Genomic DNA, 72,089 nt, shown 5'->3' with positions numbered 1-72,089 from the left:
CTATCGACTAACATCCATTAAATTAATAAGTCAATTCAAATGTAACTCCGCACCGGTCAAACCGGTACGAGTATTAAGGGATGGAGGAAGTATAGTACTACGTATTACTTACAAATTTACAAATAGAGAAGGGAAGATCGATCAGAGAACTAGTGATATATTAATCTATTGCTCCGTATATACAAGCCCTCAGGTTTGCCATCAATGCAACACCTCTTTGGTACCCCAATCTGTACAGTACATAGAAAATTTTGACATAGAGGTAAAGTTCAATTTGTGTTTCACAACCTTGGAATTGTAGGATCAACCCGACTAAGGCATCCGGAGTCAGGGTAGGAATTTCGTTATCCACCACCCCAACTCTCAAAAAGCCTAGCTTGCTTGCTAACTTTGACGACCGAGTTAAAGTTATTGAATGCCGGCTCTCTCTTTCTTCTATTCTATTTTAGATCTGATCTAATATCTCCCATCGTAATATATGAATCAAGATGTTAACTCCTAAAACATCTGGGATGGCAACAGAAAAAGGAGAATCAAACTAGAATTTTATTGGAGTCCGCAAAGCATAAGGATCACTTAATTTATAATTTTATTAGGGCGCTTTTATGATTTTTAAGATAATTTTTATTGAGAACGAATTAAATATAACTTTTTGAATAAAAGGCAACTTTTATAGAGAATAAGGTTTATATTTTACTTAATGCGTATAAAGACGCACCACATAATAGCGTTATTGTAAACCGGGAACAATTAAGTAAAAGATTTTGCATTATTTTATTAATCAGAATATAGGACGTACCAAACTTTCAAAACCATGGGCTCTGCCTCTACGCCAGTACCACGTTAATTAGGTTACAAGGTAAGCTAATTATTTTACTAAATGATAATAGGTAGATTGAGCTAATCATTCCCTTCGTCCTATCATTGAGTTATGACAGTAAATTTGACTACTCACTTGAGTAGTCGATAGTCATCCAAATATAAGATGGGAATTAGTGAATTCACCCATTAACTTTTAGTTATATTAAATTCACCCAGAGTAACTTTTAGTTGTATTAAATTCACCCATTACCTTTTTAATTATATTAACCTTAAAGACATCAAAATATTCATGTCACGTCAAGCTATATAAAATTGGAATAGATTCTTATTCTTATTCTCATTTATTTATTTATTATATTTTTAGCTTCGTTTGTTTTGATAGAACTAGTATTTTATGCACGCGATGCGTGCGAAATTTTACAAATATTAGGCACTAAAAATCATTCTCAAAGTTCATATTTTGCGATAGTAAGGTCATACAATACTAGTAGTCTTACATGATGAAAAACTTAAAAAAGAGGGGAGCGATACGTGCGGGATTATATAAAAAGTTTAAATTGTAGGTCCATTCCTTATTGAAAAACTAAATTAAAAGTTACTCTACACACGAAAATGAGGGGGGGGGGGGGGGAACACCCCGGTCCAATAGACGGAAATTCAACTTAATCCCACACAAGGATGATATCGTAAGGCTATCAGCCTGTTGCAATGCTGATATCATAAGGCTGTGAACTAAAATGACATCAAGACATGTCAAAAAGTAACTACTAATTGAAGATTATGAACCATGAGGGGTGTAGTATAGACCTGATCAAACGGCGGGCCGGGCTTGGGCATAAAAATCAGCCCGTTATGTCGGGCCGGGCCAAGATTCGAGTCAAAATTTTGTGCCTAAACCCGCTATTTTCGGGACTAAAATACCGGGCTTTTCGGGCTATTTTCGGGCCGGGCCAAATTTATAAGGAAATTTTGGTATTACAACCTTAAAAATACACCACTTTTGTATTTACTACCTTATGAAATTTTTATTTTAAATTACTACCTTAAAGTTCCAATTTGTTTTTCATTTACTACCACTTTACAATTTTCTCATTTTAAAACTGGGATATTTCTTTCGTTTCTTAACCGTTTAAAGTGATTCAAAGTTCATTATTTTCCTTTTTCTATAAGGATTTCATTGAGAATGACATTTCAAAATAATTCGTTTGGTGATTCATAAATATTTTAAAGTTTTAAAGATAATATTTAATATGTTTAACCTTTTACAAAATGTTAAAAGCAAGATCCCTATGGAATCGTTACACATAAACGAGAAGAATGGGCTTTGAATCACTTAAAATGATTAAGAAACGAATGAGATATCTCAATTTTAAAATGAGAAAACCGTAAAGTGGTAGTGATTGCAAAAAAAATCATACTTTAAGGTAGTAATTTATAATAAAAATTTCATAAGGTAGTAAATACAAAAGTGGTGTATTTTTAAGGTAGTAAATACCAAAAAATCCAATTTATAACTAAAAAGTGTATTTTTGTGTTTCCCAAACCCGCCCAAATAAATAAAATTTTCGGGCCGGGTCGGGCCAGGCCCGGAAAACGGGCCGGAAAATTCTGCCCAAAAAATTTCCGCCGGGCCGACGGGCCGGGCTCATCTTGATCAGGTCTAGTGTAGTATAATAGAGATAAAGAACAATGATGCATTGGGGATATGATGCATGGACATCTGGGCTTGAGCTTTAGAACACCAAAATAACCTCTTTATAAAGAGCCTTTCTGCCAAAATAGAACACCAAAATACCATCCTGAGTTTGCTACATGAAGTCTACAATATGAATTCTTCACCATTGCTGCTGTATAGCGAGGCTGATCACCACTATTAAAACCCCAAATCTCTGAGATTCAGAAAGCCATGATCTTCGACTGGTAGAGAAGAATCCTCTTGTTGCTGGTTCTCAGTAGCTACTATGAACATCCAGTACACCTGAAATCAAGATTTGTGAGTTTCTAGGATGGTATTTTAACAAATCACAATGCAAATTTATATGCCAGAACATAGTACACGGCTCTAAGCCTAGGAGGACCTCCTAATGGGACACCGTTATACAACGGTTCAAGGAGAATATAATTTTCAGCACAACAATTCAAAGTTTTATATGCCAGAACAAACAGAAATACAGCCAATAAGGTCCAACTCAAGCTAAAATCTAATTTCTTGCCTAAAATTTTATTGTAACTTGAGTTTAATCATATGCTCCCTCCAATCTCGTAACTTGAGTTTTAATCTACAACACCCTTCTTGATAAGTCAACTTACTCTATCTTGTTTGTCATATATAAAATGGTTCAAGGAGCATGTAAAACTTTAATTGTTCTTTTAAATTATACTCATAAGGTCCAAAACCGAGATGTGATAGGACCCAAGGAGGTACAACACTGTAATCCTCTTGTGATAGAGGATTTTGGTTCTTTAAGAGCCGGGATTGTTCCATTTGGTCCAAATAAACTCCAAAATTTTAGCTTGAGTTTCCACTTTCTTCTGATCATATAAATTAGCCAAATTAATTCCAATTAGAGATACTTTTGTTATGATCAGAACAAACTGATTGATCAGTTTAAGTTGAGAGTTGAATTTGTTCCTTTAGTCTTTTCATTCGTCTTTGGTACTAAACTGATTGATCAATAAGGGAATTCATACGCAAAAGCTCTGATAATTCTTTTTGTTGCTCTTCAGGTAACTTATGTTGTTGCTGGAATGAATGAGAATTACCTTGCAACCTTTTTTCTCACAAAAAAACGGAACTAAAAGGGATTGAGTAGGAGAGAGAAATAAGGGCCAAGGGTGTTAAACTACAAAGAATAATACTCCCTCCGTCCCAGATTAGTTGTTACACTTTCCTTTTTCGTCCGTCCCAGATTTGTTGTTACACTTCTAAATTAGGAATGACCCCACAATTATTATATTGTCTCTCTCTTCCCACTCAATTTCTTTTTGTCTCCACACCCTCTCTTATTCAATTAAAAAGTACCACACTAACTCCTATCACATCTACTTTTCTAATAAAATAACAATTGATAACCAAACAACCACTTATCACCTAAAACTTTGTGCAAAGGTAAGTGTAACAACTAATTTGGGACGGAGGGAGTATTAACCCAAAACCAAAAATCAATGCGACATTAGTTCCCTTTCTACTCAAAGCATAACAAATTCAATTTCAACAAAATGACATTAACCATCAATCAATAAAAGGATGAATCAAAACCTAATTCTATTTATACAAAAAAAGTGGCAGTTAAAGTAGCATACCCTGGTAGTCAATCGGAAATTCCCTTTCTTCCAAAACCCATTTCTGGTTGATCCAAACGGCGTCGCACTGAAGTGTTTTCAAGTCACAACGACAGCTCGGTTATGTCGTAGGGCCGACGTTGTTCTTTGATCTCTCTCCTATCTCGATGTCCATCAACTTAAAGCGTCGCACTGAAGTGTTTGTACGTCACAACGACAACTCGTTGATGTCGTAGGGCCGACGTTGTTCTTTGATCTCTCTCCTATCTCGCTGTCCATCAACTTAAAGCTCTGAGACAGCGTCTCAGTCTACTTGATATCGTCTTCTTTCTGTCAAAAAGTAATCCAAAATGACAAAAAATACTCAGAAATATAATAAAAATTGCAATAAAAAAATACAGAAAAGTAAATCAAACCTATGCTAATTAATCTATAAAAGTAAAATGGAACACTTACAATGCGGAGTTCCTCATTCAAAATAGAGACATGATCGGAACCGAGTTGACACAGAAAATGCTCAACAGCAAGTTTCCCATAGTTCCAGGCAGTGTAGAATTCTGGATTAATCTCAAGCAGCTTTGCGCTGATTTCTACAGCTTCTTTGGCGTAACTGAAACCCAGATTCAAAAAAGATATATACATTAGATATCATAGTTGTGTGTGAGAGAGAGAGGGAGACACACACAGAGAGAAAGATAAATACGTTAGATTGTGATGATAGTTGATAAATTGGGATTGAAGAGTGCATAATTGAGCGGCTTTGGTAGCAGAAGCGGCTTCTCTTCGGGCTTTGAAGGGTTTCTAGGCCGTCCATGCATTTTTCCAACAATGTCACGCCAGCTGCAAATGGAGAAGGTTAATTGAAGATTTATAAAATATGTGTTTGAAGGGTTTCAGTGCAAATCATGACTCTAGCTCTATATTCATACAGAGTTCAGAAATTCAATAATTCTCATAAAATAGTTGATCAGAATGGAGTTTCAGTAACATAATTTAAAAATGATCACTAGAGGAAAAAACCCTCAAGTGCGGGCTCATTTTAAGGGGTTTAGTGCGGGATTTTACATGTGCAGCACATGGCCTGCCCGCACTTGATGTTTCTCAAGTGCTGCCAAAATATTGGCAGCACTTGATGTTTCAAGTGCTGCCAATTTTGAAAATGAGCCCGCACTTGACATATTTTGTGCTGCCAATTTTGGAATATGAGCCCGCACTTGATATATTTGGTGCTGCCAATTTTGAAAATGAGCCCGCACTTGACATATTTGGTGCTGCCAAATTTGAAAATGAGCCCGCACTTGACATAGAAATGGGCAGCACAAGCATAAAAATTAGTCGCACTTGATGAATAAATGAGCCGCACTTGGCCTATAAATGAGCCGCACTTGGCCTATAAATGAGCCGCACTTGATCTAGATTTGTTGTATAACCGATTTCCATGCTACATATTACAATTGGACCACGCCACTGATTAACCTCCATACGTCATATAAAAAGTATCCAATTAAATAGATAATTAAATTAAATAGTATATAATTGTAAATATAAAAGTCGATTACATTACAATCATATGAAAAACTAGCTAGAATCCATAATTTAAGATTCAGTACAAGAAAATATCAAAGATAATCACTGGTAATGAAGTTTGCCAACATTTCTCGAATTTCAACTATCTCCTCAAAGGTGAAAGGCCGCTCCCTCGAATTATTGAATACCTTAAAAATATCGACCATCAAAAAATATATATACACTTTAGTTAAATTATAATATTGAATCGTACAATAAATTAAGACTTAATTTGTTCATAACAAAGAAATAATGAACCGTATAATAATAAAATTGGTTAATTCCGGTCCCAACTTTCATCTAATGAACTTAAATAAATATTTTAAAGTCCTTCCATGTTTAATAAACTTAGTTTTATGTTTCAAAGACTCATTCTCACCCATTTTGGTGAAGCTATGCACATTTAACCCTTGTTAGTTCATTATCGGTCACATTTTGACTAAAATGGCTAATTTCGGTACCAACTTTAAACTAATGAACTTAAATGAGTATTTTAAAGTCTTTCCATGTTTAATAAACTTATTTTTATGTTTCAAAGACTCATTCTCACCCATTTTGGTGAAGTTATGCACATTTAAGCCTCGTTAGTTCATTATCGGTCACATTTTGACTAAAATGGCTAATTTCGGTCCCAACTTTCAACTAATGAACTTAAATAAGTATTTTAAAGTCTTTACATGTTTGATACACTTAGTTTTATATTTCGAATACTAATTCTCACCCATTTTGTGTTAGGTTATGATACATATGACAAAACATAAATCATGCGGAAAACCTAAATGCCAAGAAACATATTATTTACACATAATCATTTAGCATAATTCAGATGCATACACTTTGTAGCGTGCCCTCCCTAGCTGCGCCCGAACCGAACAAGAACAAGTCTTTAGGACTCCAAGTGCCGTCCCTCCGTAGATAGTCCACAGCACGTCCGGATCCGCCTTAAGCTTGACCAACTAGAATCGCCCTTAAGGTTCTAAGAATTTCGGCTAAATAGGTTGCAAGTGTTTGGCTGATTTTTGCTTCAAAATCTTACCTTTGAATACTTCAATGTTGTATATAAACTTGTGACCCTAGGCCCCTATTTATAGAGTTATGGAAAAGGACTTATAATCTTATTAGAATACTAATTTAGTTTAATTAGAATCCTGCTAGGACTCTATTTAAATAAACTTTATCTATTAGGATTAGATTTAATCATATGACGAATTCCGGTAGCTTTAGGATTCGATTAACACGCACATGCGCACCGCACGCCCGCACGTAGGCCTTACGACCCACGCCGAGCGCACAGCGCGAGGCCCACGCTCGCAACCTGCCTTATCCGTGCGCGCGCCCAAGCCATGGCTGGGCCTGGCTTTTGCGCTGGGCCTGGTCGAGGCTTGGCGTGTGGTTTGTTGCGTGTGGCTTGCTGGGCGACGGCCTGGATTCGTGTTGGGCCTTCGTCTGGCGAGCCTCGTCCGATGCTAATTCGTACGATACGCTTCCAATTAAATTCCCGATTCCGGAATTCATTTCCGATACGAACAATATTTAATATTTCTGATTCTGGAATTAATTTCCGTTTCGAACAAATATTTAATATTTCCGTTTCCGGAATTATTTTCCGATTTCGATAATATTTTCGATTCTGACAATATTTTCGTTTCCGGCAATAATTCCGATTCCGGCAATATTTCCATTTCCAATAATATTTTCCGATACGTACCATGTTTCCGTTTCCGGCAACATCTTCTACTTGGATAATATTTATATTTCCGATACTATCCATATTTCCGTTTCCGGCAATATCATTGTTTCCGGAGTATTCATTTCTTGCCTTTGACGATCTCAGCTCCCACTGAAACCAAGATCCGTCGATTCCGGATATCCATAGATGGAGTATTTAATGCTATTAAATACTTGATCCGTTTACGTACTATTTGTGTGACCCTACGGGTTCAGTCAAGAGTAAGATGTGGATTAATATCATTAATTTCCACTTGAACTGAAGCGGCCTCTAGCTAGGCATTCAGCTCACTTGATCTCACTGAATTATTAACTTGTTTAATTAATACTGAACCGCATTTATTAGACTTAACATTAAATGCATACTTGGACCAAGGGCATTATTTCCTTCAGTCTCCCACTTGTCCTTAGGGACAAGTGTGCATTTCCTAATTCCTTTGTCGCTCGATGCTTGCTCTTGAACATAAGGTAAGAGTTGTCATCCTTATTACGTCCAGAGGTGTTTCTCGGTTTCAGAGTTCAACTGATCAAATAAACAGATAATCATAGCCTATTGTAGACACCTACTTTTGTCCCCATTCCCGAAAGGGAAAGGTTCGATGATGAAAGCATAAAACTCCACTTGACAACGCATCTCCTATAAAATAAACGAATCTCAATTCCCCTTTTCATTTCACCCGAAACCTGATATTTATAGAAAACTGCTATTTATAGAAACATGCTAAAAATTGCAACTGCCGTAAAAGGTAGCTTCTAAAAGTGGCAAATCATAAAGGATAGAAACCTGTCAGAATTAGGTGTTGCATTCCAACATAAATCCTAAATGAGATAGAAAACTGCGAGAATCCTATTCCTAATATGATTCGGAAATAAGAGTTACGTATTAATTAAAATCCTAACGAGCCTAGAGTTCGTAACGGGCCCAGACGCATTCCGTCATGAAATTGGTACGCACTAAAAGACTCGATTAAGTCTCAAACACTACGGATTCCAGGAATCCGAATCTGACTAAGAAAACAGCCCAGACCCTATTTTCAACGCCTGGCTCTGGGCGCCGAAATCTTCGGCGCCCAGGCCTGGGCGCTGAAAATACCTGGGTACGTGTTTTTTCCTAATTCTTTGTGGATTAGAACTCTGCAATTCTATCTTTCCACGAACTCTTCCCTATAAATACAACCCCAAATTCGACGTGAAGAGAACACAACACACAATTATATTATGAGTATTGACTCCAACCCTTAGCCTAAGCCTCACGCTGCGAAATTGTTCACGCGTTCTGTCGCAATCGATCCATAAATCGAACAGAACGTATCCTGTCCCATAATTGAGATTCGTTAAATAAAAAGGAGAAATAGCAAAGTCAAAGTGGTTAGTTTTCTGAGAACCGTGACGCACCTCTCAAGGGTGCGTCGTAATGTGCCCCTTCTCGATGATTTAATTGCTTTCCTCGCCCTTTTTATGAACTGTTAAACTAACTAAATCTGATTGTTCTATCACGCCTAACAAATATAATATTTTCGGGAAATTGGATTATCATGCTAGGTCCCTTAATACTATTTAAATCAGATAATCACGATCGATCTAGTATTATATGTTGCATATTGCTAAAATCAACTCAGATTAGTTTAATAGTTAACGCATGTCCCTTCAATTATTTATGCTGAGCTAGTAAGGATATCCTGCCTCTGGAGTTATCGACGAGCGAAGTACTCCTCTCGGTAGTTACAGTCCCCCGAACCCTCAATCTCTACCTTGCGGGTGTATGTTGAGAGATCCCCACACCAGGGATCACAAGGGAACCTACGGCCGTCGTGGTCAAACATAATTGCACTCCCTTCATGTCACGATAACCGGGTTTTGTCAGTTTTTCTCATTGTCGTTAAAAACTGAATGGCGACTCCTATATTACTAGTCAATTTGGTGTAAACTCACAGGAAATCCAATTACACTTGATTGAATAAAAAGAATCGTCACACCCACGAGGGACGAGGTCACGCATTAGCCTCGTGCTTTTTCGACCCCCTCACAGTGGCGACTCCACTGGGGATAGTGAAGGAAATACTCGTGCTTGTAGGTAATCAAAATAGCCGAAGGGTGAAACGATCCTACCCCGCGTTTATTTCCCCATCAAGTTGGGACGACCTGAAAATCAGCATATTAATGTGAACGGGCAGAACCGCATAACGAATCTCGGCTCCCTCGGGAGTTGGGACTAAGGATACCTTTTTCCGCCAATAGGGGGGGTGCATACGCCGCGCATGTTGCCCACTCGGTACTTGTGCAGGTAGTACACCTATCCCGAACCCAATCGCTCGCTCATTAGGTCTCTCTCGCCTGCCTGCCCCCTTGGCTTGCACTTGCGGGTTGGCCTCTTGAGCGAAATTCGTCTGTTGAAGACACTACCTCGACCGGGGCATGTGTTGGATCTACGATAGAAGCGGTACCAAGCCAGGCGCAGATAACTACCCATAGAAGCCTATCATAAACTACATGACATGTTATTATCGCCTCATGATGAATGTTAGTTATGTGTAGCGAAATATGTGATTGTGTGTGACAAACTATCCTGGAAAACCAACGACCTTAAAAAATTTCCCAAACGTTCATAGACTAATTTGCCAAAGAGTTATGCCGAAATACGTGTTCCGCAAACCCGAATGATCGCCACAAAAATAAGCGACGCTCGGGATGGCCTGTAACGAATCCCACAAACGCTGCTACGCGTAAAGGACGTTATTAGGCAAGCACGCAAATCGAAGTCGCATAAACAGAAGACAGAAAAACGAGAACCAGCCAGGGACGCATTTTCAACGCCCCTGGCTGGGCGCCAGAATTTCTCACGCCCCTCGCTGGGCGCTGAAGTTGCTGCTTGGCCTTCTGGTCAAGCTCAGCAGCCTCGGTGCCCGCGCAAAAGGAAAATACGTAGCACAAAAAAAATGTTCGTAAAAAGAATTGCTACGAGGGCGTAAGAAAAGCACTCGATTTCAAAAGCGACTCGTAAAAAAATTAATAACTCTTTGCGTCGTTGTTAGGCCTCCTACGACGACAATGCTCGACACTAAAAAACGAACATGCTAACAGCTATGAATGTCACACGGGCAAGTGTTTCGAAAATCCAAAGAATGACCAAAAGAAAAAAAACCCAAAAAGTGTACCAAAGAAAGAGTGAAAAACCAATAGAGAGAGTTGAAGTCTAGACTAAGTGATGCGTGAAACTTTGGGAACCTAAACTTTAGCTTATCTTATGCCTAGGACTGGTCCTGCCACTTGGTGCCGATCAGGGAATCAACGGTTAGTGCGTCTCGAAGATACATCACCAACATCAGGTTTGGTGACTCCAAGCTCCGTCCGTCATCCCTCATTTCAAGGATCTCCGCTTCCCCAACCTCGATTCGCACCTTCAAACATGTCCATCGAAGATTTGCGAGATCAGATGGTCCAAATGACCCAACTTATGGGCCAATTGAAAATGGAAAATGAAGCTTTAGCGGCTGCGCAAGCCAAAAACGACCTCGATAACGAGAAGAGGATTGAAAAAATGGTCCTACAGCAAACCATGGGGAGCAAATACTTCTCCCTCGATCCTGAACCTTTTCCTGGCAAACTACCAGAAAAGTTCAGTTCATCTGACTTACCAAAGTTCAAGGCCACGGACAACCCCCGTGATCATCTACTGAGCTTTGTGAATGCCATGAACTTGAAAGGCGTGGACAAGTCCATGTATTTACCTGCCTTTCCTTTGTCCTTGGAACCTGTGCCGCTCAAATGGTACTATCACCAGGACCCTAAGCTCTTCCCCACTTGGGAAGACTTTGTCAATGTCTTCATCAAGCAATACTCGTCGAACATGGATTTCCAAGTCACCATGCGCGAGCTGGAAGTTCTCTTCCAAAAGAAAAATGAGGGTTTCACGACCTACTTTGCTAGATGGAGGGACCAGGCGGCCCAGCTAATCAATAGGCCTCCCGAAACAGAATTGGTCCAAAAATTCATTGACAACCTGGACTCGGCTTACAGACAACACCTTAGGTACCTGGGACTTGACACTTTCAAAAGAGTTTATGATGTGGGAATAAAGATCGAGGACGACCTCGCCAAAACCATACAAAGAAAACCCACATATAAAAACAACACCTACAATCGGGGTAACACATCCCAAGCCCAAGAAGTCCATGTTGTAGAAGAGACTCCCGCCCGAAGAAGCCTTGGAAGATGGGTCCGAGACCGAAAGTTTGCCCCACTCGGGTCGACTTTGGTACAAGACTTTGAAAGACTAACCAATCAAGGAAAGTTGAGACCTATAGGCCCCACCCGTGACCCTCCTATCAAAAGCAAATATTGGGTCGAAGGTACTTATTGCAAATTCCATCAAGGAAATGGGCATGACACTGAAAACTGCTGGAATCTAAAACATACGATCCAGGACATGATAGAGGATGAAGTGATACCTCTCCCTAACGTTGGCAAACCCAACAACAACAAGAGCCCACTCGGCTCTTGTCACATCTCTCTCGACCAACCAGAGAATTTCGACCCCACGGTGTACATCACGCCTCAAGGTGCACCACTCGCTGTGGTCCCTATGGATCGAATCGAGAGAGAAGTGTGCGGTGTGTGGAATGATGATGCTGAAGATATTTACCTATCTCAAGTATCGGGCCAGGACCTCTTCACCGAAACTTGGCCCGGGTATGCTCTCCTTGACACCACCCCTCAGGAGCCCGAGGTCGACAACCTCACCCGATCCGGAAGAATATACCAACCAGATATTCACCCACCTCCTATGGACGACGTCCCGGTTAGGCAAACTCCTGAGAATGGACGGCACGCCACCGTCGCAGAAGTCATTGAAAATCCTCTCCTGAAACAACTAAAAAGAACCAAGGCCGAGATTACCATCTGGGATCTCATGTGTACTTCAAAGGAACATCGCGAAAAGCTTATTCGCTCACTCGATCTCATCTCAGTACCTACAGATATCACACCTGACTCATTGGTTAGCCATGTCATGAGAGATGCCGGAGAAAAAGCCATAGTTTTCACTGACAAAGACTTACCCAAAGAGGGGGTGCTCACAATAAAGCCCTTTACCTAGTGGTTGGATGCAAAGGACAAAACATCCCCCTAGCGCTCGTAGATAATGGTTCGGCAGTTAATGTCTGCCCATTGCGAACCGCCCATTGCTTGGGGCTAGGAAATGATGACTTCCAAACCTCCACGCAAGGGGTACGAGCTTATGATAACTCCCGAAGGCCTGTATTGGGAAAAATCAACCTTACCATACAAACCGGGCCTGTGGCACGCACCACGGAGTTTCAAATAATCGACATCAAGCCCACTTTCAACCTCCTCTTGGGGCGACCTTGGCTCCATGACTTAGGAGGTGTGGCTTCTACCTTGCACCAAATGGTTAAACTTAACCATAACGGGGTAATACTAGAAATCCGCGCCCCTCCTCTCGACGTCAGTTGCACTATGGTTGGAACGGCCGAAACTGCAGACGACCTTTACGGGTTTCAAATGGAAGAAACAATCCAGTTCATCGAAGATTATGATCCAGCATTCCTAGACCCGCATGCATCCCGAGTCATCCCTAGAATGCTGTTAGCTCAAGGTTATTTCCCAGGAACCCCATTGGGCATAAGGAAGAAGGAATACACATTCCATCCCTTTCCCAACAAATCTACTCCCTTTGGCTTAGGCTATGAACCAACGGAGGAAGATATTGCTGACCGCCTGTCTAGGCTACGCCTTAAAAAGGCCAAACAAACCACCCTCCTTCCCCCGTATCAAAGGTCCCTTAACGGGATGTTCGTTCGGGAAGGAGAAAAACACCCATGCTGTGATTTCCCTGAACCCTTCGTTCAGGATGGCTTGCTAAAACCCGGATTTGAAATTTTCCATGACTGCCACACCTTGGATGAGGCACCCCACCTCACCAAGATTAAAACAACTGAAATATTGGACAACCAGGCTCTATGGACATTGTTTAACGAATCGAGGCCTATGGAGAACGAGACTGTGATGACTACCCTAGCTTTACAAGATGAAGGTTTCGATCCAACCCGGTTAATCTCTCCTGCATCAACACTAGAAGAGGTCGAGAACGGATGGGTGAAGACATATCAGTGGGTCAATGCAAAAGGAATGGAATTCAAGATGAGTACCGGTGAAGGACCGAAGTTTTATGAGACTAAACCCCAGGCTTGAGCCATATAGAGCACCATTAGTAAAAAGCGCCTAGTAGTTCTTTAGATTGATAGAAAAAAATAATAGAGACTTTAGATGGTCCTAAGGCCCCTTAGAATATAGGTCAGTTTTATTCCAGTGTGTTTTCCTTACTTTCCGAATCAATAAAGGCGTAATATTTCTCCTAAAAATTTTATTCTAACATTAAATAAGCACCAAATGTACTTGCAAAATACTAAAATAAAGAGGCGGCCCACTCTAGGCCCAACAAACAAAGCCCACTCGATTTTGAAATAGTGCCATGGGAACCAATTCCCGAAACCCACAAAATAAACCGCACTATCCCATTCATATCCCCAAAACCTAAAAAGCCAACCAGTGTCATCATAAGAGTCAATCCATGCAACCCAAAGAAATCAAAGGAAATCAAAATCCTAAACAATGCAAATGTTACAAAAAAAAAAACAGATTCATAAAACATAGATTCCATCATACCCTTCACTAACAACACGCACTTCAACCCACCTCAAAAGCCTACACAAAGATCTTCATAACTTCCGCACCCTAACCCCATTTTCAAAACTGTTTCGAGTCACGAATAGAAAAAATTAATCCGGACAAAAACGCATTTCACGCTAACAGCTAAAAAAGCCTCCAAAATTAGCCTCAAAATTGACTTTAAATACGAGCAAAATATCAAGGCACAAAAAAGAAATAAATGCAAGAACATGTGAAGCAAAGCGTCAAAAATTGACCGCCCAAGTCATTTTCAGCGCCCAGGGCTGGGCGCCGAAATTTCTGACGCCCTAGCCTGGGCGTTGAAACTCTCTGCCTGACAAAAATTTTCTTTTCAGAAGTGCTCGTCATTTTATCCGCACACAACGGAAAAATAACGAACACTTGGGGGTTACAGTACGTATCCAAATAGGCTTACCAAGAATATAGCCATACAAATTAGTCGAATTTCGAATTTCATATTTTACGCGACTTATGGCAAAAAAAAAACGGCAGATGAAAATAATGATAATACTTCACTCATTTGACCGATTAAGTAATATGCTTCCACCCCAGGGTATATCTACCGAATCCGGCATACTAGAACTTATTCTAAAGCTAGAACTACGCGCGACCTGATTCTGACAAGATACGTAGGCAATCCTTACCAAGGATTCGGTCCAATAAAAAAAATACAAATATTCGTTGTGCAAAAAGTGTTAGACATATAAAATACATAAAAAAGAGGAGAAACAAAAATAAATGAAAACGGAAAATAAAAATACGCCTTTATTGAGAAATAATAAGAAGGAAAACAAAGTGCTAGGAATAAAAACAAACACAACTGAAATAAATAGAGGGCACCTACACCCTAGCAAGAACTACACTACTCTAGTTCTTCCGGATCATCAAATAAAGTCTTGTAGAGGGCAATGTTCGCAGGATCCAACCCCACAGTCTTCTGCGCTGCCCCAATGTCAATCTCCATAAGAACCGGCTCCTGGACACTAACTTCCAAAGATGCCAAGGCTTCAGAAACATTCTCAGTTATAGCCCGCTCAGCCTCAAGGGCACAGACAATGGTGGGAGAAGGATTATTATCATCAACTAGACTAACCACTGTTTCTACAGGCGGCTGAGCCTTCCTAACCCATACATTGTTCCGGCGACGATCTCCGCGAGAGCTTGCATTTCTTTTAACAACAGCAGGCCCCTTCATGTTAGGCATCTTTTTAGGCCTGAAACTGGAACGGGGAGGAACTTCCTTTCGCTTTCGATCAGGACGAGCTTTCACAATCTTAATACTATAGGTACGAGGTTTGGCAGAATCAGGACCCTCATACTTAACACGAATACGAGGTATCAAAAGCTCAGCCGGCTCCCCATTTCGAGCCTCGGTCCTCACATCTTTATCATCGGAGCTCATCCATAACTTGTAGTTTTCAGAAAGACCCACAAAGCCATTTGTAGCTACGGCCCAACGCGGGAGACCGTCATAATACTTAGCCCACGCTAGGACCCGTGTTTGTGAAAAGGCCGCTACCTTAGGTGGTACCCTATCAGAAAAGGGGATAGTCTGCCTTAAACCATATTGACGCATGACTCGGTAAGGGAAAATATAAATGGGATGAGATAGCCCCAACAAAGAAAAATAAACCGATACATCAGAACCCCCTGTCATAGTAGTCAAACCCCACCATGGTACCACCCACTTAATAGAACAAATGCCATAAGTAAAAAAGGAGGTCCATTCGGCCTCGTCCTGGCCTTGGTGCAAGTATTTTCGGTTACCCAAGGCTATAGGGCGATAATGTTTAGGACCGGCAGGAGCTTCCAAAAGTCTAAGCCGTTCCACAAGCCAAATCTGCGAAAACAGGTACAATCGAATCAAAAGAATGAAAAAAAACGGTCCCTGGGGCGCAGTTTCAACGCCCAGGACCAGGCGCCGAAAACTCCAGCGCCCAGCCCTGGGCGCTGAAACTCAGCCCCAGGCAAAAGAAATATATGCAAAAGCGGCGTATGCGTGCGCAAAGAAGAAAATTGATTACTTGCAGTAATAGGGGGCTTCCCTTAAAATGTTCAGATTTGGCATCCTTCTTCAGCTCATCCGCACTCAGCAAAGTCTCGGCAACAACCAACGGCATGATAGAATAGCAACTTTCCATCTGGCTAATCAAGGGGATCAACCTTATGTCACCGAACTCACCATTGTTATTCGATAGCAAATAGTGATTCAACAAGCAAAATACAAGGGCTCGAATATTCAATTTCTGTTTGGTCATATTCTTACTAGGCCTAAAGTGATGTTTTACAAGTTTTGCCAAGTTAACCTTATCATCTACAACAATTTCAGCAAACATGTTATCAGCTAGTCCTAGGAAAGCCCTTATGGTTGTTTTACCCTCTTCAATAGTGCCAGGGGTAACAGGAGTAGCATTAGTAGGATAACCAAGGATCGCAGCAAATTCATCGGGCAAAGGACATATTTTGTTGCCCCGAAAGGCAAAAACATGATGATCGGAGTCCCAAAAGCTTAGGGCAGCATGCAGAAAGTTATAATCAATATTAATTTGTTGTAAGCCTAAAAGTGCCTCTAAGTGGTATTCTTTTAACAAAGCCTTTTATGTGGGAGTAAGGGCCCGTAGCCAACGCCTAACAGTCCGTTGGAGTGAGAAAGTAGGGATCGACATGGCAAAAGCAATGAGTAATTAAAACACAGCAAAAAAGAGGGAAAGAATTTGAGAGTGGTGGAAAATAGGGACGTATCTAGCCCCTATATATAGCTGGACGCACCCAGTGACATCCTGATCCCATTCGGAAACGTTTTAGGAAATCCGAAAGTCAAATATCACCAGGAAAAGACTTTCAGCGCCCACGGCTGGGCGCCGAAATGTTTAACGCCTGGCCTTGGGCGCTGAAAATGCAGCCCAAGGCCCAGATTTCACAAAATGCGGAATAGGAAAGGACTTAAGACCGTGTTGCTAAACACGAGGCCCTATTGCAAGTAGGATCAAGCCCAAAGCACCTTTAGCTCCCAAATAAGCAAAAAAAATATAACATTAAAACTTGGTCGAAACTTAGACTCGTCTCAGAAAATGCTTATGTATATTTTTCAAAAAACAAGTTAAATATCATGGTCATTCTTCGAAACACCAAAAATGTATATCTTTAAGTCGTTGGTTTTCCAAATAAAAAATGTTTGTCTGTCAAAGGATTAATCCGGGCCAAGCTAAAGCCGGATGTCGCCTGAAAACTAAAGTCACACTCCACGGCTTCGCTAAAGTAGCACACTACTATAAAAGGTCGCTCGCACATACGAGCATGACCCCAAACATGATTACAAGATGCGAAAAACGACCGATGAGCCCCAGTGCTTGGGGGCTCGCGAAAAATAGACTCCAACAAGGAGCGCACGATCAAAATCACATTCCAGGACTGCGCCATACACCATATCATGTTTGGATATCTCAAAAAAAAAAAAAACAACAGGTTCGACCTCATCGAAAGGTCGTCATTGACACTTGTGCACGGTCCTCTGATCGAAGACCAAGTCGAGCCGTAAAGACTAGCTCAAAATCACCAAAGCAGACGGTCGCAAGACAAAGGTCCGTCTGAACACGTTGTCAGCCCACGTTCAGGTTATAACTAAATTCGAACATCCCCCGAAAAAATTCACTCTTGCAAGAATGAATAAAAAGAAATTCTCAAAAGAAATCACAAAGAACCAAAGAAATAGGAACTTGCCCATCTTCAGTCGACAAGATCGCGTCACAAACCGCGCGAGTTCCAAAATCGAAAAAACGAATTCAGGGACGTCCACCCTTAGCGGACAGGGCTCTCCCACCTTTAGCGGGCGGGGTCTGCGTCACTAGCCGCGCAGGTCCTCAATTTTCGAAAAAAGAATCTTCCAAAAACAAAATGAAACAGGTTCGCCGTCTTTAGCCGGCGGGGTCTACGGCGCAAACCACGTAGGTCCTTATTTTCAAAAAAACACAAAACAAATTTCAAAATAGATTCGTCCACTTCTATCGGACGGGGTGTCCACCCTTAGCGGACAGGTTCGCCGTCTTTAGCCGGCGGGGTCTACGTCACAAGCCGCGTAGGTCCTTATTTTCAAAATTCAAAAACAGATTCGTCCACTTCTATCGGACGGGGTGTCCACCCTTAGCGGACAGGCTCGCCATCTTTAGCCGGCGGGGTCTGCGCCACTAACCGCGCTGGTCCTTAGTCGCTACAGCGATAACTTTTTCTAGTTTTCCCTTTTCCAAAAATTAAAAGGATTGGTTTTCCGTTTTTTCCAAAAAAGAGCGATGTGCTGGATTTTCCTTCGTTTTACGTCCCATAAAAACAAGGGGGTTTTCTCGTTTAGCTAGCCCTGAAAATGAGAATCTTTAAAAACATTTTACCTCGTGATTGGGCTTGGTCAGGCCCAGTTACACTTTATAGCTTTGATTTCGAAAACATCTGTAGCTACTCCCAATGACAAAGTGAGGGAGTTTCTATGCACCTTTAGATCCTTCCAATGACAAAGTGAGGAAGTTTCTATACTATCAGTTGACTAATCCCAATGACACGTGAGGGATATGTCGACATTCAAGTGATGACCCATAAGTCAAATGTTATCACTCGGGGGCTCGTGAGACCCTCGCAAAACAGGTCACATACACCATGGCTTGTGTGACGCACCCCGTCTAATACTTTGACCATCGTCTTACTCCAAGACTCAGTCAAAGTGGGGGCTAACTGTAGACACCTACTTTTGTCCCCATTCCCGAAAGGGAAAGGTTCGATGATGAAAGCATAAAACTCCACTTGACAACGCATCTCCTATAAAATAAACGAATCTCAATTCCCCTTTTCATTTCACCCGAAACCTGATATTTATAGAAAACTGCTATTTATAGAAACATGCTAAAAATTGTAACTGCCGTAAAAGGTAGCTTCTAAAAGTGGCAAATCATAAAGGATAGAAACCTGTCAGAATTAGGTGTTGCATTCCAACATAAATCCTAAATGAGATAGAAAACTGCGAGAATCCTATTCCTAATATGATTCGGAAATAAGAGTTACGTATTAATTAAAATCCTAACGAGCCTAGAGTTCGTAACGGGCCAGACGCATTCCGTCATGAAATTGGTACGCACTAAAAGACTCGATTAAGTCTCAAACACTACGGATTCCAGGAATCCGAATCTGACTAAGAAAACAGCCCAGACCCTATTTTCAACGCCTGGCTCTGGGCGCCGAAATCTTCGGCGCCCAGGCCTGGGCGCTGAAAATACCTGGGTACGTGTTTTTTCCTAATTCTTTGTGGATTAGAACTCTGCAATTCTATCTTTCCACGAACTCTTCCCTATAAATACAGCCCCAAATTCGACGTGAAGAGAACACAACACACAATTATATTCTGAGTATTGACTCCAACCCTTAGCCTAAGCCTCACGCTGCGAAATTGTTCACGCGTTCTGTCGCAATCGATCCATAAATCGAACAGAACGTATCCTGTCCCATAATTGAGATTCGTTAAATAAAAAGGAGAAATAGCAAAGTCAAAGTGGTTAGTTTTCTGAGAACCGTGACGCACCTCTCAAGGGTGCGTCGTAATGTGCCCCTTCTCGATGATTTAATTGCTTTCCTCGCCCTTTTTATGAACTGTTAAACTAACTAAATCTGATTGTTCTATCACGCCTAACAAATATAATATTTTCGGGAAATTGGATTATCATGCTAGGTCCCTTAATACTATTTAAATCAGATAATCACGATCGATCTAGTATTAAATGTTGCATATTGCTAAAATCAACTCAGATTAGTTTAATAGTTAACGCATGTCCCTTCAATTATTTATGCTGAGCTAGTAAGGATATCCTGCCTCTGGAGTTATCGACGAGCGAAGTACTCCTCTCGGTAGTTACAGTCCCCCGAACCCTCAATCTCTACCTTGCGGGTGTATGTTGAGAGATCCCCACACCAGGGATCACAAGGGAACCTACGGCCATCGTGGTCAAACATAATTGCACTCCCTTCATGTCACGATAACCGGGTTTTGTCAGTTTTTCTCATTGTCGTTAAAAACTGAATGGCGACTCCTATATTACTAGTCAATTTGGTGTAAACTCACAGGAAATCCAATTACACTTGATTGAATAAAAAGAATCGTCACACCCACGAGGGACGAGGTCACGCATTAGCCTCGTGCTTTTTCGACCCCCTCACACCTATGATTCATCTGAGCACGACCATGCATTTTATAGTTTCTAGCTCTCCGAGTGGCCTTGTACAACTTTTAGCATCTCATCCCGATTTATGGGAGGACAATCCCAATCTTGCGATCTTGAGATTAGACTTCGTTTGATAGGTGATTACCTGAGCGTTGCCTTTATAGCTTCCTTTTACGGTGCGACGGTTGGTCAACGTCAAAGTAAGCAGTTCTCAAACAAGTAATCTCAAATCACTCAGGTATTGAGGATTTAGTTTCTAATAATTTTAATGAAATTTACTTATGACAGATTTTCATCTCTTACAGTAAAGTTTCATAGGTCTGTCCGATACTAGTCTTCCCAAAGTAAGTATCTATGCAAATGATTATGACATTGCCATGTCCACATAGTTCAAGAAACAGAACTACTAGTCATCTTGCATTCTAGTCGTCTAACGTTTTCTATGCGTCCATCTTTATAGAAAACTTCGACCAGGGACCATTTTCAACTTTTGACATTCAAGTTCACTTGATAGACATTTCTTAGTCACAGGACTGGTCCTGACAGTCTATCATGAATATTTCGTCAAATTGAAGGGACTCATCATTTAATAAACCACAAATTAAATGGAAAAATGAATTCTATTCATTTATTGTGAATGATTAACCAATAATGTTTTACAAAGAATTAAACTCTAAAACTTTAAAACATTAAACAAGGACATCAAAGCCTTTCTCCAATATGCTTGATTCCCATAGCTGCAGTGTGCGAGTTGTGCTTCGCCTGCGGCAGAGGTTTAGTCAATGGATCTGAGATGTTGTCATCAGTTCCAATATTGCTTATCTCGACTTCTTTTCTTTCAACGAACTCTCGTAGAAGGTGAAATCTACGAAGTACATGCTTGACTCTTTGGTGGTGTCTAGGCTCCTTTGCCTATGCAATAGCTCCGTTCATATCACAATATAGGGCTATTGGTCCTTTAATGGAGGGGACTACACCAAGTTTACCTATGAACTTACTTAGCCATATAGCTTCCTTTGCTGCTTCATGTGCAGCAATGTACTCCGCTTCAGTTGTAGAATCCGCAATGGTGCTTTGCTTAGCACTTTTCCAGCTTACTGCACCTCCGTTGAGGTAGAAGACAAACCCAGACTGTGATCTGAAATCATCTTTGTCGGTTTGGAAACTTGCGTCCGTATAGCCTTTAACAATTAATTCATCATCTCCACCATAGACCAGGAAGTCATCTTTGTGCCTTTTCAGGTACTTCAGAATATTCTTGGCAGCAGTCCAATGTGCGCGCCTCTCCTGGGTCTGAATGGTATCTGCTCGTAGCAGTGAGTGCATACGCAATATCCGGGCGTGTACATATCATAGCATACATTATTGAACCAATCAATGATGCGTATGGAATCCCACTCATTCGTCTACGCTCATTGAGTGTTTTTGGGCACTGAGTCTTACTTAGAGTCATTCCATGAGACATGGGTAGGTAGCCTCGCTTGGAGTCTTCCATCTTGAACCTCTCAAGCACCTTATTGATATAAGTGCTTTGACTAAGTCCAATCATCTTTTTAGATCTATCTCTGTAAATCTTGATGCCCAATATGTACTGTGCTTCTCCTAGATCCTTCATCGAAAAAAAATTCCCAAGCCAAATCTTGACAGAGTTCAACATATGAATATCATTTCCGATAAGTAATATGTCGTCGACATATAGTACTAGAAAAGCAATTTTTCTCCCACTGACCTTCTTGTATACATAAGATTCGTCTGCGTTCTTGATGAAACCAAAGTCACTGACTGCTTCATCAAAAACGTATATTCCAGCTCCTTGATACCTGCTTCAATCCGTAGATTGATTTCTTTAGCTTGCATACCTTTTTAGCATTCTTTGGATCCTCAAAACCCTCAGGTTGTGTCATAAACACAGTTTCTGTTAAAACACCGTTTAAGAAAGCGGTTTTGACATCCATCTGCCATATTTCGTAATCGTAATATGCAGCGATTGCTAACATTATCCGAATAGACTTTAGCATTGCAACTGGTGAAAAGATTTCATCGTAATCCACACCGTGGACTTGCCTGTAACCTTTTGCAACCAATCTAGCTTTGAAAACTTCAAGTTTCCCATCCTTGTCCTTTTTCAGTTTGAAAACCCATTTGCTTCCAATGGCTTGGTAGCCATCTGGCAAATCGACCAAATCCCATACTTGGTTTTCAAACATGGAGTCTAATTCAGATTGCATGGCTTCTTGCCATTGCTTGGAGCTAGGGCTCGTCATAGCTTGGTTGTAAGTCGCAGGTTCATCACTTTCAAGTAATAGAACATCATAGCTCTCGTTCGTCAAAATACCTAAGTACCTTTCCGGTTGAGATCTATATCTCTGCGATCTACGTGGGGTTACGTCTCTAGATTGTCCATGATTCTCACCACATTCTTCTAAAGATCTCTGAGTTTCATCCTGAATGTCATCTTGAGCATTCTCTAGAGTTTGTTGTTCGACTCGAATTTCTTCGAGGTCTACTTTTCTCCCACTTGTCATTTTGGAAATGTGATTCTTTTGCAAAAAGATACCATCTCGAGCAACAAACACCTTGTTCTCAAATGTATTGTAGAAGTAATACCCCTTTGTTTCCTTTGGATAGCCCACAAGGATACATTTGTCAGATTTTGGATGAAGTTTGTCTGAAAATTAATCGTTTGACGTATACTTCACATCCCCAAATCTTATGAGAAGACACATTTGGTGGCTTTCCAAACCATAACTCATATGGAGTCTTTTCAACAGCTTTAGACGGAGCTCTATTTATAGTGAGTGCAGCTGTATTTAGTGCATGTCCCCAAAATTCTATTGGAAGCTCGGCCTGACCCATCATTGATCTAACCATGTCTAGCAAGGTTCTGTTCCTCCGTTCCGACACACCGTTCCATTGTGGTGTTCCAGGAGGAGTCAATTCTGATAGAATTCCACATTCTTTCAGATGGTCATCAAATTCATAGCTCAGATATTCACCGCCTCTATCAGACCGCAGTGCCTTAATCTTCTTGCCTAATTGATTCTTTACTTCACTCTGAAATTCCTTGAATTTGTCAAAGGATTCAGACTTATGCTTCATTAGGTAGACATAACCATATCTACTGAAGTCATTAGTGAAAGTGATAAAGTAGCTGAAACCACCTTTAGCATTTGTACTCATTGGTCCACATACATCTGTATGGATTAAACCCAATAGTTCAGTTGCTCTTTCTCCAACTTTAGAGAAAGGTTGCTTTGTCATTTTGCCAAGTAAACATGATTCGCATTTACCATAATCCTCTAAGTCAAATGGTTCTAGAATTCCTTCCTTTTGAAGCCTTTCTATGCGTTTCAAGTTAATATGGCCTAATCGACAATGCCACAGATAGGTGAGATCTGAATCATCCTTTTTGGCCTTTTTGGTATTTATGTTATAAACTTGTTTGTCGTGATCTAATAAATAAAGTCCATTGACTAATCTAGCAGATCCATAAAACATTTCTTTAAAATAAAACGAACAACTATTGTCTTTTATTAAAAAGAAAAATCCCTTAGCATCTAAGCAAGAAACAGAAATGATGTTTTTAGTAAAACTTGGAACATGGAAACACTCTTCCAGTTCCAAAACTAGCCTAGAGGGAAACGACAAATAATAAGTTCCTACAGCTAATGCAGCAATCCGTGCTCCATTTCCCACTCGTAGTTCGACTTCACCCTTGCTTAACCTTCTACTTCTTCTTAGTCCCTGTGGATTGGAACATAAGTGTGAGCCACAACCTGTATCTAATACCCAAGAAGTTGAATTAGCAAGTATACATTCTATAACGAAAATACCTGAAGATGGAACGACTGTTCCGTTCTTCTGATCTTCCTTTAGCTTCAAGCAATATCTCTTCCAATGCCCCTTCTTCTTGTAATAGAAGCATTCGGATTCAGAAGTGGGTTGACTGACCTTCCTCTTTTCAAACTTGGCGCCAGTTTGCTTAGTTGGGCTGGCCTTGTTGCCACCTTTCTTAGCATTCCTCTTCTTTCCAGATTTCTTGAACTTGCCCCCACGCACCATAAGCACATCTTGCTTATCACTTTTGAGCGTATTTTCAGCGGTCTTCAGCATACCGTGAAGCTCAGTGAGCGTTTTGTCCAGACTATTCATACTGTAGTTCCGCTTGAACTGATCATACCCGCTATGAAGAGAATGGAGGATGGTGTCTACAGCCATTTCCTGAGAGAACTGCTGATCCAGCCGACTCATATTCTCAATGAGTCCAATCATTTTGAGAACATGTGGACTTACGGGCTCGCCTTTCTTAAGCTTGGTCTCAAGAATTTGCCTATGGGTCTCGAACCTTTTGACTCGAGCCAGATCTTGGAACATGTTCTTTAACTCACTGATGATCGTGAAAGCATCTGAGTTGATGAACGTTTTCTGCAGATCTGCACCCATGGTTGCAAGCATTAGACATTTCACATCCTTGTTGGCATCAATCCAACGATTGAGAGCTGCCTGAGTGACCCCTTCGCCTGCGGCTTCGGGCATCGCCTCTTCCAGGACATACTCCTTTCCTTCCTGCATAAGAACTATTTGCAAGTTCCTCTGCTAGTCAAGGAAGTTTTTCCCGTTCAACTTCTCCTTTTCGAGAATTGATCGAATGTTGAATGAATTGTTGTTTGCCATAATTAAAACTACAATTGAAAAAGAATAAACAAATAAATAATCATTCACAGTTTCTCTTAATAAACTTAAATTCTAGCATACATGCATAATTTAATGTTCATTAAGCATTTTATTCAAGTTATGTGTTCCGGCAGGTGTGAATAAAATGATTCCAAGACCCTAAAACCCATTGAAGAATTAAGCACATTATGTATTTAGACTCAATTCTAAAATCTTTTAGGTAAGCAAAAACCTTTTGCTAATAGTCTAGAAACTACTCTTGGTTAATAGGTACGTCTAAGAGCTTATTAGGTAAACCTATCAATTTTGCCACGACATAAAAGGACTCCTTAGTTATATCGTTGAGTTTCACCAAAACTAACATGTACTCACAATTATTTGTGTACCTTACCCCTTTAGGATCAATAAGCAACACCTAGCTGAGCGTAAAACTATTACTAGATTGATGTAAAGGTTATCCAAGTAAGTGTTATTTTGGCATGGCACCTTTTAACTCAATTTTTAAGTTTGGAACTTAAGGCTCTTACTATGTTGGTTAGATTTTAAGTGAACTAAAATCCTTAATCATGCAACATAATCAAGCCACAATCTCATGCATATTTAAGACATATTTAAAAGCAATAAATAACTTAAAGCATGCATAAGATAAATGTGATCTAGTATGGCCCGACTTCATCTTGAAGCTTCAACTTCAAAGTCCGTCTTGAAAATGGATTGGAAACTCCGTCTTGAATTTCTCTGTGGGAGGCGCCATTTTCTTTAAATAGGATCAGCTATAATTAAACTAATTACAACTATTTGATGGTACGCAGACCATATTTGAATTGAAAAAACAAACTTTGGTGCATTAGACCAATTACATTCAAATTAATGGTACGCATACCATATTTTCTATCCTATTTGGGCCATACTAGTCACTTCATAACTGCAAAACAGTACATATACAATATATACCATTCACCCATTCATTATAATGAATGGCCCACATAGCTGGTTAGTAAAAATACGTTGTATGCATAGGGATGTCAATGGGGCGGGGCGGATGCGGATGTAGGTCCCTCCATCCCCATCCCCGCCTAAAATTTTCATCCCCATCCCCGCCCCATCACCCATGGCGGGTACAAAATTCATCCCCATCTCCGCCCCAACGGGTACAAACCAAAATCCATCCCCGCCCCACCACCCACCTGGGTATCCATCCTCGTCTCATCCCCGCCTCATACCCGCTCCATACCCGCCTAATTTTTCTTATTTAGAAAATCTTTGCCATATATACGAAGTAACTAAAATTTAACTTTAGAAAAGACACCTTATTACTAAAAGTATCACATATAATTGGAAAAAAAATACTCCTAATAACAAAAAAATCCAAACAAAAAATAACTTAAAACTCTCACCTAAATTCATATTATTACCTACAAACAAATAAATCCATATCCTCCCTATCACCCATGGCGGGTATGTAGCGGGGCGAGTGGGGATGGGGTGGGGCGGGGCGGGGATGGGGCGGGTTTAACACAAAATCCACACCCGCCCCATCACCCATGGCGGGTACGATTTTTATACCCATCCCCGCCCCATCACCCGCCAAACCTACCCCCATCCCCGCCTACTTGGGGCCGATGCGGGGCGGGTCTCCCACAAAACCCGCCCCACTGACATCCCTATGTATGCATCACATAAATATTTGCAGCAATTAATCAAGGGCACCAATAATCTACCAATTATTCAGTCCTTATTAATTCTAATCAAGTTGTTTAACCTTAAAGGATTTGTAGACCTAATCAATAGTTTATGACTAAAATAGCTCCCACTTAAACCAATAACTTTATATGCTTTACTAATTTTAAACATAAAAATGTATTTCTAGTCTAACTGGAAACATACAAATTTAATTAAAATTTAAAGCTCATATAAAATTATAATCGAATCCATTTATTTAATTTATTTTTTAGTTGAATAAATTTAAATTAATTCAAGGTTTAATTTTCGTAAAATAATTAGTATAAATAAAATTTATAATAATTATAATATTCAAAATTAAAATCCGAGAAAACAATTTAAATTATTAATTTTAAAGTTAATTAAAATTATTTCTGAACTGAAAATTTAAAATTAAAACTAAACGCATCAATAGTTTGCAAGACGATGCACTTGGGCTTGCGCTCAGGCCCCATCGAGCTACGAGGCCCATGCCCCGTGCCCTTGACCGTTGCACATAGCCTGCACAGCCATACGCACGCACGCCCCATGCCACGCACACACGCAGCCTTGCGGGCTACGCTGCGCGCAGCTTCGTGTTGCGTTATGGCTGCTGCCCCTTGGCGAGCTTGGTGCGTCGTGGCGCGGCGCACTGCTGCCCACACGCATCGTGCTCAGCGATGTGTGCCCTCTGCCTTCGCCCATCGCCCTGCACACACGCCTAGGCCTAGAGCCTTGCGTGCCGCATAGCTCGTTGCTCGCTGCATTCGTACCGCACGAGCGACGAGCTCCCTTGCTCGTCGTCGCGTGCCCGCACTATACAACATCCCTTAAGGGTAACACGTAGCTTCCATTGCTTTGGGCGTGCAACATTTATGAGCGTTTTCATAAAAATTTAAAATTTTTAATTTAAAATTAACGACATATTAATAAATCATATTAATTTCATAATTTTAGGGCGAAAAATCGAAAATTTATTAATCAATTAATTTCCGATTAACATGGATTCAAATCTAGGTCATAAAAATTTAAAATTTAACATAAATTAACAATTTTTATGGTGGATTTTAATCATGGATACCTAATTAAATTATTAATTAATTATGAAAAACAAATCAATTCTAAATTATTCGAATTTCAACAAATTAATCATAATTACAAATTAGGTTGTATAATTAACAAGTCTAGGCATTCAAATTTGTTAAACATATACTGTAGGTCAATCAAAAACTCAAGATTTATCAACAAGAGTCGCAAACATTCAATTTAACATCTTAAATTTACAAACTTTTGCGTTCGAAAAACTAAAACCTCCGAAAAGTCATAGTTAGGCTTCGAATTTAAGAATTCTGGGTTTCGGCGAAAAAATGTTTTTTGTCAAAATTTTAGAATGCCTTTTACATGCAAAATTGACTCAAAAATCACTTGATTTGGTTGAGTAACGAATATTCTGCCGAAAAACTGCGTACATATAATTAAATAAACGCAATTTGCAATTAATTACGAAAAATAATCACCCCTTTTAATTCCTTGCAAATTTGTAAAATTTTAACCATGTTAATGCAATTTAGATTATGAAAATAATAAGAGGCTCGTGATACCACTGTTAGGTTATGATACATATGACAAAACATAAATCATGCGGAAAACATATTATTTACACATAATCATTTAGCATAATTCAGATGCATACACTTTGTAGCGTGCCCTCCCTAGCTGCGCCCGAACCGAACAAGAACAAGTCTTTAGGACTCCAAGTGTCGTACCTCCGTAGATAGTCCACAGCACGTCCGGATCCGCCTTAAGCTTGACCAACTAGAATCGCCCTTAAGGTTCTAAGAATTTCGGCTAAATAGGTTGCAAGTGTTTGGCTGATTTTTGCTTCAAAATCTTACCTTTGAATACTTCAATGTTGTATATAAATTTGTGACCCTAGGCCCCTATTTATAGAGTTATGGAAAAGGACTTATAATCCTATTAGAATACTAATTTAGTTTAATTAGAATCCTGCTAGGACTCTATTTAAATAAACTTTATCTATTAGGATTAGATTTAATCATTTGACGAATCCCGGTAACTTTAGGGTTCGATTAACACGCACATGCGCAGCGCACAAGCACCGCACGCCCGCACGTAGGCCTTACGGCCCATGCCGAGCGCACAACGCGAGGCCCACGCTCGCAGCCTGCCTTATCCGTGCGCGCGCCCAAGCCTTGGCTGGGCCTGGCTTTTGCGCTGGGCCTGGTCGAGGTTTGGCGTGTGGATTGTTGCGCTTTGCCTGCTGGGCGATGGCCCGGCTTCGTGATGGGACTTCGTCTGGCGGGCCACGTCCGATGCTAATTCGTACGATACGCTTCCGATTAAATTCCCGATTCCGGAATTCATTTCCGATACGAACAATATTTAATATTTCCGATTCCGGAATTAATTTCCGTTTCGAACAAATATTTAATATTTCCGTTTCCGGAATTATTTTCCGACTTCGATAATATTTCCGACTCTGACAATATTTCCGTTTTCGGCAATATTTCCGATTCCGGCAATATTTCCATTTCCAATAATATTTTCCGATACGTACCATGTTTCCGTTTCCGGCAACATCTACGACTTGGATAACATTTATATTTCCGATACGATCCATATTTCCGTTTCCGGCAATATCATCGTTTCCGGAGTATTCATTTCTTGCCTTTGACGATCTCAGCTCCCACTGAAACCAAGATCCGTCGATTCTGAATATCCATAGATGGAGTATTTAATGCCATTAAATACTTTATCCGTTTACGTATTATTTGTGTGACCCTACGGGTTCAGTCAAGAGTAAGCCGTGGATTAATATCATTAATTTCCACTTGAACTGAAGCGTCCTCTAGCTAGGCATTCAGCTCACTTGATCTCACTGAATTATTAACTTGTTTACTTCCTCCGTCCCGGGATACTTGACCTGTTTTCCTTATCGGGCCGTCCCTTAATACTTGACCTGTTTCTAAAAATGGAAATATTATAACAATATTATATTATTTCTCACTCCACCCCTATTAACCCCCCTACCCCCTACTCCATACAAAAAATAATTAAAAATTCAACCCCTACTCTCCCCCAACCCCACCTCTTAACCCACCTCCCACTAACTACATTAAAATAATACTCTACTATCAACTACTACCTATTAAATTAAATAAGTCAATTCAAGTCCCTTAAACTCTGTGCCGGTCAAACCGGGTCGAGTATTCCGGGACGGAGGAAGTAATTAATACTGAACCGCATTTATTAGACTTAACATTAAATGAATATTTGGACCAAGGGCATTTTCATTTTGGTGAAGATATGCACATTTAAGACTCGTTTGATCATTATCGACCACATTTTGACTAAAATGGCTAATTTCGGTCCCAACTTTCAACTAATGAACTTATATGAGTATTTTAAAGTTTTTACATGTTTTATACACTTAGTTTTATGTTTCAAAGACTCATTCTCACCCATTTTGGTGAAGTTATGCACATTTAAGCCTCGTTAGTTCATTATCGGTCACATTTTGACTAAAATTGCTAATTTCGGTTCCAACTTTCATCTAATGAACTTAAATGAGTATTTTAAAGTCTTTACATGTTTCACACACTTAGTTTTATGTTTCAAATACTAATTCTCACCCATTTGGTTAAGTTATGCACATTTAAGCCTCGTTAGTTCATTATCGGTCACATTTTGACTAAAATGGCTAATTTCGGCCCCAACTTTCAACTAATGAACTTAAATGAGTATTTTAAAGTCTTTACATGTTTAATACACTTATTTTTATGTTTCAAAGACTCATTCTCACCCATTTTGGTGAAGTTATGCACATTTAAGTCTCGTTAGTTCATTATCGGTCACATTTTGACTAAAATGGCTAATATCGGTCCCAACTTTCAACTAATGAACTTAAATAAGTATTTTAAAGTCTTTACATGTTTGATACACTTAGTTTTATATTTAAAATACTAATTCTCACCCATTTTGATGAAGTTATGCATATTTAAGACTCGTTTGATCATTATCGACCACATTTTGACTAAAATGGCTAATTTCGGTCCCAACTTTCAACTAATGAACTTATATGAGTATTTTAAAGTTTTTCCATGTTTGATACACTTAGTTTTATGTTTCAAAGACTCATTATCACCCATTTTTGTGAAGTTATGCACATTTAAGCCTCGTTAGTTCATTATCAGTCACATTTTGACTAAAATGGCTAATTTCGGTCCCAACTTTCATATAATGAACTTATATGAGTATTTTAACTTCTTTCCATGTTTAATACACTTAGTTTTATGTTTCAAATACTAATTCTCACCCATTTGGTTAAGTTATGCACATTTAAGTCTCGTTAGTTCATTATCGGTCACATTTTGACTAAAATGGCTAATTTCGGCCCCAACTTTCAACTAATGAACTTAAATGAGTATTTTAAAGTCTTTCTATGCTTAATACACTTAGCTTTATGTTTCAAAGACTCATTCTCACCCATTTTGGTGAAGTTATGCACATTTAAACCTCATTTGTTCATTATCGGTCACATTTTGACTAAAATGGCTAATTTCGGTCCCAACTTTCAACTAATGAACTTAAATAAGTATTTTAAAGTCTTTAGATGTTTGATACACTTAGTTTTATATTTCAAATACTAATTCTCACCCAATTTGGTGAAGTTATGCATATTTAAGACTCGTTTGATCATTATCGACCACATTTTGACTAAAATGGCTAATTTCGGTCCCAACTTTCAACTAATGAACTTATATGAGTATTTTAAAGTTTTACCATGTTTGATACACTTAGATTTATGTTTCAAAGACTCATTCCCACCCATTTTGGTGAAGTTATGCACATTTAAGCCTCGTTAGTTCATTATCGGTCACATTTTAAACCCCTATATGTTTATTAGACTTAGTGTAATGTTCTAAGACTCATTCTCACGTATTTTGGTCAAGTTATACACATTTAAGGCTCGTTTGATCATAATAGGTTATATTTTGACCAAAAATGCTTATTTCACTCCCAACTTTTAATAATGAACCTAGATGTTTAATATTTTTAGTTTTATGATATTAAGACTCAACAATGCGTAAGAAAGTCCTATCTAATAACAAGATAGCTTATTAGTAATCATTGTCACCTATTTTAGAAAACTTTGGCTAGTATATGTTTGTTTTGACTTTTAAATTTCTTTTGTGCATTACCAAGGTTGACTTTGGGAAATAAAATGTAAGAACATCCTATCTAAAAACAAGATAGCTCAACCAATGGTCATTTTTGCATCTCTAGGTTCTATTTGAGTTGTTTTAGCAAAGACTCACGAAGATTGTGGAGCAAGACAAACATTCATATCTAAGGTGGTGGATTTGACTGGAGAACAAAGTAAAACCTACCATCAGTGTCTAAAGAGAAAAAAAACCTTACTTGCTTTGACGTGCTTTCTTTCTTCAAAAAACAAAGAACATGATCCACTGAAAAAGAAACATGAATAGTATAAGAGGACTTCCAAGAGCCACAACCAGGAAACAAATGAAACACATGAGAGACTAAGATACTTATAAAATCACATAGATATATAAGATCTTTAACAATTCTTTACGTCTGGAAAAGATATTATATGTTTTAACTCTCCCGGACACACATGAAATCCAAAAAATGCATACTTGAATAACAAACACCACCATTTTTATTGCTTTATGCACTTAGGTTTTTGAAGTCCTCATTGGATGTGCCAAGATTTATAGATGTTTATTCATGGTAATGAATATTGTGCCTCCTCATGACAAAAAATGCACAAGGACAGCAATAGGCTACTGCATTTATGAAATCTCTCTTCTGCCAGACCTGACTGCATCAATGCAGCAACAAGGTAGGTGCTTACATCAACACAAACAACAACGCAGTATCAATGAATGCAACAACAACTAGTTTTTGCATCAAAAAGAATATTATTAAAGTACGATATACTACTCCCTCTATCAGCAAATAAATTTCTCATTTTATTTTTGGCACAAGTATTTAGCTATACAGAATCTTCATTGTTGAACTCCTAGTTCTGAAAATATGAGGATCAAAGTTGGGACGGGAACAATACGTAAGCATCTTAATGATGCAGCAGCCGTGCAGAGCAGTATGCAGCAATCGTTCAGATCAGTAAACATCAAAGTAGATCCGTAAGCATCAGTACAGATCAGAAAAGTAGAATATGATCAAATCAGGATGCAACACAACAATACAGAAACACAGTACACGAAGAGATCAGAATGCAACACAAGAAACAAGAAACACATATCAATTAAGTAAACACAATTAACTAAGCCAAACTAAATTACGGAGTATAAAATTAGGAGGAAGAATATGTGGTGGGGTTTATATTATGACAGCGTGACTTGGTATGAAAAATTAAAGTTTCAAAAATGCAATAAGTACTTGGTACCTGTTATTCACGAGATTTCTAACATCAATATATAACTTGAGTATTATCTTGAAAAATTTCATGATAAAAGTACTCTCTAATCAGCCAAGCAATAAGTAATAACCAATTCTCACATCCATATAAGCATGTATCGAAAATTATTTCAGATTAAAGAGTGAAAATAACAAATATTAGAATCAAAATACATATCAAAGTCTGAAAACTGATCTAATAAATCTATTGACAGATTTGTTAACAAGGAGGCATTTCAGTAATTTTCAGGAAGCATCACTAAGTACATCAGCAATTGAGATTCTAACTATCTATATACAATTGAGATTCCAATATTTCAGGAAGCATCACCAAGTACGTCAGCAATACAAATCAGCAAGGAGGCATTTCAGTAGCACTGAACCAAGAAACATCAAGCCAATTTGTTCAAAATGCATAACGGAGCAGAAGTAGAACAATAAGACCGAGACTTCACAGCAAAACCATCTTAGAACAACAACACAAGAGCAGATCAACACCAAGAACAGTACATATCAGACAGAACAGACAACAGACTTCAGGGAAAGAAAGTAAAGTAGCTACTTAAAGACATTCAATAACTTATCTTTTAAAGAAAATCTGCATTATGAGCTAGTTACAAGCCACTTACAAAGGGTTACATATCTTAAATAGTCTTCTCCCCAACATCAAGAATTACAGGGGTGCTCTTCCCCCCAAAAAAAGCATTTGTACAACCCTTTGACTCCGGAAACAAATACCATAAGAAATTCTGCAATTAGCGTATTAATCAGATTTCAAAATAACCTCTCTAAACAAAGGTATATGAATGAAACAAGTAATTAGGCATTAAGCATGCCAATTATACTACTCAATTGCTTGAAAAACCTCTAAAATGTCGAGTTAAATACAGTTCGAATCACCATACCAGAAAATCTTGAACACTTTCTTGCATTTGCAAAGTTATGCTTCAGTACTAGGAACTATACACTAACATATAATTATGAAATAAATTATAACTAATGGTGCGTCAACATACCTAGCAACAAGACATTTTGGCATATTTGAATCAGAAATTTTGAATACAATTTAGTCATGAAAAAGCTGACGTTTACCTTGTCAAAGTATGTTTCTGGGGGGGGGGGGGGGTTATTACACCTCCTGCTCCTATGACAGGATCAGCAATAAAAGTAGCTATCTGAACGAAATGGAAAAACCATCTTCTTTAACAGTTTATTTCAAGGCTTTCAAAATAAAAGATCAAATCATTTCACAAATTCCTTTTATGTAATTACAAGAAACTAATCATGACATTTCAACACCTTCTCTGGTCCCTCTTTGAGGATAAGATTTTCTAGATTATTTGCCAACCTGGTCACAACTCCTCCTCCGTTTCATCTATTACATGAATTGCATAAAATATTGATATATATATATATATATATATATATATATATATATATATATATATATATATATATATATATATATATATATATATATATATATCAGTTCCAGAAAGAATACAAAAAAGCCAAGATTGATCACCAAAAACCAAAAAGCAAATAGCAACCTCGAAGATGATAATGCCAATAATGAGGACAGTCAGTGTGCAAACAAAAGAAGCTGGTAATTAGTCGAATTTTGATACATGGGAGGAATCATGTTTAGAGCATACGTGAGTTAGTAGCACTACATTCAGGAACACGATCTTAGGCTTTTAGAATAAAGTTTGTAAGATTAGTGAACTACAACAAACCTGACCTTTACTGTCCAATCTTACTCTAGTTGATACATTTGTTAAGTGTTAAGTTCTCTTCTCATGTACTTGATCAATGATTGTGAAAAACAAAGTAAAAAATGGTGACTCTTACATTCCTTTCAATCATAGAATTATACTTGTCTATAAATTCCATCAATGAATTCAGCTTACTCACTAGACAAACATTGAAGACCACAAAGAAAAGATTATCTAGTTAAAGAACCATCTTGGGAGCATGAATGTCCTCGCTTCTATTAAAACTATACCGTTCAAATAGAAAGAATTTTCTCGAGAACTAGGTAGTTAGTATGGTTCATTTGGTCGTTTCTCACCAGCTTCTACATGACTACACCCTTGATCTTAATGGACTCCCATCACTATTAGAAAGTGGTAACTAAATTTCCAATCAAAAACCACTAAAACCCACAAACAATGACATAGAAATGATAGAATCATCTAAAACCAAAGCATCAAAGGTAATCATCCACTCAAGCCCAAGACATGAAATGTAACTCTTGAACCTTCGGACTTATACAGAATAACATTACTAACATACAACCTAGATTGAAGTAAAACAAATACCAATCCATTTGTCAAGGACATTTCTCAACAATGACAGAAAAACAAATCGAAAATCAATTATATTTGACTCCTTCAAAATTCTCAATTGATAAGATTTTGAATTTCTAATACACATAGAAGACTTCTTACATCAATTAAATCACCAAAATTCAACTTAACAAAATTTAATCAAACAAGCTCAATCACTATGCTAAATTTCATAATTCGTAATACTTAAATATGATAAGATAAAGTTCATGTGCAGCTAACAAAATCCAATTCAGATCCAAAACCATCAACAAATTCCAAAATCAAACAATCAGAACCCAACATACATCACCAGTGAACACAATCGCAATTCGAACAATTAAAAAAACTTCAAAATAAATAAAAAACCCCTAAAAAGTCAAAAGCTAAGAGAAATTAACAATAATTACACAAAAACATTAGAATCAAACTTTTTCGATGCACATCAACATATCAGAAACACAAATTGCCCCAAAATTGATTATAAAAAATCGAAGAACAAACCTGAATTAGTTCGGTCTGGAAGAAGGTAGAAGCTAAACGAGCACGCAATCGAAAAACCTTGACAAATTAGGCATTCGTCATTACAGTAACAAGCTTATATGAAACAAATAATTAAATTTTATTCACAAATTAACCTATAAGAAATCGAGGAGCGACACCTGTTTGCTGCGGCGGCGGCAAGAAGAGGACGAATTCGGCGGTGGGGAAACAATAGCGGCGACGCGGCTAGTCGTGCTGGGTATGTTGTGAGTATTGTGAGTGTTGAATTATCGTGCCCAGAGAACCAGAGAGGAGAAGGGGAAGGAGCAGAGAAACCAGAGAGGGGATGGAGCATAGAAGCGGGAATAAGAAAAAAATTATTTTAGGGAAAAGCAGAGCAAAGGAAGGAGGAGAAGCGGGAAATGAAATGATTTTGGGGGAAAAAATTAGAAATATTTTGTGCGGCTCGTTTGTAAATGAGCCCGCACTTGAACTCAAGTGCTGCCAATTTTCTAAAATGCGCCCGCACTTGTGAAAATGTATTTTTTTTTTTTTGTGAAATGTCAAGTGCTGCCAATTTATAAAATGAGCCGCACTTGAAGGGAAGCACATGTCGATTTTTCTACTAGTGGATTGCAACATCACTTTACGCAATTCTCTTGTTCACTGTTTCGACCCATTCGATACTTCACTCGAATTTCAAATTTGAACTTTCTAGGGTTTTAAACAATTACATATTAACTAATTTTGACTTAAGTAATTAGCAAGAAATTTTGTTATTGTTGTTAAAATCAAATTGTAATTTGTCTAAAGATTAAATTGTCATATTATTTAGCCTGTACAATTTAGACGAAAACTTTAGATGATTTGACTAAGTAAACACTGACTAATTAAAATAACAAAAGTACATGCTATGTAAGGTTAAAATCAAATTGTCTAAATAATTGTTAAAATCAAATTAGACAATTTGATAAATTGTCTAAAGATTAAATTGTCTAAATAATATGACAATTTAGACTTAAATATTAACTAATTGATGTTTAATATAATAATACCAATAGATATTAACTTTTAAGTCTTTAGAGATAATAATAATATAATAATAACAATTTAGACTGACATATAAGATGTTTAACAATTTAGACTTCTTCTACTAACATGCTAAAAATATTATTATAAGCTTATAGCAGCATATACCCAAACAAATTGTAAGTATGTAGTCCTTTCAATTTATCCATCTCTGCCTCTTCCCCCAAGTCAACTTAGCCTCCCATTCAAATCCTTGACCTCTTCCTCTAAGACAGCAAGGGTACCTTACATATTAGCCAAAATATGTATCTCTAGTCACAAATTTACAATGAAACCAAAACATTTTAAGACATTCTTTACCTGTTTAATGAAACAATGGAGCCTAGCTGCAATGAACATTCTTAACCCTTATTTGACTCTTAAAATGTTAATTGCAGCTAAATTCTGGAAACAAATCAATTGAAACAAAATCTTCATTATGTCTAACCATCATGTAAACATGAGCAAAAACCAGATAATATTAAACCAATGAAATATAGGAATCGCAACTAACCTCGACATGAAGACAATGGACATAGCAAACGAAATCCCTGGACATTCAAAAAATTCATCAATTACTCATGAAATCACTAACATGGATACCACTGTTATGTGTAATTAGGTATAAAAACTAATAGGTATACTCCAAGATGCAGAAGATCAAAATAATTGCTAAATTAATTTCCAGATCTGGCAATTTTAACAACAAACGAACCCCAACACCATAAAAAGGAAAAAGATAAAAAACTTTATTCGAAGAGTTTATCTATCAAGATCAGGATTTGCAAATTCGTTTCCCTTACTCCTATTTTCTCTCTCCTATGACGACTCCAGTCGTGGCGGCTGTGGCTTTGATGGAAGACAACAAACTTTCTACCATCCCTCAAAATCATAATTAAACCCCCGATGTCAAAACCCTAACATCGGAAAATCAATGTAAAATGAAAACGCAAAGGGATATTAGGGGAAGATGTTTTCATGTACCATAGTAGGTGCAGCCGGTGAGATTGTTGGTGGTGACGATCGGGGAGCAAGGAGGGCCAAGGTAGGAAGGTGTGTGAGTGATGCCCTGTTGCTGGTGGTCCTGCGAATTTCTTTAACTAGAGCATTTCTTGTTGCAGAGAAGCGCACAACGATGGAAGGCGGACCAGACTGATGGTGGCGACGGCGAGGATCAGCAAACGGTTGAGCAACAGGAGGAGAGAGAAAGTGGCGAAGTTTCTATTGAGAAAGTGAAGCAGGTTTTGCGAAGAGTTTGAGGTTTTGGCGAAGGGTCGAGGGTATAACGGACTTTTTAAAAGGGGACACGAAAAGTGATTTTACCAAAAAGACCTCAGCTGTTCCTTTATATAATAGAGATTATTCGTAATTTTTTTTTAATTTCTGTTGTTTAATCTGTTTGGTTAAAGGAAGAAAACAAATGTTTTAAATGTGGAAAAAGTATGTTCAAGGTGGAAAATATTTTGCTTTTGTAAACAACGAATGCCACATTGTTCTCACCTTCCATCCATCCATCCATCATCCATCAATTTCCTTTCCACTTTCATTCCTTTTTCTCTATAATTTTTCTTGTAAGGAAACAAACAAAAGATATCTATTTCACCAATATGTTTCCTTTGGAAAATTAAATTGCACGTGTTTCACAAAAAAAGTTTTCATTTGAAACTAACAGAGCATTAATATCAAATTTTGATCAATAATTTGTCAAAGTTTAATACTTCCTCTATTCTGGAAATATCGCACGATTTATTTTTTACACTATGCACACTACGATTTTGGCCATCTTTTGTGATTCTTACGTAAGGAAATTTTAGTCATGTGGGGTCATGTTAGATTCTTATCGATATATATATTTTCTAAAAATTATTTTTTTATAATTTTTACTTGCACATGATTTAAGATATTAAGAGTCAAAGTAATGGTTAGAGGAGTAAAAGTTAACCATGGTGCGATATTTCCGGAATGGAGGAAGTATCAATTTATTGTTAGCACTTTTCAGCTGAGAATGATCGATTATCAACCATTATAATGGCTAAAGCCTTACTACCTTACACGATTGCTACAATTTCTTTTCGGTGCAAATGAACCACAAATGCAATAAATAACAAATGAGGGAGAAAAGATTCGAACTTGTATTATATCATATACATACCCTCAGTTTTAACGACTATAATAAAACATTACTGTAGACGCCTACATTTGATCACTAGCCAGAAGCGGTAAGTCGTTCAACGACGAAATCGAACACTACTTGTCAACGCTTTTCTAAGTAAGCAACGAACATTCTACGACTGACTTAAGCGATCCCAGAATCCGCATTTTCATTTTTAGTAACTACCATATATAGTAATTGTCGTGCTAAACAGCTACTAAATATAGCAAGCGCATAAGATAGATATTCAAGGAGATCACGTTACACTACAATTAATCCCTTGAAAAATATAAGAATTTCACTCCAACTAATATCATAGAAGAGATAAAACCGTGAAAGAGATAAAATCCGGAACAAACAGGAAGAATCTAGAAAAACGCGTGGATAGAATTTACCAGCGTTAGAAACAAATAGCTAGTGGCACGCACGTGCCGTTATTTCTAGCGCACCAACCCTGGCGCCACTCTTTTGAAGCGTTACATTTTGATTCTCACCCAGTCACGACAAAGATAAAATTCCAGAATGAGTTGTCGCTGACTCAAATCCTAACACATCTGACGTATCCTTACCCGCACTGTTAATTTTTAGCGCTGGTCAGGCTAGCTCTAGAATTTCTAGCGTTGGCTTTTCAATTAAGTTCAATCTCTTTAAACGTTTATCTTTATTCGACCCATTTCACTACAAATCCAACCCTCTAAATTCCGAAAATTGATACCAAATCCCAAAGAATTCCTAACCTTAAGCTTGAGTATTAACTGAAGCTTAAACCCGTCCCTAAATTCGTAATAGCCCTGCCCGTATTAACTCTTGTTATCGAGCCTCTGTCCGTATAAACACCCGAATCATCCCATTCACTAACGAAGTTATATCCAAATATTTAGCCTAAATTAAGGAATCTAAGGGGAAACTCTGGAAGAATCACACCAGAAATCGGGAACAGTCAGTTAGTTTCCAGGAAGTTCTAAGTAGAAACAAAAATCTAGCAAGGACAAGTGGTATATGTTCCTGAGAACCGCAATATAGCCTAAGCTATATTGTAACCTGCAAATATACACTTTTTACTACTTCCATCACCGGCCATTATAAATCTGTTCACATAATCTGTTGTATTACTCACGCCTAATAAGATAATTCTTGGACAAACCGGTATTGTTAACCACCTTTAATCAACCTGAATCATTATTTTGAATATTGTTAGCTAATTACTTGTGCATTAAAATCAACTCAGATTAGCAATGTAGCCTAATGATATGTCTATTGTATACATAGTTTTTACCCCCGTCCCTCGTTGGTCGTTGGTCTCAGTTGTGCTCTTCGGAGCCATTTTTAGTACTAATGTGCTCCTTGTAGTGTGTTTGTAGTTTCAGGTTTATTATTGTAGGAATTAGCATTTTTGGATGCATTTCCTACTCATTTGAACCACTGCAAGAGATGATGTACTTTAGAGAACACGAGCATTGAGTTGGAAGAGTTTTGAAGCAAGGCGAATATCGAAAGAAGTAGAAAAATGAATTTATTCCACTATTTTAATCATAACCCAAGTTCTACAAATTCAAATGAAGTGATTACAATTGGGTTCGAATCTAGACTTTCATTTCTTTCCAACGAGTGGTCAATCGCCTAATTCCGACTTATAACGAAGGAGATATGACGTTTTGAAGATAGGGGATCGTGCAGTTTGACGAGTGTAGGGTTTTTTTTCGTACTTTCCTTTTTTTGTATTTTCCCCTACGAAAGGCTTTGTATGTTTTTGGATTTTGAAGGAGTTTCCACCAAACAATTTTAAGGGTCCTGTTTGGAAAGACCAAAACTGACTCTTTTGCGGATAAGACATTGAATCTTAGAAACGGATGGGTGAGATCCGGGCAAGGGAACGAAGTGCTTATTCCACGAGCTTTAAAAATTGTATTCAAGCACATGACAAGAAGCGTTTTCGAATAACCCTAGTCATGACACTACGTGGGTTTGAACTTTGAATTTAAGACATAGAATTTCTACTTGTATCGTGACCACTTCGCTTTAAAGTTAATTTGAAGGAACCTAAAGTCAGTTTGTCCAAGAAATTATCTTTGTTAAGCGTGATGTAACTTTGAATTTTGTTGGATTTAGCATGTGGGGTGATGAAAGCAATAAACAAGTAAAGCACATCACAATAAGTAAATGAATTATTGAAAGTGCGTACAAAACCACATCACCTTGAAAAAAGGTGAGTAAAGACTGCGGAATTGAAATAGCAAGAATAAAGGTGCAATATTGAAATGCGATATTGAAAGGTGCAATATTGAAATGCGATATTGAAAGGTGCGATATTGAAATGCGTTATTGAAAGGTGCGATATTGAAATGCGTCATTGAAAGGTGCGATATTGAAATGACGATATTGAAATTGCGATATTGAAATTGTACTATTGTATTTGAGATCCGAACGCCAAACGACTACTTAATAATAAGTACGCCCGACACGGATTCAAACCGCGAGCAAATTGTGATAAACCACTTTATGCATACAATATTCTTTTATACTATTTTAAAGAATTATATCCATTATTCATCGCCTCAAAGTATTAGTATTGACTTATATGATTTATTCTACAATATATTGATTTTCTCAAACATTTTTTAATTTGTTTAGTTAAACATGTATGTTACAGACTACTTTAATAAAAAAAAATGTTAATCGAAAACTAAACAACACCAAATCTTTTAAATGTGATTTGGCCGGTCATGCATGTAACATAGTTTGCTTTAGAAAAATGAAATACCATATTTTACGATATGGTTTATGTTTCGTCTCGGGCTGCACCAAATCGGATTGTATGTGTTAAACCCCTAAAAATAAAACATCATTTTTAATTAAGTTTTTATGTTGTTAAATTATTTTTCTAGAGTATATAATTGACTCTAATTTCCCTAAATAATAATTTTCACTATTCCATGTACTTCATATAAGATTTATTAAAATATTCTGAAACTTTTAACAATTTTCTTATTTTTTTAATTAATTTTATTATGGATTGTTATTAATTAATGTTAGTTACTATTATTTATAGTTTCCTTTTTTGTTTTAATTTGGTTGTTAATTTAATTACTTTCTTTATTTTTTTTCCTTTTTCCTTTTCATTTGTTTGTCGATTTAATTACTTTCCTTTTCCCTTATTTGGTCGATATTGCTTCCCCCCCCCCTTTTTTTTCTTTACTTGTTTAGTCAATTATTCTCCTTGCCTTTTTCAATTGTTTCTAAAATAGGAGAGTAGCTGAGAGAGGAATATTGGGGTTTTGGAACACTCACATTAACCACCACTCCGCTTTAATAATATAGACTAGTAATGTACGAGATTTCTGAAAAATTAAAAGGCTAATAAAAAGGGGCATTAATTTTACTCTCCTTCTTTATACATATTATTATTTAAATTGACTAAAGTTTTTAATATTTTCCTTTTTTGTTAGTATTTTTTTTCCTCTTGTTGATATTTTAATTTCATGTTTTGGTAGTTTCCTATTTGGTTCAGCTTAATTTAAGGGAATGGAGAGTAATGACGTGGAGCTAGTAGTTGTGATTTGACAATTGGGGTTTTGGAGACCTCTCTCCCTCGCCACTCTACTTTAATAATATAGATTAGCGGTTTCTTCGGATGATAAAAAATAATACTCCGTAATTAAATGAATGATCTGCTAGAACTACCAAATAGAGCTGGAAATAGGTTGGATTGGATCAAAATCAAGTCGACCCATTTATAACGAGTTGAGATTTTCCAAATCCAATCCGGCCTGTTTACTTAAACGGGTTGAGATTCTCAACCCAACCCAACCCGATTATAAACGAGTAGACCTTAAGGTCGACCCGTTTAAGAACTTTTTTTCCTTCAACGATAAACTGACTTCACTTTAAAACTAAAGGGTAATTTTCCAGAGACGAATCTCGTAGCAAAATCTAATACTTCAATATGAAAACCTCAATAAATTATTCAATGTTGAAGGAAAAAATGAGAAATAAATATTTTATATAGATAAATACTACATCTTTGATTGAAATTTTAATAATTGATGAAGTAAGTCAACAATAATAATTTCTAATAAATGAATGAAAAAAAACTAGATGTAGATAATACCCTTACAAAAATTGTAAAAAAAAACTATAAAACGTTGGAACAATACATGTCTATATATCAAATCAGATTTTTGAAAATATCGACATGCATCGCGTGCATAGTACTACTAGTACAACAAAGGAAGTGATTGAGGAGATTTCAACTTTTAAATTAAACATTACTATTCCGATCCGTACGTATGAAGGAGAATTGATTTTGGCACACCACTTGGTTGATTTTAGCACACCACATATGAGTACGTATAACATAATTTTTTATTCTCTCACACGTGGTGTGCCAAAATCAACAAAGTGGTGTGCCAAAATCAGTTTTCGTACAAAGGGATAAATTGAATGTTGCCCAAATTACAACTTCAAAACAAGTAGTTAACTATTGCTGGAATGTGATGGTTGAAAAGATAGTCTTCCCAATCAATAGACTTGGGATCAAAGTTGAAACCTTCTTCATCTATTCTTTTTATTGTTGTCCTTAGCTTCTCAGTGTTCTCGTCATCAAAGCTGCATTTGCATAGGAATTTAAAATTTTGCTTTACTTAATAATAAGGGGATATATTATGTTTAAAAATTAATAAAAAGTTGATATAAGATGGACATGATTTTAGGCGGAGTATATGTTTATCGATAAAGTATTAGATTCTATTGTCCGAGCCAAAAAAAATAAGTATTAGATTCTAATTTCAGTAGAGTTGTCTAAAGATTTTAAACAGGAGGAATTAAAAACATAAATAAAATTAAGAAATATTTCATCCGTAAGGAAATGAATGGTGCACTTTAATCAACAACGTGTTTAATGAAGGTGAATTGATTTTATTAAAGAAGTAAAAAAGTGGGGTAAATTTGAATTTAAATAATTAAAGTAAAAGATAATGGAAATGTGGCAAGTGGGATAAGTGTGGATTAAATTACTCTCTCCGTCTCAAAATTATAGTCATGTATTCTAATTCGGGCGTCTCATAATTAGAGTCTTATTTCCTTATTTGAACATAAAATAATTCCCATGTTACCCTAATTTGGGACCACAAAGTAAAATAAAAATTGCATTGAAAAACTCCCCATGTACTTTATTCCTTTTTACATGTAGTATATTTTATTTTCTCATGTATTTTATTCATTTTTACATGTACTATATTCTATTTTTTCATACAAATTAATCATCAATGTATTATATTTTAATTTCACACACACTATGTTTAACTTTTCTTAAAATCCGTGTTTTTAATTTTGAAATGGATGGAGTATTAAATATTAGTAGTGAGGTATTCGAAATAAAAAAAATAAGGGGGAAATTTCCAAAAATAGAAAAAGTGCAGCAATAATTTATTTACGGCCCATTAAGAGCACCCATCATTTTCATACGGAGGGAGTACTATACTTGTACTTACATGCCGGCAAAGAGTAAATAGTGACTAAATATCATCGCCATTTTAACTGCTACTTTTAACTGCATCTCAAGTTTATCTTGATTCAGCTTGAAATAACGGCATAGGGCTATATCAACTAATTTTAACACCTGTGGTAAATACAAAACAAAGTTAGAGCTACTGCGAAATTAAACGCCATTAATGATAAACAATTTCTACATTGTACATGCGATCTTGTTCGGCAAAACTAGTAATAAGTTGGTAACACATTACACATGGGTTGAGAATAATTTTAAGATGAAGATGAACAAATATGATATATACCATTAACTTAGGGATGGGTTGGACCGAAAGCATCAGAAAATGGAGTCTATCCTTTACCAACTTGCCCTTCTTAATCTTTACGGGCACTCCTTGACCATCTATCCATGGGTTTTTGTTGAAGTATCGATAGTTGATGTCAACCAACTTACTTACGGTTAAAGGATTTCTCAATGAAGAACCCACTTGATAAATTGTTAGACATGGTTTATTTGCGTTTGCTACCATTCCAGAAATTATTGAATTTACCACCATATCAACTGGGATCTACGATCACCAAAATTCAATATCTTAGTCTATGGAAACAATATTATAATTACATGAATTTTTTTAAATTTTCCGAAGGGAAATATTTCTACTTACTAAATCAATAACAGAGTTACCGTCGGCATATAAAAAATTGATGAGTCCTTTGCCATATAAAATAGAAAGCGTGCCTGTGCTTCTGTCATCGAACCAGAACATAAATTAAATACTCTAGAACGTACAAATTGTTTAGGAGTACTGCATAAGTATATACTTTAACATTTAAAATAAAAAGCAAAACAAATGTAACCATGCGCCTAGAACGAAACTCGTTAGAGCATTATTAAAGGTGAGCAAAAATTTATGCCCAAGGGGAAAAAATGGGGGAAAGGTTGGTTAATGGGTAGGGAGATTTGCTAATAGGGTGGGAAATGGGAATAAATGAAAATCCATGTGGCACGGTGATTTTATTGCTTGGGTGGGAAATTTCAGCCAACATGGCGCGCCACGTCGCCTTCCATGAATGAAAATCTTTGTAACAATTATTTGTCAAAGCTCATTTTTTTTATACTTATGATTCATAATAAAATAAAATTAAATTATCGTTGGTAAAAAAAAATTGAGATCTACGGATGGATATCTATATTTATATAATTCAACACAAAAAAAATAATTCTCCGTTCTCTCTCTGATTTGCTTATAATTATCAAAATCTTAATTACTCATCTTTTTACTTTCATACCAATGAAATCTTGGCCTAGTGGTTAAGGTTGATGGTCTGTATATGATATGTTTCAGGTTCAAATCTCCTGACCACCATTTGCAATTCATATTGCATTTGTGGCTCATTCGCACCCAAAAAAAATGCTTATTTTATTATTATTGTTGTTGTTAGACAGAAGTAGTGTGTAGAGAGAGGACTGGTAAGATTTTCTTTTGCTCATGGATAAGCTAGAGAGGGGTGGGGAATTTATTTTTTGCTAATGGAAAAAATGAAAAAGGATGAGTGTGATAGAGAGGGGTGGAGATTTTTTTGGCCATGATTAATTAACAATGGTTTTATGACATGCATAAAAGTCAAATTGTTGCATGTGTTAAGTTATACTTTAATCCTTTTTCATTATGGCTACGTTTGGTGTAAAACGATTTTAGTGCAAATTGATTTTTCATGGAAAACATTTTGCAAGGGAGAACACAATTTCAAATTAGTTTCTTTGTTTGGTTCCTTGAACAAAAATGGGAGAAGATGGGGAAGATTGAGGAGAAGAAGGGAGAGGGAGGTAAGGAGGAAAGATGGAAACGTGGTTTCCCTCCATTTCAAATGAAAAAGGTTTTTCAAATTGTTTTCCATCCCTTGCGAAACCAAACAACATAAACTGATTGCAAAGGAAAAAAATCGTTTTTCATTAAAACGTTTTACACCCTACTAAACGGATCTTATGTATATATATTAGAAGCGGAAGAAATATTAAAAGCATTACCCAACACCTTCAATCCAACCAGGAAAAGGTTCTTTGTAAGTACTACAAATCATAGTAGGGCGAACAATAACTACTGGTAAATCGCCTTTGTGCTCCCATATCAGCATTTCTGCCATTACTTTTGTAAACACATATGTATTGGCACATCCGTATACATCCGCCCTACATAAAGCATAAATTACCAGTCATAAGGACATAACAAATCTCACATCAGTTACTTCAATTAATTTGTACTCAATTTCACAATTAGTTCAATATATACATATACGAATAATAAGAGTAGTCATTTCCAAGCTAAAGATTGTTAAGGAAAAGTATACAAAAATCGTAACACTCACCGTTTCTGGCCTAAACTTTTCATGGTATCACGGATTTGTTTTGTGGAAGCTCCCTTGCTTGTGAGACCATTCAACGTTTCGTTAGCTAACTTCTTTTCTACGTCAATGTCTATCCCACTTAACGTCTCACCCATTTTACATGGGGTTTCAAGGATAAGCCCTGCCTTCTCTCTGCAAACATAAGCTGATGAAACAACAAGTTTAATTACTATTTTTATTTTTTTTGACATCCCCTTAAATGTTTAATCATCTCGAATAAAAGTCCAACCTATTACGTACTTCCTCTGTTCTTATTTATATGACACAATTGAATTTTGGACACTATTCATACAAGCTCCGTTGACTTGATTTTGTGGTTTATACTTAAGAAAAAACATAGTCGTATGGGGTCTTATTAGATTCGTCTCAATAAATATTTTTTAAATATCAACTTTTTATAATTTTTTTCTTTTCCGAAATTGGAGATTTTAATGTTTGAAATCGTACATTGACAAACGTGCCTAAATAATTGTGTGATTTAAAAAAGAACGGAGGAAGTACAAGTTTACAACACACAATTTTAAGTTACTTAGCTTCCGTGTTTTATTGCAATTTAAAGCTGCAGTAGGTAGCAGAGGGTTGTTCAACGGTTCAAAGCCGAACCGGATCTGAACCGATACGGGCCAGAATTGGAATCAAGAAAATATGTAGACCGAAAGATCGGACAGAAAGATTAAGCGGATTCTATATGACTATATGGGTTCAACTAGTTAGGCCATTCAAAGAAATACATGAACAATAAAATTGGCCGCGGGACTGACCAGTTGATACATGAACAAGAACCTGCAATTTTGGGCACGTCTTGGCGTACTGCAATACATTTCTAGCACCAAGGGTGTTGATTCCCAAAGCCAAATCATACCTGCAAGTACATAATGACCATAAACAATTTATAATCCAATGTGCCAATGTGAAGTATTAGTATTTAAATTTAAATTAATTTGTGGTTCATTCACACCAAACAAAAAAGTAGGGAGTATTCATTTATAAATTACCTCTCTTGAAACTTAGTCACTGCAGCTGAATGAATGATAACGTCTATTTCTTTGTATATTTCGCTCTTGTCTTTTAATCCCAGATTAACTAATGATGTATCCCCATCAATTGGTGCTACTTTCTCAGATATGAAGGAATCAAATTCCGCTCCATGTCTTTCTCTTAAAACTCGAAACAACTCTTTCCCTATGATCTATTACCAAAGGAGTATAATTTCGTGAGAATTAAGTTTTCCTGCCATTCACGGACGGCCAGCTAGTAGGCGAAAATAATAACTATACTTGTCACAGAAATGAATTTGTGTTGGTGTAGATTCATAAGAACGAAAATGATAAAGGTCGCAACATGCGACCTTTAAACCGTGTCACAATGATGACATGGCATGCTTATGTGTCATGATTTAAATTGGAATCTAAAATATTTTATTTTCTATTATACATGTTTAAAATAAAGGTAGAAAAATCTTAATATTCTAATTTGTTTCTTTCTTTATAACGATTACCTTATTTACATATTTTCATAGTAAATTTTTTGCATTGATAGTAAAAATATTATGATGACTCATAGCCTATGTGGCGCCTATATGTACCAATTAAACTCCGACACGTGAGATTGCGACAACTAAATGTTGTCACAACTTGCGACCTTTATCATCACCCTCATAAGAAAGTCAAATACCAAAGTCCAGGTTAATGCTAATTCATCAAAAGTATTTCACTAACTTCATCAGCTTTCGTTAGCATTCATTACTTGAAAAGGAGGTGATATTAGGTGTGAAAGGAGAATTTATCAAGAAAAGCACAAATTATATTGGGTTATCACGGCCGTTATATGTTAAGGAATTTCTCCTTTTTTTTCTAGTTACAACATTTTGTTTTTTTTTTTCACTATTCACATATTAATATATTATACTTGGTTTATTTTTAAAGATCAATACATAAGAAAAAAACATTATTCACGAGGTGTTAGATTTGTCTCCAACATATATTTTCTGAATATCAAATTTTTATACTTTTACTTATCGATAATTTAAGATATTAATTGTTCAAGTTATGTATTTGTAAAAGTGAAAAAATAAAGTGTTGCAACTAAAAATAAATGGAGAAAATATTTTTCTATATATTTCCAATTACATTTGAATTCAATATTCAATACCACCAGGGTGAGAGAGTGATGGATAGCTCAGTTGGTTAGAGCTTCCATCCCGATTCCAGGTGATCCTGGGATCGATTCTCATCCCCGCCCTTATGGCTCATTCGCACCAAAAAAAAAATTACCACCAGGGTGAGCATGAATTATCCGGTCGAAATTTAGGGAAACGACTGTAATCAGCTCCTTAAATTGAAATTGGTACGGTTCTGGGTACCCAATTATTCAATTTTAATACGAAGTAATGAACACTTGTAGTTTTGTAAAAAAAAGAAAAATTTATTTTGTTGATATCTAATTCAAACCCTTTTAGGTAGTATTGTTTTTATTTGGGTGTACTTGCACTTTTTTTTGGCCTTTATAACATTTTGAGTTTAAGAAAATCTTAACAAAAAAAAGTTCACTTGTACTACGTATATGATTAGATTCGGGTAACCAAGTACCCAAGTGGTTCGGCTCCAACAAGTTCAAAATCAGAATTGGTTTGAACGGGTTCCTAATTTTGTTACCCGAAATCGGAATATCAAAACCGACGGTTCCTAACCTGATCTTAATTTGCTCACCCCAGATTGGCGCAAATTATTACTAGTTATCAAACGGGCCTGTAGCGAGACCGGGTGCACCAGTTTAAGCGAATTATTCCCGGACTCATATTTTCAATTCGTCCCTTTTTAAGTTTCAATACCATAATTTAAATTATATTTATATGTACAATACCTGATCATGTAGCCTTTCAAGTGATGACTTGGTATCCTTGATTCTTATAAGAAGGTACAACTTCTTTACATTTGGCTGAATTCGAAGTATCTTCTCCAGGAGCACTACATATTGAAAACATTTAAAGCTCAGACTCCGTCAAAACTCGATTCAAATAGTTTAATTTGTTTCAAAGATGAAGCTGATTAAGGTCATCACGTACCTTTTCCCAAGAAGCCAGTGGTGCCGGTGACTAAAATAGTTTTGTTGCAAAGAAACTCAACTTCATTTCCAACTTCCATTTTGAACAAGGAAGAAAAACACTAAAGTACGTAGTAGTAAATAATAGAGGAAAGTTAAGCTAGAGAAGGATTTTTAGACAACGTGTTGTGGTAGCTCCAAATACTTCATACGACGACACTGCTACACTATATATAAACATTAAACAACTTTATTTACTTGACCAACTTACCATCAACTGTGTAAGGCTTTGTTCTCTTCAACTTGACTTGTTCTCGATCTTCAACTTGACCTTATTTAAATAAGTTTTAGGTCCTATAAATTTAGATAAGTTCCAATAAGATTTTATAAGTTAAGTTTCAATAAGTTCTTATAAGTGTCAACAAGGTCCTCTAATTTTTGATAAGTGGAGTACGTGCTATAAGTTTCAATAACGTCATATAAGGTTCAATGTGAATAAAATATGTAATATTATAATTATTAGTACCATTATTATATTACTTCGTATGTCACTATTATTTACGGAGTACGTTCTTATATTCAATAAATCATATTTATATTGTTGTAAAAAATAATTGTGGTTACTAATTTACTGTTACTAATTATCGATGATATATTATGATTATATTAATTACTATGTTTATCAAAGAGCTAATCACAAACATTTTACAAACGGGTCGAATTAGATCGAACTTTTTAAGTCGGATTCGAACTTAGATTTTAAAAGAAAAGTTATTAGTACGGAGTAATAATTATATTAATAATAACATAAAAGATATTTCCTCTGTTTCAAAAAAATTACAATACTTTGATTAGTACGTGTGTTAAGACATAACTTTGACCGTAAATATCTCTAAATTATCCTTATAGTTAAAATCTTAAAATTTCATACAATGAAATCAATCCACCCATATTTTACTTATAACATTCTTATAGTAAATTAGTAAAAGTATATGGTCAAAGTTAGTATATGAATAGTGACAAAACTAGAAGTGCTGCAATTTTTTGAAATGGAGGAAGTACGATTATTAATATAAGAAGTGAAAAACAATTACTTTATTAATTTACTAGTTTGTGCCCGTGCTAATGCACGGGATAGTTATTATCATGTCAACAACTCTTAATAGTAAATCTAATAGGAAGTAATATTTTTTGTGATGTTCTTTAATTTGTTATAATAGCGTTTAGCCGTTTATACACGCGATGTGTGCTTGAGATTTTACGTGAACACTTATAATCCTAATAAATCATGCGGTCTTCCAAAAAAAAGAAAAATCACAATATTGTGTTCATAGTGTTTATGCACAGTAAGATTACTTGAGATTTCATATGAACAACTTTAATCCTAATATAATCACATGGTTAACTAAGAGCAAGTTTTATTTTATTTTTACAGTTTAAACAATTTAAATATGGATTATTAGGGACAAATTCGACTATTTATATGGACGCCACATTAGACTATGGATAGTTTTTTTACATCGGCAAAAATACTCCCTAGAAACTTCTCTTGCTCCTAAAACTCTGTTCTCTCAAAGTATAACTCCTAAAAATTACATCATTTTAGAAATATTTGCTCCAAATCCCCCCCTCCTCAAAGCAGATACTGACGTATTGTAACTTACTTGTATATCCAACCATTTTATAAATTTAAAATATATTTAGAAGTAAAATGCTTATTTTAACGTTTTGAAACCGTGGATTTGTTCCTATATTATAAAGTGAAATTGTTATATATACTGTATTGATTTTCTCTCTAAGAATTTTTTTTTGTAACATTGTATATTTTATATCAATCATATAAAATATGTAATTCGTAGTAGGACAGAAATTGCATACTTTGTATTATATGATTAAATTAATATATTCAAGATTTTAATACTTATGCAACAACTTTAGAGCGAGAAATATTTTAGTCAAATATATTAAAAATTAGTCAAATAATTTTAGAATATCCGTGCATTTACTAGATTTAATCTGGTATGACAACTAATAGATACCACGTAATAATAATTTTCTTTAAATGATTTTGGTAATACTTTAGTCAAATAGTTATATCAAATGAAAATTTCATTTACTTAATATTTTGGTCATATTAGCATATTAAGCATATAAAATATGTAATACCTAGTAGGATAAAAATTTCATATTAAATGATTAAATGAGTATGTAACTGATTTATTTATAATGCATTTGTTTTATGAGGAAAAATATACCAGTTAAACATTTTATGCAAAAAATGATTAAATAATAATTTTACATATCTATGCATGCACGGGATCTAATCTAGTTGTATAAGTTTATGAACTTTTCAATTTTCTACTGAAGTTTATGATTTTAATTTTCTTAAGTTGGTTATTTTGTCACAATTTTTTTTATGTCAGATGATGTTACAGATTTACTTATTTATTGAGTACTTTATTTTAATTTCTTAGTTTCCTTCCCTCAAAAAAAAAATTCGTAGTTTCCTTTTTGGGAGTAATTGAATTTGACTAAAAATTTATTTAGGTTCTGATTTTCATTTTATGTTTATGAAGTTTTCAACCTTACATTTCTTAGATACTCCGTAGTATTTTTGTCAACATTTTTTAATTAAACATTGTTTGTGCTCGATTTAAGTTATTTCCATATAGGTAGAACTTTTACTTTCCTTTTTGAAGAGCGCCTGAGAGGTGAGAATTTGAGGTTTAGAGCTCTATCGGTTTCCATCAATTTGTTTTAATAATATAGATAGTACGTTATTAATATTTGCAATCAACTATTATAAATATTTTAATTGCTAAAAGTTTAGAAATAATCTACTCTGTAATTAACTTTAAATAAGGTATATTAAGGTTCAATAAGGACTACTCCGTAGCTGACAAGGGTTTAACCTGATTTTTTCTTTCCTTATAAAAAAGGGGGTCTTATAAGTTAAATAAGGTCTTATAAATTAAATAAGATCTTATAAATTCAGATAAATTCAAATAATCCAGATTTTATGAATTGAATAAAACACATCCTAAATAGGAGTGGGGGAAAACACATCCTAAATGTATAAAAGGGTTTATTTCTACTCATTTGTCCATTTTTACTCGTTTGAAGATTAATTTTTAGAGTAAATGAGTGGGAAAATTATATTATTAAAACAAATTGATGTAGTCGGAGCTAAGCTCCGGTGAACCGGGTGTGCTATGCGTAAAAAGAGTGGGAAAATTGATTTCGAATACACAAAAAATTATACTTTGTATGCGCCAAGCTTTAATCTTACAACCTCTTATTTAAAATACTGAATCAGTATGCCATTACAGTTTACGTGTATATATTAGACGAAATATCCTTTTAAAATTAAACACTAAAAAGTATTATTTTGGATTGAGCTTAAACCCATCCTTTAACGGCCCATTTGGTAGCCGTAATTAATGGTGGAAATGAGAATAAATTTAAGTGTTATTTGTAATGAAATTTTGTCTCAAAATTAGTGTTTTTTCCTAAATGGTAATGGATGGTAATGAAAATTTATAACTAAAAGGAGATAATTATGAGTGAACTAACATTACCATAGAAATATGATGTTAGTTACAAATTTACATATAAATTTATTTCCATTAACATCATTTATGGCCGGACACCAAATATACCGTAAAAGATCGGCCAATGCATACACCTACCTTAAGGGTACTAACCGATGCACAAGATTCTTTAGGGGCCGGATGTGCAAGTAGCCAAGTAGGGGTGACAAGTAAATACTGCGAGTATTCCTTAAAAGTACATTAAATGTTTTCCTCCACTTAGTGGACCTAATGAAAAGTACATTTTTAACCTTTGTCTAGTTGTTTACTTGTTTTAATGCAAAGTTGCAAACAACTCTTATATGTGATTAAATTATTGCAATTACGTATTATTGAAGTTTTATTTTTTAAGCCCAATTTAATAATTTTTAATTTGGGCACAGATAGAATCACAAAGGGTAAATCGTCAAATTGTATAGACGTGAATTGATTATAGTTCTTACTTCTTAGACGTGATATCGGTTATAGGTTTTGAGTACCACCTTCTAAACATGTTATCAACTAAAATAATAGATATTCACACCAAAAGATAACCTTGCATTTGTTGTTTTCGACTTTCAAAATTGTAGGGTTCTTCAACACCGACACAACCCTCATCGATCATATATTGGATTCATCATAAATTGCATTTGTTGCTTTCGACTTTTAAATTGTAGGGTTATTCGACAACTCACACCATAAATTGCATTCTCTTTCGACATTTAAGTTGTAGGGTTTTTTAACAATGCACATCTTAACTATATGTTCTTGTATTTTTTTTAAATAAATCAATTCTCATTAGCTAAATATTTCCAAAATTAATTTATTCATTTATCACTAAATTTAGGAAATTTTGTAACAAATAATTCAACACTTGTCCGTTCTTCTAACAATAACAACATTTTTTATTAATTCAGGAATAATCCAAGTTATGAGAAGCATCTTCCTAAAACAGTATTTGACTTGTTGGTAATGGGATTGACATGTTAATATAAGTTATAACACGTGTTACTCTTCTATTAGTTTATCTCCATTTAATTTAAATTAGTGTGTAGACAGGGCGTTGCCCCGGGTTTTGACTTTTATTCGGGTTTTTTTTAATTATGTGCACGTAGAGATGATGTCATCATAAAATTACGGTGGTGACATAAGATTAGTGGCCGATCAACAACCTCCCAGATTTAAAACCCCGCATCCAAAAATCTAAACAAAGCCGGATCCTTTTCTTCAAAGTAATAATTGTACATTTATAAATTAAATAATCATTCCCTTTTTTGCATTCACTTTTATTCAATGTATTACTTATTGTAAAAAGAATATATTTGCTTATATAGAAAGATATTACATAAGTTGTAGTTGGTTAAGATGGTAAGAAGTGTAACTTTTAACAAAGAGGTCTTGTGTTCAATCCTTATTAGATGTTTTTTTGTTGTAATGACATGTCATGATGCTAATTAGTGGTGATGTGGCGTAATAAGGAGAGGTATACGTGACACGTATACGTTTTTCAAAACGCCTTTTAATATATTAGTATAGATTAGTCGTCTGACCCGGTCAAGGCATGAGCATGTCTTAGGATATAGGATATCTTTATATGTGTGTTATTTTTTTAACATTTGGGTGGTTGGTGATTGTTCATATTTAGTTTTTCTGATTTTAATGTTATACTACCTCCGATTGACAAAAATCTCAACAGTTACTATTTGCACAAATATTAAGACAAAAGTAGAAAAGTTGGTTGAATATAATAAAATATGGATAAAGCAAGATAAATGTGTAAAAATGTGGGTGAGTGTAAGAAAAAAAAATGAATAAAGTAAGATAAAGTGAGTGGAAAATTGTAAATATTATGGGGTAAGAAGGATAAGGTAGTAATTTTCATGTCCAAAAATAGAATAAAGCAAAGTGAAAACCCATTATGAAACGGACTAAAACGGAAAGTGTAAAGATCATTTTGAAACGGAGGTAGTAAGTAGTAAGAATAGTTATTATGTAACTTAGCCAAATTAGGTGACAACTACATTAAAATAGTCAATCTACGAAACGAACCTAAAACATCGTATTTTATGGATAAATTAGTTAAAGGTATTACATGTTGTAATACCCCGAAATTTTTAAACTCGATTTATTAAAATTAAATATATTTATTAGCTTGATTTCGTTTTAAATAATTACGAATAATCGAATTTCGTTATTTTAAACGTTTTACGATTTATTTTAAACGATAAATTATTAAACGAAAATTTATTTATTTTCGTTAACGATAATTTTTATAAAGAATTATTTTAATTAGACATTTCTATTTTTAGTAAGTTTCAAAAATAGCAACAAATTCTGAATTTTTGGCCAAATAATGCGAAATTACAAAAACGCCATCAAAGAGACAAAATTCCACTTCTTTTCTTCCCTTACTCTCCACGTATAAACCAGGAAGGAGTTCCTTCCTTCCTTCCCTAAAATCAGTCCAAATACACTCCTTGGACCCCAAGCTATGCATCTTCACCTTCACTCTTCTTAGTTTTAAAATCAGACAACAAATTTCCACTTGTTTCCCAACCAAAATCAATTCACAAAAAACTGAAAACCATCCCCCCCTTGTTCCTCCATCGTTCGAACCACCACCAACAACAACCACCTCAACCACTGACTACCATCACCACTACCACCGTCCAACAACCACCTCAACCACCCTGACCACCGTCGGCCCCCAGCACCACCGCACACACACCCCACTGTAGCTCCCTTCCCCTGCTCCCTCCTCTCCTTGCGCCTCCCCTGCCTCTTCCTCTTTCCTCTTCGCTGCACCGCCCACGACAACCACCACCACCTCCAGCCACCCTCATCATCTCTCCAACCAACCTCCGCCCCTAAAACTCCGGCGAACCACCCTTCCCCTTCCCAAAATCCCGATCGAAAAACCCACCAATCCCCTGTTTTGTCACCCATTTCGTGCCCCTTTCTCTCTCTCCGTCGTCGTCCCTCCGCCGCCAACCACCAATCCCCACCGTCACCATCACCGTCGAAATATCCGGCGAACTCAACCCAGCCAGCTGCCACCCTCTCTCCTCCCTTCGTGCTCCCTTGTGCCTTGCTCCCCTCCCCTGTTCGTGCCCCTCTTTTCAAAAAAAAAGAAAAAAAGAAAAGAGAATCAGTTTCACTTAAACGTGATTTTTATTCACCTCAAACCCCTCCATGAGTTGGGCTATTTCAATTTGGGCCTTTGGTGAGGTAAAAATTGAATCTATTTCAGATTTCCTAATTATTAAATTTCATATTCTCTAATTATTATTTTTCAGGTTTTAATAAATTTTTATGATGTAATTATTTACTAATAAATTGTTATTATTTTTCAGGTTTAATTATCAAATATCGATTTTACTGAAATAAATTATCTTGGATTAACAAAAACGAAATTTAAATAAGATTTTCATGAAAACCGGTTTATGAAATATATATATATATATATATATATATATATATATATATATATATATATATATATATATATATATATATATATATATATATTTCGATTAAAATTTCGATTAATAATATTTTCATTAAATTATGAAATTATATTTATATTAAAATTCGTTATTTATAAAATTCTTGACTTATAAAGGTTATGATTTATAAAATATTGATTTTAAATTATTTATCGATTAAGTACTAATTCAAGGATTTAATATTTTGAAAGAATTTGGACTCGGAGCTCAGGACGAACGAACCAAGGAAAATCCTTAGCAAAATCGTGGAAGTGAGGTAACGGCTATTGCTAGTACCCGCAATTCCCTTATAAATGTAATTATGAAATTACAACGTATGATTGATTTATTAAATGAATGTTTTGACATGTTTTATGAATTGCGGGAAATGAAATATGATTTTATTGAATAATTTATTATAATATGATTTGATGGAATTATTCCTTATTTTATGATTGATTATAAAATGCTATGATGATTGATTGTTTATAAGAAACCAGGAAAGAAAGGATGTTTGATCTTATGATCCAAAGGAATTATGTTACTTCAACTGAAGTAAAAAGACTAAAATGTAAAATTAAACGAAACATGATAAATGAAAGTGAAATTCCTAGTCCGTTTGGCAGTATATGTTCACAGGTTACGATTCTCGGTCATGCATGTACCCATGGGGCATCCGCCCATTGAGCCAAGGCTCTCATGTTTTCGGGCCAAGGCCCCATGTTTTATGGACAGCGGTCCATCGTGGAAGACGTTCCACCATGTCATACTTGCCACGGCTAGCATGTGCACCCTAAAGTTATGAACGAATTAAATAAAGGACTTTATAAAATGTTTTACTATATTCTATTCTCCCTGTGTTATTAAATAAAATGAATTGAAATGAATTTACGTTGTTAGAATAGTTCGTTACTGAGTCTTCGGCTCACCGTTTTTGTTTTCTTTTTTAGGTACTGATGGGGACGATGGACACGAGTAGTGGCGAGGATTTCACTTTAATAATTCCCACCTAGTTTATGTTTTAAGTTTTAATAGTTAATTAAAGATTTTTAGTAAGTTATGTACTTTTACTTTGGGTATTATAAAGGATTATTATATATGTTTGGAGTAATTAACAGCTTATGATTGATGTTCGCCTTGTAATTTCCAAAAGGAAGTTACGGCAGGTAATGTCCCGACCGAATTAGGTTAATTCCGCTGCTAATTATGCTTTAATAATTGGATTAGAGGTCGGGGTGTTACAGTTTGGTATCAAGAGCAAAGGTTCTGGACCATAAGTGCTAAACCTTACGGGTTTTCGCACGAATAGAATTCATTAGGCTTTAAGTAAAGAGTTTTAAGGAATGAGTTAAAAAGAACTTTCTAAAATCATGTTACTTAAGTTAAAATGAATATGAGTGTGAGTGTAGGAACGGGATGAACGGGTTTATTTTCTATGATTTATTTGCTTCCATTTGTTGAGACATGTTATGTTGAATGTTGCTTATCAAGACTATGAATGATGTCCCCAAGGGCTCGCAACGAGCACCATGATAACCACATTATGCACTAGGACTATGCCATATCGATGCAGTTATGAATGTTTTATTTTCTAGTAGAGAAATTGTGACATAGAAATTGTCCAATGATGTTAGAGAAATGTGAGTTTTATTATCCGTTGACCTATCTAGATTTGATTTAGTTTTCGGAATGAATTGGTTGAATGAATATGAAGCTAACATCAATTGTTTGAGGCATAGTGGCAAATAAGGATAGGATTTCATCCCAAAAGTTAGTGAAGAAAACCAATTGTCGCTGTTTTGAAAACCCCTAGTGACCGATGGTGAGTTTTTCTGGTTATCCTTGTAGTGTTGTCGATCACGTACCCATCACCGATACAGCTATCGTCTGAGAATAGGCAAATGTTTTCTAGAAGAGAAACATAGTATGCCCCGACCGAGAGAATTAAACTTTAGCATTAAAGTAATCACAAGACCCACCCTTATTCTTAAAGGACCTATAGAATGACTCCAACTGAGTTGCAAAGAATTGAAGAAACAATTAAATGATTTACTTGGATAGGGGTATATTCAACTGAGTGATTCACTTTTGGGGAGCCCTGTCATATTTATGAGGAAAAATGATGAAACATCGAGGTTATGTATAGATTATAGAGAGTTGGACAAAAATAAATATCCTTTATTCCGCATTGATGATTTGTTTGACCAACTTCGAAGTACATAAGTATTTTCAAGAATAGATTTGAGGTCGTGATACTATGAACTTTGCATTAAACTTGAGGATATTCCAAGAACAACCTTTAGAACCAACTATGGTCACCATGAGTTTGTTGTAATACCTTTTGGGTTAACTAATGCATCAGCTGTATTTATGGATTTAATGAACCACATTTTCAAACCATACCTTGATGAGTTTGTAGTTGTTTCCATTGATGATATTTTGGTACCTTCTAAGAGTAATGAGGAACACGAGGAGCATCGGAGAAAAGTGTTAGATATGTTGATTGAAAACCAATTATGTGCTAAGTTGTCAAAGTGTAAATTCTGGCTTAAGGAAATATCGTTTTTAGGTCATATTATTTCTGAGAAGGGTGTATCTGTTGATCATGAGAAAGTAAAAGCAATCGTGGAATACCCTAGACCAACCAATGTCCCTGAAGTATGAAATTTTATGGGTTTGGCTGAAGATTATCGAAAACTTATTTAAGATTTCTCTAAGGTTGCCTTACCCACAATCCGATTGGTTAAAAAGAATGTCAAATTTATGGGGAATGATGATTGTAAATCTGCAATTTGAGAACTTAAGAGACGTATCACAATTTCCTATATCCTTGCCTTCCATCTGGAACTAAGAGATTTGTTACTTATATTAATACTTCTAAACATGGAATATGATGTGTAGAAATGGAACAGGAAGGTCATAGATGATCCTCTCGCCAACTCCAAGTTCTTGAATAGAACTACCTTACTTATGATCTTGATATACAATACCCTACAAGAAAAACTAATGTTATTATAGATGCTTGAGTCAAAATCTTACCTAAATTCGATCCTACCTTTCTACGAGCCAACCAAGATGATCTGTAAAACCTAGAAGTTAAGTTGTTAAGAATAAAGGAAATGTTTGTTTAAATGCTTTAAGTCAGTACCGTGACCAACTTTGATTGATGAGACTAAGGAAATATTTGTTATGAAAGTCAAGTTCCTTAAGGATAAAGGAAACGTTTGCTTGAATGCGAGGCCAACTTTGAATTATGAGATTAGGAAAGCACAAATTAAGGATTTGCAATAGGAACAAATGATCGTTGTGGAAGTCATGACCATTAGGTTCGAGATTATTCTGAGTTATCACCATCAGCTACACGTACTAAAAGATCGTCTATTGACAGCGAACATAGAACCAATGACATTGTTAGCATGCTTCAGAAACCCATGATTGGAGTAGATTCTATGACAAAACCACATGAAAAAGGCAGAAACGTTATCAATGGTCCTTGTAATTCTCTTTTCTAATTATTATGTATGATACTCGTTGATATTCCTTCATTTATTATTTGTCATATACGTTCAGAGCTTGTACCAAATAGGATGATATGTGTAGATTGTTGAGTATTAGGTAACCTAAAGAAGTCCAGGCATATTGGAATGATGTGATGTGAGGATGATAGGTTAACAACTATGAGAAATATTGACAGTTAATCGTGGAAAAAGGAGGGTAGATTTCTACAATGACTAAGAGACAAAAGATTGAAGTTGAAAGCTTATCAGACAGTTACGGAAGGGAAATTTTACTTGCCTAAGTGCCCAAATATATTTCGAGAAGGAAACATGATAGACCTCTAATAAGAGAACAAGACTTTAGATTCCAATGAGATGAGATGAGTTAATTTGAGGAAATCATTTTAAGAATGATAACATGAAAATGTTACCTTGGGAACCCCGATCTTATGTGCAAGAAACAACAATGTATGAGTATTATAGAGGATCAAGATAAGTTACCATTATGTGTCATATATCCGGTATCAATGGAATTAGTGTAAAAGTATTTTTGAAGGTTCGTTGAGCTATTAAAAATATACTAGAGGTTGTAAACCAAATACCATAAAGTTAACTAAAATTATCTTGGGATTATCAATTGTATGTGAGATCTTGATGAATCATATTTAAGACCCGTGCTTCGATACATTTAGTAAAACTACTTATGGATAGTTTAAGAATTATGGAGAACTCTAAGGAACAAATTTGAGGAAAATACAGGAGTTCGCGAAGTTTTGAAATATGTCAAGTTGGCAAGAAAGTAGTTTAGAGGGCTATGAAATGGTAATCTAGGGTGAACAACCTAGACTAATCTATGCTAAAGTATTTACCGCATATTTTGAGTATATGTAAAGACCTCAACCAGGCTATGTTCAAGGATCGAGTCACGTGATTTGGGTTGAGCCCTCCATTGTTGAAAGAATTTGACTTAGGAGAGAGAATGTTGAACATCATTGTGTTAGAGTGAAATCAAAGAAATGCATGTTGAGGGACTAAAGGATGATTGATATGCCTCTATTAAGGAAGCTAAGAAGTTATCAATAATTGGTCTATCAATAAGGTTGAATGATAAAGTACCGAAAGAGCGTGAGTTTGTATTTTATAAGTGGTGAATCACAAATCAAATCAAGGTTATTCAAGGTTGCAAAGCGTTCAAGTTAGGGTTGATTTTCGAGTTACCTTTCCGCACCCTTCACAATGATTGTTTTTGTGGTTGTAAGTACCTAAGTGTATTCTCAGATATGTTAGGGAAGCTAAGCTAGAAATTTTAAAGTTATGCAAGAATAGTATGCGGGACCCAACATGATTTATGGTGAAAATTATGAAATTGAGTTTACACATGAAGCTTTGAGGATTGTACAACAAATAAGTTATCAAGAATTAATTTGTCAATAGGGTTGATGATATCATTGAATGTTAGAATTTCGAAAAGAATTATGAATGATTGAGGGTTGCAATGGAATTGAGATTAGAAAATCCACAAATGACATATCTATAGGACCAGGTAGGCTGAACTAAGTTTTCTGGGAGCTAGATTGTTTGTGATAAAGGCACTCTTGATGGCTTAGCATTATCCGCAAAATCTGAGGTTTGTCGACTTAAAATATAAAGGATAAGTAGCAAAGTCATATGTCTAATGATGTATTCCTAGTCACATGATTGGACTCGAACCCCTGCAACGAACGTAGTCAACAAAGTTATTTAACGTAGAAGAAAAGATCGAAGATCGAATTCAAAACAAACCAAGTAATGAAAGTCAACGACAAGATTCCTGCAGCAAAGGAGCCCAATAACAAATGAAAGCGAAACATCTTCAAATAGTCACCTAAGAACGAAATTATGTACGAATCACTATGTTTTCCGTGAATATGTAATGTATCAACCATGCTTATGCGTGAAATCAAATGATTGGTTATGATATGTTTTCAATTAGTGAATGACGAATAAAACGGTTAAATATGACTCGTATGATTTTATGAATGGCAAGTTCGACTGAGCTCCAGTTTCGAGGACGAAACTTTTTCGAAGGGGGTGAGAGTGTAATACCCCGAAATTTTTAAACTCGATTTATTAAAATTAAATATATTTATTAGCTTGATTTCGTTTTAAATAATTACGAATAATCGAATTTCGTTATTTTAAACGTTTTACGATTTATTTTAAACGATAAATTATTAAACGAAAATTTATTTATTTTCGTTAACGATAATTTTTATAAAGAATTATTTTAATTAGACATTTCTATTTTTAGTAAGTTTCAAAAATAGCAACAAATTCTGAATTTTTGGCCAAATAATGCGAAATTACAAAAACGCCATCAAAGAGACAAAATTCCACTTCTTTTCTTCCCTTACTCTCCACGTATAAACCAGGAAGGAGTTCCTTCCTTCCTTCCCTAAAATCAGTCCAAATACACTCCTTGGACCCCAAGCTATGCATCTTCACCTTCACTCTTCTTAGTTTTAAAATCAGACAACAAATTTCCACTTGTTTCCCAACCAAAATCAATTCACAAAAAACTGAAAACCATCCCCCCCTTGTTCCTCCATCGTTCGAACCACCACCAACAACAACCACCTCAACCACTGACTACCATCACCACTACCACCGTCCAACAACCACCTCAACCACCCTGACCACCGTCGGCCCCCAGCACCACCGCACACACACCCCACCGTAGCTCCCTTCCCCTTCTCCCTCCTCTCCTTGCGCCTCCCCTGCCTCTTCCTCTTTCCTCTTCGCTGCACCGCCCACGACAACCACCACCACCTCCAGCCACCCTCATCATCTCTCCAACCAACCTCCGCCCCTAAAACTCCGGCGAACCACCCTTCCCCTTCCCAAAATCCCGATCGAAAAACCCACCAATCCCCTGTTTTGTCACCCATTTCGTGCCCCTTTCTCTCTCTCTGTCGTCGTCCCTCCGCCGCCAACCACCAATCCCCACCGTCACCATCACCGTCGAAATATCCGGCGAACTCAACCCAGCCAGCTGCCACCCTCTCTCCTCCCTTCGTGCTCCCTTGTGCCTTGCTCCCCTCCCCTGTTCGTGCCCCTCTTTTCAAAAAAAAAGAAAAAAAGAAAAGAGAATCAGTTTCACTTAAACGTGATTTTTATTCACCTCAAACCCCTCCATGAGTTGGGCTATTTCAATTTGGGCCTTTGGTGAGGTAAAAATTGAATCTATTTCAGATTTCCTAATTATTAAATTTCATATTCTCTAATTATTATTTTTCAGGTTTTAATAAATTTTTATGATGTAATTATTTACTAATAAATTGTTATTATTTTTCAGGTTTAATTATCAAATATCGATTTTACTAAAATAAATTATCTTGGATTAACAAAAACGAAATTTAAATAAGATTTTCATGAAAACCGGTTTATGAAATATATATATATATATTTCGATTAAAATTTCGATTAATAATATTTTCATTAAATTATGAAATTATATTTATATTAAAATTCGTTATTTATAAAATTCTTGACTTATAAAGGTTATGATTTATAAAATATTGATTTTAAATTATTTATCGATTAAGTACTAATTCAAGGATTTAATATTTTGAAAGAATTTGGACTCGGAGCTCAGGACGAACGAACCAAGGAAAATCCTTAGCAAAATCGTGGAAGTGAGGTAACGGCTATTGCTAGTACCCGCAATTCCCTTATAAATGTAATTATGAAATTACAACGTATGATTGATTTATTAAATGAATGTTTTGACATGTTTTATGAATTGCGGGAAATGAAATATGATTTTATTGAATAATTTATTATAATATGATTTGATGGAATTATTCCTTATTTTATGATTGATTATAAAATGCTATGATGATTGATTGTTTATAAGAAACCAGGAAAGAAAGGATGTTTGATCTTATGATCCAAAGGAATTATGTTACTTCAACTGAAGTAAAAAGACTAAAATGTAAAATTAAACGAAACATGATAAATGAAAGTGAAATTCCTAGTCCGTTTGGCAGTATATGTTCACAGGTTACGATTCTCGGTCATGCATGTACCCATGGGGCATCCGCCCATTGAGCCAAGGCTCTCATGTTTTCGGGCCAAGGCCCCATGTTTTATGGACAGCGGTCCATCGTGGAAGACGTTCCACCATGTCATACTTGCCACGGCTAGCATGTGCACCCTAAAGTTATGAACGAATTAAATAAAGGACTTTATAAAATGTTTTACTATATTCTATTCTCCCTGTGTTATTAAATAAAATGAATTGAAATGAATTTACGTTGTTAGAATAGTTCGTTACTGAGTTTTCGGCTCACCGTTTTTGTTTTCTGTTTTAGGTACTGATGGGGACGATGGACACGAGTAGTGGCGAGGATTTCACTTTAATAATTCCCACCTAGTTTATGTTTCAAGTTTTAATAGTTAATTAAAGATTTTTAGTAAGTTATGTACTTTTACTTTGGGTATTATAAAGGATTATTATATATTTTTGGAGTAATTAACAGCTTATGATTGATGTTCGCCTTGTAATTTCCAAAAGGAAGTTACGGCAGGTAATGTCCCGACCGAATTAGGTTAATTCCGCTGCTAATTATGCTTTAATAATTGGATTAGAGGTCGGGGTGTTACACATGTCTTGTTATTCATACAAGACTTCTACGACAAATATTTGCTTGGAGTCATTGTATATCACCCGTAAGGATAATTTAGATAATTCGCCTAGTTTTTATTTCCTCATAAAAAAAATACAAGAGTTGTTCGACAAATATAATGCAGCTACTTGAGGAACGTTGATGCTAATTTCATAATGCGTGAATTTGTTCAATCCCAAACTTGAACCTCACTATATGAGTCTTAAAATACATCATCCACTATAGTCACGTAACCATTAAAATGTAATCATACTACTACCTCATAAATCATAAGAAAATACAGATAAGTGCAACTATAATAAAGTACTTGTATGATATTTTAACTAATATTCAAATCAAGGAAGGATCTATAAACAACTATTTTGTGAGTATTTCTATCATCCATCTCCGATATATACATGATGTGATTTGGTGTGTAATACTCTCCACATTAATACTACTTCAACCATTAAGCTCAAGTAATTTCACTTATAATGTGCCTGCGAAAAATTATTGAGTATGGTTCAATAAATTAGATGCCACCAAAAGTATAATTGTGAACCGAACAACCTGAAATTGTTTTGAATATGTATGTAAATCAGTTTATTCAAATGTTGAAACTTCAATCTTTATAAAGAAAAAGCTAGAAGGTGAACCACTGACATCAGTGTTAATCTCGCCGAACTTTCCCTGCCTTCTTCAACTGTTAATTGACCCATGTTTCCTCTGATATATGTCTCGATCGACAAAACCTAGACAAGATGATGATCGACTCATATGTTTTAGCCATTAGTAAGGCCAACCTTTCACTTTGAATGAACCATGCATGCAAAAGTTTCATTGGTAAAATTTACAACAAAGTACAACAGATATAGAGAATTCAAAGTTGTACCAAATTTCTAAATGATCGACAATGACAATACTTTTCTAAAACTCGGCGATTCAACAAAAAAACCCAATCCAACTAAATAAAACATAAATAAAAACCAGGGAAAAGTATAAATTTTAGGTATACCAAAGACAAAGCCACAAAAAGTACTACGTATGATTTTTTGTACAACGGTTATATCCGGTGGTTTATATTTTTCGATTTCACAATGGAAAATTAAAAATTCATCCTTAATATTTTATCACTCACCTGAAAAATATAACAGTTCATATTTCACCAATTAATCAATCCTATTAATAGCTAACTAATTAAATCCAACCACTCCCCCATCCCACAAACTCTAAAAGTCTCGAATTTATCTCCTTAATGAATCAATTAATTTTTTTTTTGTTGCAAATGAGCCACAAGGGCGGGGATGAGAATCGATCCCAGGATCACCTGTAACCGGGATGAAAGCTCTAACCAACTGAGATATCCATCACTCTCTTAATGAATCAATTAATTGATATGCTAAAATGGTGCAATAAGTAATGGGGAGGAGAAGAGTGAGATTTGAGAAACATATAATTTTTCCATATGGAGAAACAAATTAATCGTCAATTTTAACAAAAAAAAAATATATATTTTTGTAAACGAAAAGGATAGTAATGACACGTGTCTTTCTAGGTAAAAAATTTGTTGAGACACATATCCTCTTATAAAGTTTAGTTTTCTTTTTCAAATACTACGTATAGATTTTTCATTTAATCTAACCCCTTTTTCTTTCTCTCTCCTTTACCCCCTACATGGCATCCTCTCTTCTCCTTCCTCTTCCACAGGCCCGCTCCATATCTGCTTCCTCCCTACAATTTTTTGTATACTTTTTGTGAAATCTAACAAAAGAAATTGGAGTGGAGGGCTTAATTATCACCGATTTCAATTTCAACTCCACTCTTAATTTAGTAAATCCTCAATTTTAATTTCTAACCAAAACCAACGTCAAACCGGTGCAAAACAATTAACCCCTCCGACTTTGGTTGTCGCTTCATCTTCGATTCTTCGTACGCCAAGGTCTCTGACCTCTTCCTTTCCTTCCCGTTGACACAATATTTTTTTGTACGTGACATAAACATAGTCTATGCCTATTTTGAGGACACCTGTCGATATATTCAAATAATAGTATTAGTTAAATATTAAAATCAATTATTAGTGCGTTAAGAAATTTAACTAATTAGTTAACTACTAATCAATTAGTTAATCTAATCTAATCTAATATCTAATATACATATATAAAGGAGGCATATTTGCTGAAATATTAGAGCGCCAACTAGGATTACTAATGGTTTCGGCCAATGAAAAATAAGATTTTTAATTTCTTTTTTAATTAAAAAATCAAGTGTCACGTAGATAATTAATTAGGTGCCACGTAGATATTTTAATTAATTAATTTATTAATATATACAACTCCTTCGAAAATCAAACACTCTAATAGTTAAAAAATAATCGATTGCCACGTAGATAATTAATTAGGTGTCACATAGATATTTTAATTAATTAATTAATTACTAATATTATACAACTCCATCTAAAATCAAACACTCTAATAATTAAAAAAATAAATCTAAAATAAAATTCATCCAAAATCAAACAATAATCTAAAATAAAATAAATAAAATTCAATTTAAAATCAAATATTTATCCAATATTAGAGCGCCACGTAGAAAAATCTAATGGCTTCGGCCAATGGAGGAATATTTTCTGAAATATTAGAGCGCCACCTAGGATTACTAATGGTTTCGGCCAATTAAAAATAATATTTCTAATTTATTTTTGAATTTAAAAAATCAAGTGACACTTACAACAATTAATTAGGTGCCAAATAGATATTTTAATTAATTAATTACTAATATATACAACTCCATCGAAAATCAAACACTCTAATAATTAAAAAATAATTGATTTCCACGTAGATAATTAATTAGGTGCCACGTAGATATTTTAATGAATTAATTACTAATATATACAACTCCGTCTAAAATCAAACACTCTAATAATTTAAAAAATAAATCTAAAATAAAATTCATCCAAAATGAAACAATAATCTAAAATAAAATAATTTCAATTCAATTTAAAATCAAACATTAACCCAATATTAGAGCGCCACATAGAAAAATCTAATGGTTTCGGCCAATGAAAAATAAGATTTCAAAATTAATTTTGAATTAAAAAAGTCAAGTGCCACGTAAAGAAATGATTAACTTTCACGTAGATATTTTTTATTAATTATCTATTAATATTACGCATATACAATTTCGTCCAAAAACAAACACTTTCATAATAAAAAAAAATCTAAAATGAAATTCAATGCAAAATCAAAAACTAATCTAATCTAATATATAAAAGTGGTATATACATAGATTTTTTATTTAAATATAACAATTTAATAGAATCCGTGCATCGCACGGGCTAAAATCTAGTACATATATAAAGGAGGCATATTTGCTGAAATATTAAAGCGCCACCTAGGATTATTAATGGTTTCGTCCAATGAAAAATAAGATTTCTAATTTATTTTTGAATTAAAAAAATCAAGTGCCACGTAGATAATTAATTAGGTGCCATGTAGATATTTTAATTAATTAATTACTAATATATACAACTCCATCTAAAATCAAACACACTAATAATTAAAAAATAATCGATTGCCACGTAGATAATTAATTAGGTGCCAAGTAGATATTTTAATTAATTAATTATTACTAATATATACAACTCCATCTAAAATCAAACACTCAAATAATTAAAAAATAAATATAAAATAAAATTCATCCAAAATCAAACGCTAATCCAAAATAAAATAAATAAAATTCAATTTAAAATGAAAACATTAATCCAATATTAGAGCGCCACGTAGAAAAATCTAATGGTTTCGGCCAATGAAAAATAATATTTCGAAATTAATTTTGAATTAAAAAAGTCAAGTGCCACGTAGATAAATGATTAAGTGCCACGTAGATATTTTTTATTAATTAATTATTAATATTACGCATATACAATTTCATCCAAAAACAAACACTCTATTAATAAAAAAAAACTAAAATGAAATTCAATGCAAAATCAAAAACTAATCTAATCTAATATATAAAAGTGGTATATACATAGGATGTTTATTTAAACATAACAATTTAATAGAATCCGTGCATCGCACGGGCTAAAATCTAGTATATATATATATATATATAAAGGAGGCATATTCGCTGAAATATTAGGGCGCCACATAGGATTACTAATGGTTTCAGCCAATGAAAAATAAGATTTCTAATTTATTTTTGAATTAAAAAAATCAAGTGCCACGTAGATAATTAATTAGGTGCCACGTAGATATTTTAATTAATTAATTACTAATATATACAACTCCATCTAAAATAAAACACTATAATAATTAAAAAAAATAAATCTAAAATAAAATTCATCCAAAATCAAACACTAATCTAAAATAAAATAAATAAAATTCAATTTAAAATCAAACATTAATCCAAGAGGCATATTTGCTGAATTATTAGAGCGCCACGTAGGATTACTAATGGTTTCGACCAATGAAAAATAAGATTTCTAATATATTTTTGAATTAAAAAAATCGATTGCCATGTAGATAATTAATAAGGTGCCACGTAGATATTTTAATGAATATATTACTAATATATACAACACCATCTAAAATCAAGCACTCTGATAATCAAAAAATAATATAAAATAAAATTCATCCAAAATCAAACACTAATCTAAAATAAAATAAATAAAATTCAATTTAAAATCAAACATTAGTCCTATATTAGAGCGCCACGTAGGAAATCTGATGGTTTCGGCCAATGAAAAATAAGATTTCAAAATTAATTTTGAATTAAAAAGTCGAGTGCCACGTAGATAAATAATTAAGTGTCACGTAGATTTTTTTTATTAATTAATATTACGCATATACAATTTCATCAAAAAACAAACACTCTCATAATTATAAAAAAAATATAAAATGAAATTCAATGCAAAATCAAAAACTAATCTAATCTAATACAAAGAATATAAAATTGGTATATACATAGTAGTTTTATTTAAACATAACAATTTAATAAAATCCGTGCATCGCACGGGCTAAAATCTAGTTTACTACTGAAAGAAATTATTAAGAATTATTATCAATTAGTTAAGCATTTTTAGTAGTTTGTTAATTACTGAAAATAGTTAGGTAAGAATATATATTTCTTAGTACCAAAAGTATAATTAGTTAAATACAAAATGAAATTAATTAAGCATCTTAAGAAATTAGTTAATGTATTCTTATCTTTTCAATACCATTTGTTATTGCGCCTGATTTTGATCATTTAAGATAGTTATAGGTGTTTTACTCCTATAGACTTTAAAAGTGCTTTCAATAGCAACACAAAAATGTTTATTTTCTCGTCAAAGATTAATGCACATCCAAACATTACATTACTTAAATGGTTGTTGAAGCCTATAAACGGTGCACAAACTAAATTTTACTTATTCGTTCTAAAATTTGTATCGAATACACACATCACCATATACATCACAATCTTCTTTCATCATTAATTCCATCTCTCCAATACATGTTTATAACTTGATTTTCCTCATTCAATTTAACCCTACCTCACGAGGCCTTATGCTCGTAGTCATACAGAATTGTTATTTACCTTGTGTATAGAGAGAATTTATACACTTTCTAGCTTCCTGATGCAAATCATCTTTCTCACATTGGCCGCATTGACTATAATTTCTTATATGTAAATGTTTCAGGTCATTGACTATATACTTCGTATTATATGTGAAAACAATGTCAATTTGTATGCATGCATTTATAAAACTTTAATCACACAATATGACAATATTCTTTATTGTATAATGAAATAAGAATATGCCAAATACATATATTTAGTTCCTTGATAATCAATAATACAATGGTAATAAATTAATTAATTCTGATAAGTTAGTAATTAAGTGCATCAACGCTTGCAGACAACTCCACGGCCACTGAATCCAGAAGAACAGTTGAGATCAGCAAACTGAATTCCCTCTTCAGAAATTTGATTCCCATTCCCTTTCCCTTTCCCTTTCCCGTTGAACCTAGCCACAGCACAATCAGTAGCAAAGATACTTGAGGAATGGAATTCCCTATCGCCACCTAAGACAGGCATTGCCACTCCCATCTTAACCCTACTCACATAGTTACTAGCATAAGTTTGACCCAATACCCCACTCACTTGTCTAGTCAACGAGTTAAACTTGAAGCTCAAGTCAAGGTGAGCAAAACAATCTTCTTGTGTCACACCATACTTGTGGATCAAGGAATCTTTTTGGGTGATTGGGACCACAACCGCCTTGATCTTGAAGTTACCCTCGGCTTGTATTTCTACCGCGTTTGTTGCCCTAACACGGGTGATGGTCACGTCTCCAGCAGGTGATTGCCAGCTGGCACCCTCGGTTTCTAGGAGGTCGATGGGTTGGCCGTCGAAGGAGAGGGAAATACGGTCCATGGCATCGTTCCATGTGGCGGTCTTTTGGGCTCCGATGTAGATCTTGTGGTTGTTAAAGAGGAGACCTAGGGCTTGGACCCAGGTGAAGTCTCGTCCCATGTTAGCGGTACGTTTTCCAATGAAATGAGCGTTGATGTGGAGGTTGGAGTCGGAGACGAGGCAGAAGTCTTGGTCTTTCTTGCCGTGGAAGTAAAATGTAATTCCATCTGCTCCTACGAACCTTGGATCTTGGCACACCGCACCTGGCTTGTTACAATCTGTGTATATATCATCCAAAGTACAAGTCAAATGATGAAACAAGGATATATAATAATGAATGCTATGGACATGTTTGGTTGACTTAATATAATTTGAAGCTACGAGTAATAGT

At 35.6% G+C, this 72,089-nt stretch overlaps 2 protein-coding genes and 2 long non-coding RNA genes across 4 annotated transcripts in view; 2 read left to right on the top strand and 2 right to left on the bottom strand.

The window, feature by feature from the left end:
• Positions 1-43,156: 43,156 nt before the first annotated feature.
• Positions 43,157-50,413, bottom strand: LOC110785357 (fatty acyl-CoA reductase 3). The gene is made up of 10 exons (XM_021989795.2): positions 50,131-50,413; positions 49,929-50,032; positions 48,062-48,255; positions 47,828-47,928; positions 47,028-47,211; positions 46,690-46,851; positions 45,326-45,407; positions 44,966-45,229; positions 44,663-44,790; positions 43,157-43,778 (listed from the first exon to the last, which is right to left on the bottom strand). The coding sequence occupies exons 1-10, from the start codon at positions 50,207-50,209 to the stop codon at positions 43,634-43,636; spliced, it is 1,443 nt and encodes a 480-aa protein (XP_021845487.1). The 5' UTR covers positions 50,210-50,413; the 3' UTR covers positions 43,157-43,633.
• Positions 50,414-56,060: 5,647 nt separating this feature from the next.
• On the top strand, positions 56,061-62,735 carry LOC130464202 (uncharacterized). The gene is made up of 3 exons (XR_008924550.1): positions 56,061-56,905; positions 57,375-57,439; positions 58,113-62,735. It is a non-coding gene; the product is annotated as an uncharacterized lncRNA (long non-coding RNA).
• Positions 62,736-62,986: 251 nt separating this feature from the next.
• Positions 62,987-65,172, top strand: LOC130462709 (uncharacterized). Its single transcript, XR_008923392.1, has 3 exons — positions 62,987-63,868; positions 64,274-64,338; positions 65,012-65,172. It is a non-coding gene; the product is annotated as an uncharacterized lncRNA (long non-coding RNA).
• Positions 65,173-70,986: 5,814 nt separating this feature from the next.
• The window catches only part of LOC110791679 (uncharacterized), a 1,884-nt gene continuing 781 nt past the window's right edge, over positions 70,987-72,089 (bottom strand). The window contains exon 2 of the mRNA XM_021996446.2: positions 70,987-71,976. Within this exon, the coding sequence (XP_021852138.2) occupies positions 71,189-71,976 (788 nt within the window). The 3' untranslated portion in view covers positions 70,987-71,188. The remainder of the gene's footprint in view (positions 71,977-72,089) is intronic.

Source organism: Spinacia oleracea, chromosome 6 (assembly GCF_020520425.1).
Source record: "Spinacia oleracea cultivar Varoflay chromosome 6, BTI_SOV_V1, whole genome shotgun sequence".
In the NCBI taxonomy this organism is placed as follows: Eukaryota; Viridiplantae; Streptophyta; class Magnoliopsida; order Caryophyllales; family Amaranthaceae; genus Spinacia; species Spinacia oleracea.
The sequence above is the reverse complement of the archived record's forward strand: the minus strand, read 5'-3'. Positions and strand labels throughout refer to the sequence as shown.

Bases quoted from the DNA above. Each gene is read 5' to 3' on its own strand.
- LOC110785357 (XM_021989795.2), bottom strand. From the start codon at position 50,209: ATGGAAGTTGGAAATGAAGTTGAGTTTCTTTGCAACAAAACTATTTTA. The intron at 50,033-50,130 runs GTACGTGATGAC...TTCAATATGTAG, and splicing joins CACTGGCTTCTTGGGAAAAG to TGCTCCTGGAGAAGATACTT. The intron at 48,256-49,928 runs GTATTGTACATA...CTTTGGTAATAG, and splicing joins TTGAAAGGCTACATGATCAG to ATCATAGGGAAAGAGTTGTT.